The following is a 72,089-nucleotide window of genomic DNA, read 5'->3' on the forward strand; positions in this document are numbered from 1 at the left end:
CACAAGTAATGGTAAGGACAATAATTGTAAATAGGATGTCCAGTGAATGAAAAAGAGGGGGAAGGGTACCCACTGTTGGCCTAGGGCACCAACATCATCCAGCATGCAATCCAAGCACCAAACACCAATAGAAAGAATTGTATAGATGGATTCCAAGGAACAAAAGAAAGAGGAAAAGGAAAGCGCCAAAGGGTATGTACAGATAAGTGCTAGGATAGCCATAACAAAATGATTCTAGAGTCCAGTGAGGGAGTAATGTCATGTCTGGAACAGGGAGTGATTCCCGTAATGGTATAGGATATATTCAATGTAAATAACAGAATAGGAATCCTTACCATGCACAAGAAGAATGAGGAAAAAATCTTGCAAGCTCCTGTAAAAAAGACCAGAAACTGTTGGATGTCTAATGAATAAAGGTGGTGAATGTGTGAAATAAAAATTAAAAGCAAGGCACATACCTAATGGAGGGCTGCATAAGTAAAACGGCTCTGTTGATCAAGAAGGTCAAGTAGTTGACAAACAAGAAAAATATCGGGCCGTAATGGCAAGTGTACATATATCTCCTGAAAAGAAATAGAGATGACGGCACTAATGAGATGCACAATATCAATGGAAATTAATGGACAAGATCGAGTCTAGGGATAGATAAAACACAAATTTCGTTGTCACAAAAGAATTGCAGTATGAAAACTTACTCGTCAAATCGAGTGGCGAGAAACTAACAGGGAAGTCCCAGAATACCTCGCCCACAAAGGCGAGTGTAAAGATAAAGGTGCTGAGTACGTCACCGAAGTGACGTAGGCAGCGTCGCAGATGTGTTACGTCGCGCGTGTGACATAGACAGTAAACAAAGCATGTCCGCGGATGGGGACAAAGGAAAGTCTATGTGGAGGTGTGGTTGAGGGCAAAAATGAAAGCAAAAGGAGGTAAAACAACAAAACAAAATCAAAACAGAGGTGGGAGTGGATAGATTTAATCATAAAGAAAAGTGCAGCCCCCACAGATGTGAGAGCTGCACAATATTAGCACCTGGATAGGAGACAAATAATAAAACGAAAAATGGAATGAACAAAAGAAAACTGGATGCTAAAAGAGTGGGGAGTGAAAATTTGGCTGATTACTGGCACAAATTGGCGAGGATAAGAAAGAAAAGAGAGGGGAAAATTATGCAATAAGGTACAGGTCACAATACCAATGAAGAAAGAGCAATGATAGACGCCAATATACCCAATAGTTAAGTCTAATCATAAGCGTTAATGATCATGGTATTAAACAACAGATAAATAAAACCAACTAGGATGGAAAGAATCTGCCTTGAGAAAGTAAAATAAACGCTCAGGTAAGGTGCAATAAGCATTGGTGCTTGAACAGAAGAGGAACAGTATCCCGGTGCAGGCCAATATGGTCCCAAAATACCAATATTCCAAATTAAAAGAAAATGACCATAGAACTCATGGGGATTATAATTATACTAGCACCAGCGAGGTCATGTACACAATGTGTTTATAAAAATACATACATCTCATGATCTCATGAGACCTCGAGTTGTGCAGCGTAAAAGACAAATGAGTTTAGCTTCCATTTGTCGCAATTTAAGTTGGAGATTACCACTCCTTTTTCCCCGTTGCACTTTCATCAGGCCAATATAACGTAGATCAGCAATATGGTCCAGCTGATGTTCAAGTTGTCAATGAACAGCTAAAGGAGATTTGGGTTCACACATCTTGAGACTCGTCAAATGTTCCCTGATGTGAACTCTAAGCTGCTGAATGGTACTACCCACGTAGAGTTTGCCCCAGATACAGATGATGACGTAAACTACGTAAGTGGTCTTGCAATTGATAAAATCACGTATTGCTACTTGTGAGTCAAATTTATCGTAAAAGACCTTGCAAGGTGGGTGAGCCCAGGGATACTGATGACAGTTCCCACATTTGTGAAATCCTGCCGTTGGCTGTAACCAAGTCGAACTCTTCAATGTATTATCAAAGAAAGAGGGACTCACCATTGTTTTAATTGTAGTGCTCTTGTGAAAGTAAATTTGGACTTTGGTGTCAAGTAGGGTTCAATATCACGATCCAATCTCAGGATGTGCCAGTGCTTTTCAACCATTTTGTACAATAATGAGGAATCATCACTGAATAGAGTTAGAAGAGAAATATATTGCGGAGAATCCTTTTGCTTAGAAACTTTGGCCAAGAGGCCAGGTTGTGTTACATTTACAAACGTGGCGTATGCTTTATCGATGACAGTACTGTTATAGTCTCTATTAAAAGAAACGTTGATTTAGTGTGTTACATTCCACTCCTGCGTCTAGCTCTGTGAAATTCACCCACTGGTATATTATCAATGGTTTTGGTTTGTTGATTACTCTGAGCAGCCAAAATAGAATTAACCTCAGTCAGTATCCTATAGGTATAAGTACATAGGTGGTTACCTTCAGCAAAAATATGTAAGTCCAGAAAATCAATTTGTTTGGAATCACATTTACCGGTAAGATTAATATCAAACATATTTGTATTAGCATACGTTAGAAATTCCAGAAAGGAATATTCAGTACCTCTCCAAATCAGAAAAATGTCGTCAATGAAGCGCCGCCACATGACAATATTAGGAACAAATCGATATTGTGTGAGTATGTGAGTTTCTTCATAGAAGGCCATGAAGTGGTTCGCCAATGCTGGTGCGAACTTCGCACCCATGGCGACTCCCTTCAATTGAAGGTAGAACTTGTCATTGAAAATACACACATTGTTGGCTAGAACAAATTGCAGAAATTGCCTAAGCATGAGAACATGTGCTAAAAATGATGCTGAAGTATTTCCAAAGACATAATCAATTGTGCGCAATGCTAGATCGTGGTTGATGTTAGTGTAAAGAGCAACAACATCAATTGTGGCTAACAAGTAATCTGGTTCCCATGAAATAGTCTGCAGCCCTTGGAGTATATGTGTACTGCCTCTAATAAATGATTTCATTTGAACCACAAAGGGTTTGAGTGCCTCATCCAGGTATTTAGACAGGCCTTCCGTGGCCCAATTGATTCCATTCATAATATGCCAGACTTCAGGCAAAATGTCATATGATTTATGAATTTTAGGAAGGAAATACAGAGCAGGTAAGGTGAGATCAGTAATTAACAAAAAATATTTTTCATCATCGGCCAAATAGCCTTTGGAGTACCAAGTATCAAGTAACTTGGTGAGATCTTTAACTACATGCTTGGTTGGATTGGATTTGAGGATCTGATAACAGCCGGGGGTTTTAAGATGTTTTAGTCCCATGGTAATGTAATCTATTGTGTTGAGAATCACAATATTACCCCCTTGTCTGCCTCTTTGATAACAATATCCCTATCCTCAGATAAATTGTGCAAAGCTTTCTTCTGATTAACTGTAAGATTTGACTTCCCTTTGGGTTTAGTCTGCCTATCTAAATATGTATGAATATCATTAATCAATGCTTGATTAAAGGTCTCAATGACATTATCGGTGGTGAATTGTGGAGTGAATTTAGACTTGAATTTAAGTTCCTTTAATTCCAGATGCAATGGCTTAATGCACAGATCTTCAACTAAATTTAGTGATTGTGTACTGACCTCTTGGTTCAAGGAGACTAAGGTCTCAATAGTGTTCAAATCCCCAATGGTGAAAGTGCTGGGGGGATCCAGTTTAGGCTTAGGAGTAAACATAGTCACCTGAGTAGCAAAAAACTTTTTTAACTTAAGTTTTCTCAAGAATTTGAATAGATCAACTTGAAAATTAACAAAGTTAGTACCAATACTTGGTGAGAATGACAAACCTTTATTAAGCGCAGACTTTTCATCGGTAGTCAAAGTATGTTTGGAAAGATTAATTACCAGATCTGAATCTCCTATTGACCCAAACGTTTTTTTGAGCGAGTCAAGATCCCGGGACGAGTCATGTCCTCGTCCAAGCTTCCGCTTCTGCTGCCACTTTCCCCCCCTCCTGACCCTTGTGTGGATGGAGGAGTTGGAGTATACACAGTGGGAGTTTTGGTAAAGCGTACCTGTTTGGTGTTGGCAAATCTTATGTTGCCTTTCTTGTAGCGCTTGATTTCACCTAAAAAATGTTTTCCTCTCAGGTCAAGGGTTACATTGGGCTCATTTTCATCTGGTTCACCCGGTTCTGGTTCTGAGTCAGGATCAGAGCTAGCGGGAGTGGTGTTAGCTGAGGTAGGTTTAGAATTGCTATTGATATTATCGTATTTAGGTTGAAATGTGTAGACACTATCCTGTCTATAATCTTTATCATCTTGAAAGAACTTCCTGAATTTGCGCATTTTAATTTCGTCTTGGTATTCAACCAGAATATCATGCATTTTTTCAAAGTTTTTTTGTTTAGTTTCTTCTGCATTGGGAATATTGCTAATTTCTTCTTTTAATTGTTGGATTTGGGTAAGGACTCTTTTATGCTCTCTAGTAGCGTGTAGAATAAGTAATTCTAACAAATGTTTGGAGCTTTGATTGAGATTATTGACCCACTGTTCCGCTAGGTCCACATCATGAACTTTATCAAAGTTTGGGAAGGTCAAAATACGTAAGCCGCTGGGAATAATATTATGTTCAAGATAATTGGTGAGAGATGCCTGTTCCCAATATTTATTCATTTATTTTTCCGACAGACATTCAAGTTTAATGAATTTCTGCTTGAGGGTCTCTGGTGTTGTATAATTACTTTTGAAAGCATTAGACGTGCAAATAATGCTGCTCTATCTTGATCTCTATTAGACATGTAGTCAGCCATTGTGGCTCAGTTTGGGGCCTGGTTGGGGGTGGGTATGTTTGGGTGGTTGGTGAGGTCCATTAGGGGGTTAGTAGTTTGGGGCCTGGTTGGGGGTGGGTACGTTTGGGTGGTGGGTGGGCACCAGTGTACAGCTTCCCTACCAATGCACCTTCTTTCTTGTTTTGTTTAAAATATGTCACCTTTTAGAAATTCATTAATGAGTGGACATCCATCATTTAATTTGCAGTCAATTCATTTATTAACTGGCATCGTCATATCCATGCAATGCTGTCAATGTGCAGTCTCTCAAAAGTCAATGTGAATCAGTGTATCCCGTGCTCGTTGGCCATCTTGTGCTCCCCCGGGAGGGGGAGGAGTTATACTATTATTTATTTATTCATATTTATTATTCTTACCTGTGCTACTTGGAAATGTATTGTGATTCAACGGTGTGATGCTTGAAATGCATCGGAGGAACAGGGCCTCCATATCCTTGTGCGTTACTGCATTTTATAGTGTGTTCTGTCGTGTTTACTGTGCAGGGGTACGTGTGAGACTCCTGGTGGTGGAGCTCTCTCTTTTGGTTGGGTGAACAGACCCATGGGATACCCTTATGGCACCCATGGGTAGGGGTGCAACCCTGTGCCCATAGTGTATGTTTTTGGGCACCTGTATGTGACCCACAGAGCAGGGTACGGGCTGGTGGCATCTCCGTGCTGAAATTACTGGTGCCCTGAGCATCCTCCTTTTTGGGATGCCCAGGCCCTGTCATTGGAATCAGTAGATTCCGGATGGAGACAAAATGGCCCCCATGGCCTCTTGCCTTCCATCACCTGTTACATTGATCTTCCCGAAGTCCCCGGAAGCCCTGCCTCTGTCCCTTCCCCCTCACTGGCTGTTGGGTGGAAGTTCCATATATGGTAGTGTTGGGAAGTGCTGACCAAACCGGCTGGAGCCTTCTCAACGACCGTATGTTGTGGGTACGCCTGTGGGTGGGACCTGGGTGAATGGAGTGTGTGAAAAATACGCATTCTTTGTTGTGGGTGTCTAGTATCGGGTGGTTGACACAATGCCTGAGACAGCCCTGCCCGAAACCGGTATGAATGCAGTATGGAGTTTTGAATGGCTCGGTAATTGTCCCAATACACATAACTTGTTGTGAGTGTCTGGAGAGAAGTGAATAGCCTGAATGCACTGTGTGCCTGATTGGCTACCTGCTTGCATGGATGCCCTTAGTCGTGATTGGATGCTTGAGTGTGACCCAGCGGAATAAATGGGAGATCAACAGTATATCTGGGGACCTCTCACTGCTAGGAATCGTGTTCAGAAGCTGAAGTCCACTGCAACAAGTAACTGGAGTAACTGAAGCTTGACCTTGAAGCCCTGCTGGACGAGAAGAATTGCTGTTGCTCTCCCTCGCAATCTGAAAGCTGCTGTGCCTCCAAGGACTGACCCAGAGAGGACCTGCTAAGGCGCCCTCTTCCCGAGCTACGAGGGACGATTGTGCACCAGCTGATCTTTGCCAAAGCTCCCTGGTAGACAGACCTTCGACAGACTGCCGACCTGATAGGGGGACTGCTGCGGAACTCCAAGGAGAAGCACCTGGACTGTTGTCCACCACTGTCGACGACCGCTGTCACCGACCGGAGCCGCCGTGCTCCTGTTTGCCTAAAAACTTTCGAATCCAAGGACGCTCACTTCCACATTGTCGCTGCTGTACCCTGCTGGAGAAGGCCTGACCGTTGACGCGCCGAGGAGCATCCACCGGTGGGTTTCCCACCACGCGAAGACCACAGAGACACCGACGACTCAACGCCATTGCTTGGCCACAGTTCTTCAAACTCTTTGCGGTCCAGAACTATCGACACCAAGGTGCCACGCACGCCTCTTCCTTGCAGGACGTTTACGCGTCCCCGTCAACGAGCACCGCTAGGAACGAAGCGGCCACTTCACCATCGTAGCTCGACCTGTTCTCTGTCGGACGGTCAACGACCCGTGACTCCTGCCTGAAAGGGAGGGCACTCAAAAAGGGCCGTTGATTCCCCGACGAGGAACGCTAAAACGCCAGGTACTTTGGGGTTGCAGAACTATTGGGAAGTCTAGTGTGAACAATATATGGACTGGGCTTGTATCTTTCTTCTACAGGTTGCCCAGGTGGGGGGATCTCCATACAGAACTGTGTCTAACGATAGTGACCAGTATTCTGCTTGTTGTTCAACTATCTTGCTTTCCTTCCTCTCTCTACTGCTGGTTTCCTCTTTATTTTTATCTGTGTGTCATTCTGACCGTATGCACTTTAATGAGATCTGATAACGTTTGTGGTACCACTTTAGAATTGTGTGTATTTACCATTGTTGATTTTCTGAGCACAAAGTGAGTTATTGTGATAGTGTACATGACCTTGAATATTAATTATATAAAGACTGTGTTTTAACCAATTCAGTGTGTGGACATTCCTTTATGGGGGCTTGGAGACTACACTGTACTTAAGAACCAGCCTGCATCACCTCCTGAGAAGCTAGGCCTTGATAGCTCAACCACGTACCAATAATAAAGAATCTTGGCAGGGGTCCTCTGTGCCTCTCCTCTACCATATAGAGAGGAGGAGTACAGACACCCCCCTCCGGCATCTTTACACTGGTGGCAGCGGTGGGATGCTTATTGTTTTAATAATCAGGGTATAACCGTGCCACTTACGACGGATATCTGCACTTCATTAAATTAAGGTTTAGTTGTGTACAAGATAACTGCATTACAAGCAATGGAATCTAATCTATTGCAAATGGTAAATTGACTTGGATAAGCTTAGAGGCTCTCCAGAGTGCTTGTGTAGTCAGGGAGTTAGACTTTGTGGATAAATCTAGGGCTGAGCTGATAGCTGCCCTGGTGGACTACCAGACTGATTGTGAAGCTCTTGAAGGGGGGGGATGCAACCAGTGAGGACTCTACCCTGAGGGTTGTCATCGAATCTGATTCTGGGAATGCCACCTGCTACCTCTGGTCCAAACCCCCGCACTTCCTTGGAGCTTGAGTTATTAAGGATGAAGTTGGCCTTTGAATATCGCAAGTTGGAACTAGATGCTGAGCCTAAGAAAGAGGAGTTGGCCCAGAAAGTGAAGCTCAAGGATAGGGATCTTGAACTCAAAGATAAGGACCTTGAACTCAAGAACCAGGACATTGAATGTCAGCAAATCCAGTTAGAGAAAGCTCGAGAGGAGACATCAGCGAAACCCGCTGAGAGTGTCAGGTCCCCAGCAACCAAGTTTATGAAAGATTTGGTTGGTGTGTATGCGGAGGGTACTGATATCCTCCAATGGATTGAAGCATTTGAAATGGCTTGTGCAATTCATGAAGTTGATAGGAGAGATTGGGCGAAGTGTTTGTTAAGCAGAGTGCCTCAAACCGGAAATCACTGTATTCTGAAACTGAGTGTGGAAGAAAGGGGTCAGTATGAGTGCATGAAGTCTGCTTTAATTGCCAAGTTTGGCAAAACACCTACCCAACACCTTAAACGGTTCAGGGATTTTAAGAAACAAGAAAATGTGCCTTGGATTGACTGGGTGAGTGCTGCACACATGAACATGATGGGATGGATTGATGGTAAAAAAGTGAAAACGTTTGTTGAACTGTCTCACCTCTTGTTTTTTGAGCATTTTTTGGAAGCCTGTTCACCAGAGCTACGTCAGTATGTTGCTGACCAGAACATTTTGGACCCCTTTAAGCTGGCTAGGTTGACTGACAAGTGGGTCTCCCACTGGGTGTTCCCTAAGGACTATAGTGGGAAGGACAAGGACAAAGAAAAGCGGGCTTCTCAGAAAGCTGAGGAGTCCCAAAAGCAGTCACAGTCAGGTAAACCAAAACCTTCCTCTCCGAAGACCCAAAAACCTAGTGGGGATAAGTCTGTTGTGGGTGGGAGTAAGAGTAGTGGTCTGCCTGCTGCAAAGTAGGGTCCCAGTGGTCCAGTACTGTACCCCGCACTCCTGGCACTTGTTGGGATTGTGGGGCTCTGGACCACCGAAGGGGTGACCCCAAGTGTAAGGGTAAGGCACTTGGAGTCCAGGCTGTCAGCCTGACTATCCCTGCTCTGTACATGAGGTGGACCAGTATGCAGAAGTACTGGCAACTATCCCACAGAGCACTCGTAGGTTTTTGAGAATTGTCCTCTTGAATGGCCAGCTTTCTACTGGTTTGAGAGACACTGCGGCAAGCATGACAGTGGTGGACAGGACCTTGCTCAAGCCAGAGGACTATGTAGGTGCTCCTCTGAGAACCACCAGGTTAGCTGGTGGGCCTCCCAAATTATGGCCTGTAGCCTTAGTCAACATTACGATTGGAGACAAGACAGCAACGCTTCCGGTCCTGGTTCAGGACAACGTGCCTGCAAACATTTTGTTGGGAAACGATTTGGTCGAGTTGGGGATGATCATGAATGCTCTACCCATGGCTGCTGTGGCAGTCACCCGATCGCAGGTCACATGGGGTCTGGCTGCGAGCCCGGCACTCTCGCCGATGGGGAAACCCAAGGTTCGAAGGAAACGGAAAAGTAAGAAGGCCACCTCTGTGGAAGGAGCCCCTGCTCTTCCTGCTGTTCCGACAGCCCCCACTGGGAGCCATGCTCCGGACGGGGCTGGGTCCAGTGGTGAATCCGGTCTCAACTCCTCTGGGAGAAGAGCCAGAAGACTTTCCTGTGGGAGAGGCTCTCAACCCGGAGGATCATCCCGACCTTCAATGCTTGTTTGCTGAAGGGGTACCCTCCCAGGCAGACTTCTGTAAGGGACAGAGAGAGTGCAACTCTCTCGAGGGTCTGAGGAAACAAGCCCTGTCCCAGGCACAAGGAGAAGTGCCTAGGACATTCCGAATCTATTGGGAGGGTGAGCTCCTTGTTAGTGAGCCCACTAAGCCTGAACCTGGTGCACTCAAGAGGTTGATGGTCCCCAGGTTTACAGGCCCTTCCTGTTGCAGTTGGTGCATGAGGTGCCCTTAGCTGGTTATCTTGGGACCAAGAAGACTAAGCAGAGGCTCTCTGCCCATTTCTACTGGCCACGGATGGGAGTAGAAGTGGAGTCCCACTGCAGGACCTGCCCAACTTGTCAGTTTTCTGGCAATGCTGTAGGCAGTGGCATTGCCCCACTGCAGCAATTGCCAGTGGTTGACACACCGTTTGAGAGGGTGGGCATCGACTTTGTCGATCCCCTTGACCCTCCCACGTTAGGTGGACATCGGTTCATCCTGGTCTTGGTCGATCATGCCACCCGGTACCCTGAGGCTATACCGCTTCGGACGGTTATGGTCAAGGTGGTTGCCAGGGCCCTCCTGGGCATTTTCACCCATGTTGGATTCCCTAAGGAGGTTGTCGCTGACAGAGGATCCAACTTCATGTCGAGTTACATGAAAACCATGTGGAAAGAGTGCGGAGTAACCTACAAGTTCTCCACCTCCTACCACCCTAGACCAACGGTCTGGTTGGGAGATTTAATAAAACTCTCAAGGGCATGCTAGGTGCTTTGGAAGAGCCCCTAAGGAGGAAATGGGATCTCCTCCTGCCATGCCTGCTGTTTGCTTACCGAGAGGTACCTCAAGAGGGTGTTGGTTTCAGCCCCTTTGAGTTACTCTTTGGACATCCCGTGAGGGGGCCCCTTGCCTTGATCAGAGAAGGTTTGGAGGCCACCCATCCACGTCCCGCCAAGCAAGTGGGGGACTATCTGTTAGGCCTCAGATGGAGGATGACACAGATGATGGGTCAGGCAACAGCGAACCTTAAGGCCAGCCAGGGATTGAATAAGTACTGGCATGACCTTAATGCATCGCAAGTGGATTGGACTCCGGGACAGGAGGTCCTTGTGAGGGAGCCTACCAAGCCTCGGGCTTTGGCAGATAAATGGACTGGACTCTTCAGGATCATCTCCAAGATCGGCAAAGTCAATTATCTGGTTAACATGGGAGCCTCTGGGGTGGCCCCTCAGGTATTCCATGTTAACAGGTTCAAGCCTTTCCACAGGCGGGCCGAAGTCTCATGCCTCTTGCTAGCTTCAGAGCAAGAAGAGGATTAGAGTGAGCCCCTTCCTGATTTGCTGCATAGCAACCCTCAGGATGGCTCAGTGGAGGGAGTACATCTCTCTCCCGATCTGACAGCAGAGCAGCAGAGGGCCTGCAGGGCTTTGCTCCGGCAGTATGCCTCTCTGTTTTCCCTGACACCAGGCCTTACAGTATGGTGTAGGCACGAGATTGACACTGGTGACCAGCATGGTGTAGGCACGAGATTGACACTGGTGACAGTGTGCCTGTCAAAAGCAGGTGTTACCGTAAGTCAGATACTGTTAAGAACCTCATCCAGGCTGAGGTTGCCAAGATGTTGGATCTGGGTGTTATTGAACCCTCAACCAGCCCCTGATCCAGTCCTGTGGTCCTTGTCTCTAAGGCAAGTTCCCAGGCAGGTACCAAGGATTGGAGGTTCTGTGTGGACTACCGAGAAGTCACTGCTGTCACCAAAACTGACGTGCACCCATTGCCCCGAGCTGATGAGCTTATAGACACCATAGGTGCTGCCAAATTTGTGAGCACCTTTGAGCTTACCTCAGGCTATTGGGAAATAGCTCTGATGGACCATGCCAAGGAAAAGCCGGCGTTCTCAACACCAGAGGGACACTACCAGTTTAGGGTCATGCATTTTGGGTTGAAGAATGCCCCTGCCACTTTCCAGAGATTGGTCAACCATGCACTCAGTGGGCTGGAAGCCTTTTGTGTGGCTTACTTAGACGACATTGCCATCTACAGTTCCGCCTGGGAAGAGCATGTGATGCATCTGGACAAAGTGTTGCAGGCCTTGAAAGGGGCTAACCTCACTATCAAGGCCACCAAGTGCCAGATAGCTCAGGGGAAATTCACCTATCTTGGTCATGAGGTAGGAGGGGGTGAAATCCAACCTCTCCCCAGTAAAGTACAGGATGTACATGACTGGGAGACTCACACTACTCAAACCCAGGTGAGAGCCTTTTTGGGCCTCACTGGGTATTATCGCAATTTCATGGCAGACTATGGAACCATAGCTGCACCCCTGACAGCTCTGACTTTGCCCAAACAGCCTAGGAAGGTTAATTGGACTGAAGACTGTCAGAGGGCCTTTGATGGCTTGAAAGAAAATCTGTTGAGGGCACCCGTGCTGTGTGCGCCTGATTACAGCAAACCCTTTATCGTTCAAACTGACGCCTGCGACACTGGAATTGGAGCTGACTTGTCCCAGTTAGAGGACAAGCGAAGAGCACATCCGATCATATTCATCAGTAGACAACTTAAGGGTAGGGAACTTAGGTGGGCTACTGTTGAAAGGGAATGTTTTAGTGTAGTTTGGAGCCTTAAGTGTTTTAGACCCTACGTTACCAGGTCTACCTTCAAGGTTCAATCCGATCATAAGCCCCTGAAGTGGTTTATGCAGATGAAGGGTGAAAACACGAAACTGCTCAGGTGGTCCATTAGCCTCAAAGGGCTAGACTTCACTATCGAGCACAGACCAGGGAAGAGTCACGATAATGCAGAGTCACGATAATGCAGATGGCCATGACCTTGAATATTAATTATATAAAGACTGTGTTTTAACCAATACAGTGTGTGGACATTCCTTTGTGGGGTCTTGGGGACTGCACTGTACTTAAGAACCAGCCTGCATCTCCTCCTGAGAAGCTAGGCCTTGATTGCTCGACCGCTTACCCATAATAGACAATCTTGGCAGGGGTCCTCTGTGCCTCTCCTCTACCATATAGAGAGCAGGAGTACAGACACCCCCCCCTCCGGTGTCTTTACAAACGGTGATTAAGGTTTTTGTAATTTTAACCAAATGCACAACACAAATAAAACATTTAAAGTAATACTGATTTTAAACTGATATCAATCTAAGCGTTTGGTTGTCATCTTTGACAAAAACAATTAGGTGTTTGCTGTTGAGCACGGGTGGAACCTCCATGGCTTCTGCTGCCATAGACTGCAATTATTTTATGTGTAGCAAAAGCACTGCATCCAATTCGGTTCCTTCCCATTTTGACACCTGCTTTTTGATATTTCCTGTAGTAAAGTTTCTGAAACAACTAGCAGAATGCAAAGATATCTCTTTGCGTGAGTGAGGTAATTATACCTGGCAGGGGTCAGCTAGAGATGTTGCCTGTGTCTCGGGTCTCAGGTTCAACCCCTCACTACAGGGGCCAGTGTGTATGTGTAGATATAGATTATGACATAAGAGGCCCAGGGTGTTTTATGTTTTGCAATGCACACCAGAGTGCATGTTTTCTTCTTGCTTTAACGCACCCCGTGCACCACCTCAACTACTCCCACTGCAAGTCTACCTGTCGTTTCAGCCATCACAACTACGGCCACTATCACCACCACTCTAGCACCAACCGTAACAGCTAACCACAATGTAAAGTACAACTGTCATTTTAGCTAGCAACACAATGGTTTACATCCATGGTGGCTCCCACCTCCATGCCCCTTCGCCCGTATGCTTTTCCCCTTTTCACCTGTCACACAATATCTTTTAGGTCGACCTTGTTGCAAAATGCATTTTTCAGTAAATGTTTTCACGTTACCGATTGGGCAGGAGCCTAGGGGAAAAGTCCCTGCTTGCCCAGCGGTAGTGCCAATGTTCCCCATGAAGAGCCATGTCATGGTAATAGCCTTTTCGCTAGTAAGGGTAGAGGCATGATGGTCAACATGCCTGGGCATGATGACAAGGGTTTGGACCAGCCTTGAGGCAACCCCACACACTACTTCTAAGGCAAATGTGTGCCTACTCGCAGGAGTACAGGCAATTGAGGTCTGACAGGAAGTCCATTGAAATCTTACCAGGTTGAGATCATGTATACAGTTGCTGGGTTCATGAATAATGTTACAGCTGTCAAGCAGCGATGGAGATGGTAAATTGTCCACAGAGGCAGTTGGCTATGGTTGTCAGACTCCATCCTGGCACTTCCCGGGTGCACAACAAACAGCCCCAGAAGAAATAACTTTGAGGCGTGTTTGGGCAGTGTTGAGGTGCGTAGGCTTAGGTGAGCAAGACAGCTGGGCATCTCAGGTGTTTAGGGCGAGGGAAGCCGAGATGGGCATTTGAGGTGTGTTTGCGGTGTATTAGGTAGGTGGTGGGCATTTGGGGTTTTATGAATGTTTTTGGTTCAGGTGAGAGGTGGAGAGGTGGGCGATGCATTTATTTCACGTATTTTCGGCAATGCATCTTTTGACTGTGTTGATTGGTTGGACTTGTATTTTGGATGTTGGTGCATAAAATATGAAACTGGTTCGTGGATTGTCACAGACATTTTCAACTTGCAACCAGGCAGTATACACTGCATGCAGCATGTGTTGTGGCAGTTACCGCGCGCACTATGTTTCGCATGCTCCAAGTCTTGATGTGGGTAGCTGATAAACCTTTGTGACAAAACATACTGTATTTTTGGACAGTTACTGCCTTTGTTTGAGCTATTGGTTGCATGAAGCTTGTATTTCAGGTTTATTTGGAAACAACGATTGTTCTAAGCAATTATGCCTGCACTCCAGGGAACAGGGCGGGTTTACAAGAGTAAACACCAAGCCGGTTTAAAGCAATCAACGTGAGTTTGTTTTTAAGGGTATACGCAAAGCCAACCCAATGGCCTCCTGTGATCTTTGGCAATGAAGGTTCAGCCCAGCTAAAGTGGTACCACGAGGAGTCATTGAAACGGAATAACATTATTAAGTGCCACACTTAGAATTCAGAACTTTAGCTTGCGTCGCATCTAGATATAAATGTGATTCTTAGCATGTGCCACACTTAGAATTCTGAACTTTAGCTTGCGTTGCATCTAGATAGAAATGTGATTCTTAACATGTGCCACACTTAGAATTCTGAACTTTAGCTTGCGCCGCATCTAGATAGAAATGTGATGGTGAGCATGTGCCACACTCGTATGGAATTCTTAACTCTAGCTTGCATCGCATCTAGATAGAAATGTGAATAACAGCATGTACCTCACCTAGATGGAATCCCATGATTGCAAGGACAGCAATGCTAACTAACCAACCAACTAACAATTTCATCCCTCTGCATACACCTCTCAAACTCTAACCAAACACAACCACAAACCTAAAACGCAGCAATCCGCACAAACTTCACAACAATGCAACAACAAAACAAACCAAACATAGACTTGCACAACAGCACACGACGACTACCAACCGTAAAACACCCCAAGCCCAGCCAACAGACCCACCGGGCTGAGGCTGCCAACAGCACATCACCGCTCTCTTGCACTTTTCCAGCTTATTCCCACTAACCCACCCCCTCTCCTCCCCTTTTTCAGAGCCGCCAGAGCGCCAGGGGACCACTTCGGTGGTGATAGAGCACGGTACAAATATCCTTTAACATTAACATTAACATTAATAATAATAATAATATCAAGTGTTATATAGTGTTTTATGATGGATTCCTCCGGCTTCTAATCACTGTAATAGTTGATTTTCTAATTATCCAATTTGATGATACTCAATTGTCCAACCGAGGAAGGATGAAGAGAGGGTCTTCTGGGTCGGATTCTAACTTTGGTAGTGGAGGCAGGCTGGCCGCATGCCAGGGAGAGGTGCCAGTAAGATATCTCAGCGGGTTGAGCACTCGCTGCTGCGATCTGAGCAGGATCTGCAGGTCGCAAATTCGAATCCCGGCAAGGCCAACTCAGCCTTTCATCCTTCCGAGGTCGATAAATGAGTACCAATTTCGGTTTGGTGATATTGTATGTAAATATGTGCTCTGTAAAGCGCTTTGGATTAAGGCGCTATGTAAATAACACATCATTATCATTATGATCTATGCTCCTGGAGAACCTCTTCACTGCAGGGGCAAGGCCTGGCTCTTCAAAGTCAGACACAAAGGGCCCACTTCACAAAGAATTGGGCATCTGAAAACAGGCAGACAAGGCATGTGTTATAATGTTCACTTTTATTGTATGAAAGTTGCAGGTCATTTTACACATAAGGGTGACCTGTTTATTCCTGCGGACTGTACTCCAGTGGAAAGGATGCCTTGCCCATCATCCATTGAGTGCAGCACTGATCTACTCATTGGCTTCCAGCACCTTCGTGGTCCTGGGGAATCTAGCAAGACTGGTCTTAAAGGGGCTGCCATGCTGAATTGTGAAGAGGGCAAATGCTTTTCTACCCCCTAACAAAAGAGTACAAATGGAGGTGGGGACAGTAGTGAGTCGTGCCATTGATGCCCCTGGCTGAAAAGAATCCCAGAAGGGGCCCAAATGGCCTTTCTGTACATTGCTCATTTCCTGCACATGTTCTGAAAGGGGTGCAGTGCATTCCCACACATGCCGAAGAGTGCGCCATTTGTGAATATGGGAGGAGCTTTAAAAGGCCTTGGTGCTCCCCCATCGAGCCACACCTTGTGCAATTGGAAAAGGCCTTCTGAACGTGTGCATCGATGATGAACGCATTCAGCTACGCGGTGACCCTGTGGCGCTGGTGTGCATGTGCAGCGGTTCCACAGCGGAACCTGTCACTTCCGTCTAAAAAACTTTGTGAGTCAGTCTACAATCTGCGCAGGAAGTTGAGGAGCGATTCCTGCCTCACTCCTCTCTGGCTGCTAAGAATGCGCTCGCTTGTGTGGAATGCTATCGAATTAGACAATGCTAAGGGAAGAAGGCCTTCCACTCTTCGTTTATTAACCAATTAACCACCAGTTATTTTGTTACCACTTAATACCCAGGTGATTTTCAAAATGGCGACTCGGGTAAAAGACTAAGGGCCTGATTCATGGATTTTATTTTCTACACTGTGCAAAGGGACTTTTCACTGGTGAAAAGTCTCTTTGCACTGTGCAAACAATTCCAGGAGTCAGGCTTTCAGTGGCCCCTCTGCAAACCCGAGAGCTCCACAGGCGCCTCCGGCAAACATTATTCAAAGCCCCAGACGAAACCCCACCACCTTTTCACCCCATGTTCTTCAACATGTTTGAAATATCTCTATCCCTTATTACCGCACTGTAATTGCGGGATCATATTCCGCCACACCGAGGATGAAGGCTTGCTCTGACATGGGATACCGAGATACGTTCCTTTCCCAGGGGATCCCTTTGTTAGAAACGACTTCGTCGATCGAGCGGCTTGTAAGGCAGCGGAACGCCCGATTTTTCACATTGCAGCCCATAACTTAGTCTTGTTTGAGCAAGAAGCGGGAATTCCTAGGCAGGTTGTCTTTTTTTTATTTTTCACAAATTGCTAAGTTTCTTTCCTGTCTTACATCTCAATCACAGCAAATGTTTCGCCGCAGCTGGAAAGTTGCTGAGCTGTTTGTTACTGAGTGCAAGCTTGAAGGGCAAACCTTCAGAGCCCTGCAGCACACAATTGCGTTCTGGTGCAATCTTGTCTGAAAAACTATATAGTTATTCCAAAACGTTTGACCCCCTAGATATTTATAGAGGGGGTGCGGGGGGTGCGGGGGGGGGTTCCTCTCTTTTTAATGTGACAAATATACAGCATCAGTTGTTCAATTACTTCAAATTATGATAGCCCTGACTTCTGGAGGAATCAGTAGCTAGAGAGTTATATGGCATTAACACCCGGGCAGGGGAGCCAGCCAATCGGAAGGCTAGGAACGAGGGCTTAAACCACCGGTACAAGCACGCATTCCAAGCCGCCTGATGGCCGGCTCCCCACACCTCCATCTTCCCCAGCATGCCCCTACCTACCTTATTTCAGCGGTGACAGATGCGGCTTCCGCCACATCCGCTCCTTCCCTTCGCCTCCCGCAGGGCACCATGGAAAGGAAAGAGTGGCTCCATACGGAGCCCCGCCTTCCCTTTCCATGGTGGCCATCTTGGAAAAGGATTTTCCTTCCAACAGTGGTATGCCAGGCGTGTCCCATTGTAGGAAGGATAATTTATTTTTTAGCACCCTGTGTTACTGCTTTGGTAATCCGGGACGCTAATGGCCTTCATTCCCCGATCCAGGGGCCGGAATGGGGTATAACAGCCCAGAGACCTCATTATCCACCCTCGTTTCACTCGGGCCGATAACATGAGCTGCCAGGCCGTTATCCCTATTCCAGCCCCTGGCATGGGGATGAACAGCACATTAAGGACCAGGTGTCCCGTCGATAATGCTAGTTAATGATGGTATCTGAGATAATGGCCTTAATTTCAACAAGAGCGTATTTGGAGGGTATTGGGCCAACATTTATTTTTTATTTTTACTGGAGATGCAGTCAATGACACTTTTAGCACTTCAACGTACCAGCACCACCGTCACCACGCCATAGAGCTGGCCTTGGCAAAGCAGGAGAGAGGGGGAGATCGTGCACTGATCCTGTGGGTCACACATGTCCCCTCTAACACGAATCCTGCATTTTTGAGAGCTCCCTGAATGTTTGACCTTGGTGAAAGAGAGACAGCTGTTCACATCGGAAATCCCTTTAGCCACAGTACCCCCTTCAGCAGTGCCAGTAGTTTTACTGTCAAAGTGGAATCCAAAGCAAAATCTTGGTAGGCACGAGATGTATTCACTTGAAAGGCTGTTGTGATGTGTCCCGCGTGTGATGGGCTGGATGCTGCCAAAATCATGCTTTGATGAGGTCATGCTTGTGCTGGGGAGTGGATTGCTGAGAGTGTGATGCGAGTGAATAGTGGGACAGGGTTACACGAGTGGCACTTGCAAGCAGTGCTGTCTGAGATATCTCCTTGCTGATGGGCGAATGTTGCTCTATGTATATTACAGTTCACCTCTGGACTTATCTCTGACTGAGCAATACAGATGTTTCCTCTTGAGCCATGGTCCTTGCTGGGTTAAATTTCATTGGAAGTATTAGACACTGGATTCTGTCTTCTTTTGTGCCACAGTTTTGTGATGGTTAGTGTTGCTCTGTTCTTTTGTGAATGTCATTGTGTTTGCGGATGACATGGATTGATCTGTGGTGTGGCTGAGTTGTGTGCTGCAGGTAGGTACCACCTCAACTTTCTAATTTGGACCAACATCTTACGCATTACTTTTTCCCGGTGTCCGATTGAAAATTTACCAACATGAGATAGACATAACCAGTGAGAAGAGCTGCCCATCCTAGAGGTAGTTAAATGCTTACGAAGCAATCATGTGCAACCTGTGCTTTGTCACCCCTGATCCTGACGGGGTTGGGTTGTCCCGTGTGCCATATAATGCGGACCCAGCATGGACTTTAGCAACCCTGATTGCATGGTGTCCATGTAGACAAGGTGATTTCTGACACCATGAAGAGCTTCATCAGACACAGTGGAATTTTTCTCTGGCTCCTGTGAGTGAAGCCATCTCCACTTCACAGAATAGAGTGATTCCATACTCGACTCCATAACACCTACCAAATCGTCCAGGTTCTGTCTTGGGCTACCTTTGAACAGCAGTCTTTTCCTTCGGGTTAGACCGAGCTGTGGTGCAGCAGAGGTCCTGCATACTTTTCTAATCCGCATGCACCATCACATCCAAGCACCAAGGCATAAGTACTCCAAGAAAACCACAACCACCAAACAGCGTTTCCCACTATGTGGAAGAAACCATCTTAAACTGGCAAACAAATGCTAGGATTATTTTTCATTGCTGTGCAGGGAGAGAGGGGTGTAAGTAGTCAAAGAGACCCTTTATTTGCAAAATCTGTCACCGAAGGCCAATTGATATGCTTCTTATCTGGCGCAGACCAAAGCACAGACATATCCTTCACTACCAGAGAATACTCCAAAGCTGGTGGGCAAAATAATGGCAGCTGGGCTCTGATTGGAACAGGCTCCAGCCTGTAAGAAACGACCTTCCTTGGCCGTCCTGTTCAACAGCTTTCAATGCATCTGATTTAGCAGTGCTTTTTAGAGCTAAATAAGAAACCCTTTCAGCCTTTTCTCAGTTGATTCTACTTTGTGGTTTTCTTGATAAGCTTCTGCCGGGGATGGCACTGATTTGTGGTTGGGTTTCGCCTTTCCCGCTGACTCCAGCCTGATGAGAGGATGCTTAAACTATTCAACTCTAAAAACATTTTTTTCAGCAAGAGCTGGCATAGTGGAAAAAAAAACCTCTTGAATACTGCAGGCTTCCCTCACATGGTACAAAGCCTCTTATTCTCTGACTTGCAATGTACGTTTTTTAAAATGAATTTCTCTTTTGTGAATTCATGTTTGTTTGTTTGTTTTATTATTTATAAAGCGCTCCACACCCGTAGGTGTCTGGGTGCATGTGTTTGGACATTACCACATTTATTTTAAATGCATTTCAACTATACTCTTTTCTGATCTCGCCACCATCCCGAGAGTAGCCTTAAAACTTAGCCCCAATTTAGTAACAAAAGGCAGATGTGTAGGTAACAGAAAATTCGCTGCTTGTTAAAACAGATAATAATTATCAAATCAAATTCTGACCTTGCTGCCAGAATTGACGCATGAAGTCTGAGATTACATGAATTTACATTTTGCCAGGCGTCAACAGATCTCAACAGGTCTCAAGGACGTCATCATGAGTTCACCAGTAGTACAGAGGTAATTACGTCCTGGCTGAATTACCCTTACCTCTGTGGTGTCCGATGGAATTACCACTGTATTACAAACAAATGGGAGCGCACACAAACCATTGGCGGTAATGGTAATTCTGTCATGTAAACACATTGGGCCTCATTACGACCCAGGCGGAAAACCATGGTGCTAATAGCACCATGATCCATGCCGGTAACTTACCGACTCTGCCATGGAGAAAGGGGGAATTACCACCCCATTACAAGGTTGGTGGGGCGGTAATTCCCCCTTCCTCCATGGCCCTTCCCCATTCCCATTTTTGCCCCATAGGGCTCAATGGGAATGGGGAAGGCGCTATGTACGGTACTGCAAATTGCGGTACCGAACTTAGCAGCAAGGTCCCTTTGCGGTTCCCTACTTTAAGGTGGGATACTGTTGAAAAGCACATGCATTGTAGCGGAAATGTGTATGTGAAGTCATGTAACTATGAGAAGCAACAGTGCGTGCTGTGATAGTCCATGTTCCAAAGTTGACCCCCTGCGCAACCAGAACAACACGCCATATTGGCAGGACAACAGACAATGTGCACATGCATGTGGTGTGTACACCCGCAGCAGACACTGCTCACACCAAGCATTGGGCCTCATTACACGGTAGGTGGTAACCATGGCGCTGTTAGCGCCATGGTTGTCGCTGTTATTTTACCGTGTCCGCCTTGGTGGATCGCGGAATTACCACCCTAGTCCAAGGTGAGCGGGGGCGGTAATTCCCCATTCACCAAGGCAATAGGGCATAATGGGAATGGGGAAGGCGCTAATTACGGTACCGCAAATTGCACCAAGGTCCCTTTGCGGTACCCTACTTTAACGGCTGGTAAAACCAGCCGTTAAAGTTGGGTCCCGCAAAGGGAACTCGTAGTAAGGCGGTAAGGGTTAACCGTCACCGGTAGCATTACCGCCTTCCGTGTAATGAGGCCCATTATCTGTTCTCATTGGCTGGAAACCGACCATGCTCATCATACAAAATGTATGTAGGAAGATCAAACTTCATGTTGCATGCCCGCTTACTAGTATGCATGATTACCTACTGCATGTCATTATCCACCCAACTGGTTCATAGTTAACTCAGGCTGAAGAGGGAAGGCCCTCGACTGCTCTGGCTACCACCAACATTGGCAGTGTATATACCTTCACCCGTACATAGGCTGTCCATGGGAGAAGCGGGAGGAAGAGCAGGAGGCAGCCAAAAAGGCCACATGGGACCAGCACCAAGTCAGCCGTACTAAGCATGGAGACACCCACTGTCCCCACATCTGTGTCCAGTGGCCCCACCACCATCTCTCCAGATGGCACAGGAGGCACTGCACATGCTGCTGCTGGTGCTGCACCCCAGCAGCTGTGACTGTCACACCACGACCAGCCCCTGTGGAGATGCCCAAAGGGCAAAATGGTGCCACTTAAAAACCTGAACCCACCCATCTGCCCATGACATCCCCTCATCACCTGTGACAGACAGGCATTACCAGCACCAGGATGGGGCAGACATGAGTACTGATGAATCTTCAGATATGGAGGAGGAAGACACAGGCTTTAGGTCAACCTGCTTCAGGCCTGGTCCTCTACAGAGTCCACAGCGTGTGGCACAGCACTCGCAAGCTGCAATCTGGGCGAGGCTGGATGCTATGGAGCAGTGGCAGATGGCAATTGAAAACCTTGCACAGCTGCATGTACAGCACATGCAGGCCATCAGGGACAGTGTCCAGGGCTCATTGAGGAGGATTTCCAGGTCCCTGGACCACCAGTGGCGGCAGCTCTCCTTGTCAATTTCTGCCATCGCTACTATTGGGCAGAGGGTGAGGGAGCATACGAAGGCATGTCACCCTTTGCCAGGTCCATGCATTCATGTATGCTCCTCACATTGCAACACATACAGGGCCAGGAATCTGAGCCCTCCACCTCCATCAATCTCCCTGCCTGGGACCTGTATTTATGTTGTTGATGCTTCACTATAGAATGCTAGTTTACTTGAAACAATGACAGGACAATCTAATTTTTGTGAATGTGATGTATTCAAAACATGGCTATATACAGAGGTGAGCATCAGGCGATTATCAATGTGCTCAGAAATAATTTTCAATTAGTTCTTGCTGCACCAGACGACCATCCCTTCCCTCCTCCCACTCACCATGTGGCAGCACTGCACCTGCAGGTAGTATGTTGTTGTCTTCTGAGGGTAGCATGTCATCATCAGGCGGCAGGAGGACATTTCACCTGATGCAGATGTTGTGCTCAATTGCACAGGTAAGAAATATTTGTCCAACCTTCTCTGCACTCCCACACCTCTCCAGTCTGGTATAGACACAGCCTGGCCCTGACGTGTCTCTTGTTGTAGGCCAACTCCTGTGGATTGTGCACAGGTATGCTTAGCCATGGTAACTGAGGGTATTCAGAGTCACCTACACGGGCAGACATCACTGTGCATGTTTATGGACACCCTGTGCATGCATTTCTCCTAAATTGGTATACAACATTAATTGCCATCGCAGTAATTGAATGGGGAGACATTAACTATGAGAGAAAATATGCATTGTCGTATTACACCAGTGCATGCTGCCTGTGTTGGGCATGTGCGTTGCTATAATGCATGTGCCGTGATGGGTGATTAGTTGTTCTTGTGCATGTTTGCGGTGTCTGTGTTCCTTCCATTACGGCTTCACATATGTAGTTACCAGATTGCTTGGCATTACATTCTGCCAGTGTTGCATTGTCTTTGTGCAGTGTTGAACTCTGACAGTCAATGTGTAGGTATGTGTCCACTTGCATTGTGGTCCCTGCAGCCCTCTGTGTGCGTGTATTGTTTACTCGGGGCAATATGCATTACCAACATACGACTGCATTGTCCTGCATGGTCCACTCCTGTGGGTTGATGGCTGCCATGTGAGGGCAGGTCCTGTGTGTGCACGGCATTGACAGGGCATGCATTGATCAGTTGTGGCAATGTCTCCCCACCCACGACCGTTTCGCATAGCATTTCACTAGTGCTGCGAGATCAGTTTGTGTGAAGGACACATGAACTCACCAAGTATCCATGTCCACTGGCCACTCTGGCTCTCCATGTCTGCAGGCAGTGTCCTGTTCCACAGTATCATAGTGTGTGGAACCGTGAAGCGTTCACAGCAGTGTGTGTTTAGGAGGTCAGCATTGCATGTGACTGGGACATTCATGGAGTGATACTGCTTTTTGTTATGCCTCTTAGGATGCCTGGATGGGCGACCAATACCACATGGGTGCAGTCCAGAGTGGCGATTAATTTAGACAGTTGGGCTGCTGCATACAAATGTGCCTTTGCGGATCAATCTATGCCGGGTGGTGGGCAGGAAGGTGTGGTGAGAGGCATGGCACAGTAATGCTTCCAGCACCTGCCCAAGCACAAATGAAAATGTTGGCAGAGAAATGCCATGCAGCATGCCCAAAGTGTGCTGGTATGCCAGTTGCAGGGAAATGCTCTGTATGTTGTCATGGATCTGGAAGAGTAGCTCTACAATGGTTTCCCCGTTCTGCTGATAGAGGGTAATCAGCTGGATAACGGTTAATGTCCAGGGTCAGGGCAGGACTGAGGAATGTGCCCTCACCTTGTATGGTGTCTCATCTTCTCTGCACCCTGTGCTACTTTGCCTACCCCTGCAACTAAATTTGGATTAATTAAATGTCCCACTTAGCGACAGCTAAGGGCAGCATGGTGTGGGGAAGTGTGTTTGGGTCAGGTGCTGCCTTTTGTAGTCTTTCAGAGTGGAGTGGGTGCACCTGTGACTTGTTATCCATCACCTGCATACATTTACTTCCCCATATTAAGTGGAGGTAACAGCACTGTGTTTTCGGCAGAATTACCACCCATTTTTGACAGTATTTTGGTAGTATGTCAGCTTCTGATATGGAGGAAAATAAAATTCTATCTTGGTGCTGGTGATAGTTATTCCACCAGAGGTACTTCCATGGGTGAATATTCTTCCAGCAAAATTAGTGCCAACTCCTTATGCACCAGTGTGGTTAAAGGGCTGGTAATTCTGTTACCGCCACTTTTACCATGTACCACTGGTCTCCTAATGAGCCCCCAAGGGCTAGAGTTATAGTAGTAAAGAAACACAGGGCTGTTGCTTTTATTTTCATCTAACTTTATTTTTGACGTATTGTTTTCCTACTGTGGGGATATAAAACATATTCCTTAGTTTTATGTTTCTTCCAGAGCACAAACAATAATCATACATTGTTATGAGGCCTCAGCCGTTATGGCAGCTTGCACTATAAAAGTGTTGACTTTTCTAGGGTAAGCCTTGGTAGCATAAGATGTGCTAGCCATTCATTGGCACTATTTTGTACGATTAAAATGCACTGCTACTAATGAATGGAAATGTCCAGGTTGACAAGTATTGGAGAAGGTGGCTGGTTGCCATCAAGGTTACCTCTGAGACAGGACATTTCTAGAATCATTGCATCATGTGACCTGGTGAAGAGGCAGGTGCACGGGACAGCCCATATGGAAAAGCTGGGATTTGCTTGCAGAATCGAAAGAAATCATTTTCCCAGGACTTGCATCTTTTTCAAGTTCAGGACAAGTCATAAAATGGCATTCAGTCAGCTCTAAAACAGTACAATAATATTTGATCTGAGATAATGCAGATTGTTGCTGATTTTAGTATAGGATGGGGTAAGCTGCAAGTTATTTTATTGTACTTGTTCCTTGCTAATCTCTAAAATGTATTCTGTGGGCTCTGTTTTTCCACCAGTATCTGTTGCTATGAAACAGACCTGTTGCAACCCTGAAGGACTTTGACAGCCCTTCTGAACTCTGTGGCACTTCATCTTGCCACCCTAAGTCCCCACCAAAGTCATTGGAGAGAGGATGACTGTAAGTGGTGTTCCTCCTTTGAGTTTACACATAACTGCATTTTTGCATGGTAAGAAGCGCAGGCCTAGGCTGTGGGGGGGAAAAGTGGGGGTGAGTTTGAAATCTGTTCTCTGTAATCTGCAATACTCATGTCAGGCTGGGTCTGGGACAGAAAATGCACATATACACAGTACTAAAACATAGAACACAACACTGTCAGGAATTCTCTCAGTCAGTTAGAGGCATGTAGTCAGTCAGTCGGAGTAACTGCGATTAGTCAGTAAGTTGTGAAACCTATGATAGCACATCAGTAAGGTGTTGTTAGCCCCCAGTAGCTAGACGCAGAAGGAATGAGCCTGAGAGAACACCACTGAATACTAGAATCATATGATTGTGTGTCTTGGAAGTTGTTTAGCCTGGGACTACCCTGGCTTCCAGCCGCACCATGGGCTGTCCCTGGCAGGAGGTATTGAAAGCTAGGAGCCTGGGAGGTGGGGGGACACTGCTTTTTTTATGCCTCATCCTTGTCCACAGAGCTTTCATGGCTGAATGATTTCCTCTCCTACAAGATCTCACGGCCACTTAACAGCGTTTTCCCTTTTTTAAAAATCCTACATCTTACAAACTCGGGGCCACAAAAAAGTGGAGTATTGTGATGCTGGAAATGCATTGGAGGGACAGGGCCTCCCTGTCCTTGCCCTGTAGTCCTTTTTCAGTTGTGTTCTGTATTGTTTTCTGCCCAGGAGTCCATGTGGGACTCCTGGCAGTGCAGCTCTTCCTGTTTTTGGTTTGGTGTACAGACCCATGGGATGCACTATGCACCTGATTGGCTGCCTGCCTGCATGAATGCCCTTCTGACCGATTGGTTGCCTGAGTGTGACCCAGCAGAATGAATGGGAGATCAACTAGTATATCTGGGGGTCTCTCACTGCTAGAATTCGTCTTCAGAAGCTGAAAAGAAATTGGAATTGAAACTGAAGCTTAACCTTGAAGCCCTGCTGGAAGAGAAGTATTGCTGCTGCTCTACTTCTTCGATCTGAAAGCTGCTGTGTCTCCAAGGACTCACCCAGAGAGGACCTGGTTAGGCACCCTCTTCCTGAGCTATGAGGGACCATCCTGCACAAGCTGATCTTTCCCAAAGCTCTCTGTTAGACAGGCCTACAACAGTCTGCCGACCGGAGACGGGGACCGCCGCGGAATCACAAGGAGAAGCGCCCAGACAATGTTGTCCATCACGTTGATGACTGCCGTCGCCGACTTGAGCTGCCGTGCTCTCTTTGCCTAAGTAACATTTGATCCAAGGACGCTCTCACCTGCACTGTCGACTGTTTTGTACCGCCAGAGAAAGTCAAGGCCACTGACGCGTGGAGGAGCATTCACCGGTGGATTTCCCGCCACCTGACGACCGTAGAGACGCCGGACGACTCGACGCCCTTGCTGGGCCACAGTTCTTCACAATCTCTTTGGAGTCCTGAACTATCGTCACTGAGGTGCCCTGCACGCCTCTTCCTTGCAGGACACCAACGCTCCGTCATCGACAAGCACTGCTAGGAACAAAGCTGCCGACTCACCATCATCGTTCACCCCTTTTTCCTCGTGGGATCTCGATGATCCGTGGCTCCTGCCTTAAAGGGAGACGCTCAAGAAGGATCCTTCGATGACCCGACGACAAACTCTGATATTCCAGGTACATTGGGGTTGTAGAACTATCTTAGAAGGAAATAAGACTTCTAGGTCAATATATGGACTGGGCTTGTGATATATCTTTGAAGGTTGCCTAGGTGGGGGGATCTCCACACCAAACTGTGTCTACTCAGTAGGGGACAGTATTCTGCCAATTGTTCTAATCAACTACTTTCCTTCTATATCTATTGCTGGTTACCTTTATTAATTGATTTGTGTGACATTTAACCAGAGTACAGTTGATGCACTTCAATGGAATCTAATAATAATTGTGGTACCACGTAGAACTGTATGTATTTGCCATTATAGATCTACTGAGCACAAAGTGAGTTATTGTGATAGTGTACATAACCTTGACTATTAATTATATAAAGACTGTGTAATAACTAATATAGTGTGTGGACATTCCTTTGTGGGGGCTTGGGGACTACACTGTACTTAGGAACCAGCCTGCATTTCCTCCTGAGAAGCTATGCCTTGATTGCTCGACCAGCGCTACCCTATACAGAATCTTGGCTGTGGTCCTCTGTGCCTCTCCTCTGCCATATAGAGAGCAGGAGTACAGACACCCCCCCTCCAGTCTTTACAAGTTTACGCTTGTGGATATAGCAGTCACAACATGCCTCTTCCTGCTCCCACCTGTGAGGTTAAAAGCCTTGGGTTCATCTTCGACTCCACACTCTTCTTCTCTCCTCACATCGATGATGTCTCTAAGAAGTCACATTACCAGCTGCACCTCCTCAGAGCTATTCCTCCTTTCCTCTCCTCCCCCAGAAGCTCCCTGTGTCCAGAGCTCTGGTTTTCTCTAGACTGGACTATTGCAACAGCCTCTTTCTAATTCTGCCTGCCTCTACTCTCCGCCCTGTGCAACTCATCCAGAACAGGACTGTGAGATTTGTCCTTGGCCTCAAGCCCAGGGATCGTATGTCTCCAGGTCTGAAATTGCTGCACTGGCTCCCAGTGGCTGTGAGGATTACGTTCAAAACCCTCTGCATTGTCCACAAGGGCTTCTGGTGCCTCAATACCTTCAACTCTCCCTTCCTAAATATCTTCCCTCTTGAGCTCTTCACTCGCCCGCCTCCAACTCCCTCGGGGCAGTCGCTTCGCCACGCAACGAGTTGGTGGTAGATCTCTTTCTTTGGCTGGGGCCTCCCTCTGGATCAGCCTCCGTGCCTCCCTGAAACTTGAGGAGAACCATCTCCAAGACCGGAAGCACCTCAAAACCTTCCTCTTTGCTTCTGCTTTCTCTCTTCCTCTCCCCTGTTGAATTCCTGGCTGAAACTGTACTGGTTACCTGGCCACCCTCTGATCTCGTGCCCGGTCCCTTCCCCCGCTTGTTACACACCTGCACTGCCTCCCTGGCAACCCCTACAACTGGGGACAGTTTTTCTGTAACCCTACAGTCCCCCACCAGCACTTGACACCCGACGTCTGCACTTACCCTTGCACTTACCACCAGCTGGTCCTACTAATCTTATTGTTTTTATTTATTCTATTATCCATTGTACTGCACTGTCCCCATCCACTCCCATTCCGCACTTTTTCCCTTCACCGTTCTCCTGCACTTGTGCGATCTGAATGACACTCATCCTAGTAGGATCTATGTCTCTGTCTTCCCTCTGTTCCCCCATCTGTTCCCCCCTTTCCGCGTCGCGCCTTGAAACACTTGTGTATAGGCGCGTTATAAATGCCATATCATAACATATCATGGGTTCTTTTTTTATGACAGAGATACACAGGAATACAGGGCACAGCTCAATGGAACAAAGTGCCCATGCCACCTAAGGGCACTGCAGCACAGCAAATGTGCACTCGATAAAAGAGCAGGACATGGAAATATTCAGAAGAATGCGATGCATAAATGTGGGAAAATTGGCATAACCTATTCCCACTCAAATCTAAAAATGGAGAAAACAATTCTACAACAGTGGGATACTTGTTCTGATTTGTTCAACGATGCAAGGATTTATACAAAAAGCGAAAAGTTCAAATTAAATATCCGAGATCAAGGGGTAAAATACCTGAAGATGTAGGTTCATGGTAGGCACCCACTCTGCTCTTTCCTCAATCAATAAAGGATACAAAGGATGAGGAGAAAGCAGAGGACATAATCGATTTCTTCACAGCATCCAATATACCCGGCAGCAGTCTGCCCCATACACTCAACAGCACTTAGGGCCTCATTACACGTTTTATGGTGTGGTAAAAAAGTGACCGTAATTTTGTACCCCCACTTTTTTTGGTGGTTACAGAATTACTGGCATTTTTATTGCACCACCAAATTCCAAATTTACTTTGAAGAGGAAGATTTGCCTCCAGCTTCATGCTGAAGGGAAATCCTCAACTTAAAAAGAACCCGAAGAATTGTTGGAATTACCTAGTGCAAATACCACTTGTGGTAATTCTGCCAAAACCCTCATGGAATCTATGGACTGCAAAACATATTATTAACACTGCCCTTCAACCACTCATAATCCTGCAGTGAACCTGTGAGACCGGGTGGTTGCCCAAATTTGTAATGAGGCCCTTTGTTCTGCAACAACCTGCCAAGACCCCCTCCCACCAACCTACTCTGTGTCCACACATCACCAACCAGCCCATTGACCAGTGTTTTTCCCCTACTCGTTATCTACACCAGACCCAACTTTATAACCCGGGTCAGCTACCCACAACAGTCCCTCCAGCCTGTGCTCCAAAGTAAGCACCTGTCCAGATGTCCGCACCCAGGTTCACCCATATTCCTGTCAATTGTCCCTAACAACTTTCTGTTACCTAGGGGAGGAACAAGCTACAGAAGCGAGATGCCGATAATTGCAACTGATAATAGTGTTGTAGAAAACATCTTAATTGTTATACTTGCAACATGGACGCTGGGGATTCTCAGAAAGTTATTTAATGACTTTCCAAACATTAGAATTAGAGAAGGTGCAGTGGTTTGTTGCACAATTTATGACCAATTAAATGCTAAAATCCCTCTTAAACTGATATAAACCAATTCATGTGTGTGATATTACCGGACAAACTTGTACAGTGTTTCGGTCAGCTAAGCGTCTGGCCAGTGGCTAACGCTGGGAGAGATATAAAATAGTTACATGCAAAAGACAGTTTATTGGATGCTATTACCTAGGTCTATTCTAAAAGAAATGGATTTGGGGAAAAATTAACAATTTTATAAAGAACAAAGGAGAGTCCCCTGAGGACTATATGGACAGGTTTAAGGTGGTATTTACCAAATATTCTGGCATAATGAGAAGACGAATTGTGCTCAAGAGGCTGTGATAAATGCATTTGGTCAGTGACTATTGCCAAAACTGCAGCAGAAAATGCATGTCCTTAGTGATATATGGGAAAGAATGAGGAAACTCACAAGTTGCAAGGAAACAAAGTTTTAATGCAAGTTAGAGCAAAAGAGAATAATGGCTGGGAGGTCAGTCTTGTAGGACAGGAAGACTGAGAGACTCCTGAAATGGCCACATTGCATTGCAGTATTTAAGGATGCAAACAGCAAGATTAGCATATAATACAAAATATCAGGTGTGTTACAATTCCCACATTCCCATAGACTAAAACCAATATGAGTACCTAAAGCCAATACATGTTTTGGCATTTCATTGGTTAGTGCGATCCTGGTGGATTAGTGTGTGCATCCCCTTGCAGATCCCCTTGCAGATCCTCTACTTGCATAATCAGCAGAAAAAGTGAAAGTAACCCCCTCTAGCAACAAACTTGAAACAGCGAGTTTCTCTCCCATGTGACGAGTCATCTGTCTTGGCAACCCCTTGTTCTCTGGTCTTGTAGCCCTACAAACAGTAATACATTTGTAACTATCTTAGTATAACCTATCGCTTCTCCGAGCACACAGTATTCTATCTCTTGGGAAGCAGGAGGCCTCATGAGGAGCAGAGCTAAGGTACCTGCTATTGAGGAATGAATCCTCATATGTGTGCGTGTTCGGATGGCACGCTACCATATACCCAGCAGTCCTAGACTCGATAGGGGGCAGTAGAGCTGCAACCTGGGCCAACTTTTTGGAATCATTTCTACCTGAGGCCTTTGCTCACACTGGTAGAAATGCCCTCCGGTGATTCTCGTGCATGTCTGTTTTTGTGCCAAGGACAGAAACTATTACTTTGTGTGAGGTTCGATGTTCTGGGAACAGCTGCCTGAAAGAAACAGGCTGTGTCTAAATTTTAAGATAATAACTAGTACGTGTCCTGCCCCTCCACTATGGCTCTGCCATTATTGCTTTTCTCTGAAAGGAAGCAGAACTGCAACTTGATGTTAGTAAATGACAGAACATTCAGAAATGGGCAAAGGCAAAACCTATCACCTTATGTCAGTAACTACTTTTAAAACAGAAGACAGAAAGCACTGTCATCTTAGTGTTAAACGTTAGGCTTAATGTGACCAAATGCTATGCTTTGTGATGTTTAAGAGTGATAATGAAAAACGCGTGCTGGGCCTGGTATAACAAAATGGCCTGCCTGTGTTCAACTTCTCAGAGCTACTCATGTGGATACATTTCACGGAGCCTGCACTTCCTGTTGCGTTTGGTGTGCTGATAATGCACTCCTATCTCTACAAAGTTTAAATGATATGTGTGCGGTGGCAAAGTCCTTATCAAAATTAGGTATGGTGGATAATCAATGTTTGGCATCCCAAGAACAAAGGGAAGTAAAAAAAAAGAACTAAACGCATGGCCTGGAAGCTGCAAAAGCCTCAAGGGAAGATGGGCAGGAAGAGTTTTCCCGTGGGGTGGCGGGTGAGGACCGGGTAAGGTGAAAAGTAAGGGATCAGTGAAGTACTTCAGTGGACATGGTTTGGAAGGCGTAATTATTGCAAACAGGGGAGTCACTGGGAGAGCAAATGGCCAAAGCAACTCCATCACACGTTTCAGCCCCCATTTCCACACCCATCCCAACCCATGTGCACCAGCATTCATGGCAAATAACACGACACCTAGTGCCCCACATGAAGATCAGTATTTGGGTAAGCTGAAAGATGATAGCTTTGTCATGAGTCCCCTAATAACAGTTAATTAGGAAGGTCCCTTTGTGCAATGTGTAATTGAAGGGCAGTCCCAGTATGTCTAGTAGATATTCAAGCTAGTTAATCAGCCACATGCTCTGAAAGCTTTCCAACTATCTCTCTTTCACCCACCACTATTAATATTGTTGATATGTCTAATACATGTGTACCTCCTCCTGTTAGTAAGCCTGCGTCTATCTCTCTATGTCACACTACGGCTATGCATGCATATTTACTGAACCCATCAGTCTCAGTTAATTGAGGTGGGACATTTTATGCAAGCTGAACTGAACCATGTGTTGCACACATGATGGTGTTTTCCTTGAAATTTCCAATCACAATACTGAAGCTGTGTTAGCAACCCTGAAGTGAGACCCGCCCCAACCCCCAGTCACACAAGGGTGTTTAATTATCAACAGAATTCCCTAAACGATTCCCCAAGGTTACCACTTGTTTCTGCTCTACACATGTCAATGAAGTGGTGTATATTCACAAAAACTCATACAAATCCGGGGAGACCCTTGCAAATTACTGTTGATAATTCCCCAGTATTAATTAAGCCCAGAAGCAGAATAAGGTAATCCCCCAGTGATACACTCATTTGTTAAAGCAGGGAGCAATAGAATGAATGAGAAGCCCTTGTATGTCCCCAATCCTCTCTATGAAGAAGACCAGGAAGAACAGTTCTCATTTTGTATGTGACCTCCATGCAGGTAGTGCAGTAGTGTTATAATGTTTCCCAGTAGTCCTAATTCCCGCAATTGTAATAGCATGCGTTCCATCCTCAGCTACTTGCTTCACTGTTGAAGATATCTGCTCCTCCTTTTTTTCTATCCCAGTAGACAAAGAGAGCTGATACTGATGTAACTTTTCATAGCGTGGCCTACAGTACACCCGGTCAGGGCATCTTTAAGGGCACACAGAGACTATCATCCTGTTTTCCCAGCTCTGGAAGAAGGAACTAGGCGGCATAACATTGCCAGGAAAATCTATTTTGGAAATCTTTATCCCCCTCTACCCCCAGTACCATTTGCCTGGACTGAATACATGCCCTCCTTGTAGAGGTTTATTTCTGACTTGGGTGGGCCATCTGAAAACCAGATAATCATTTTAGTTGGGGATTTCACCGCTCGGTGTATGGATGAGCAAGTGTGTGCCTCTTACTGTAATGTTTCAAAAAAGTGTGAAATGCTTCAGAAAAGGGGCTACAATACACAATGGGTTCATTTCCTGAGAAACTGGGACCTTACACTAATGAACAGTAGGATAGGGGTTACAGACCAGGACAATACACATGCGGTATGGGCAACAGTAGAGCGACTTTGGATTACTTCTTTGGGAACAATGCATGTTTGTTGAAAACCACAGAACTAAGGATGGAGCCTTATTACTTCAGTGGTCACGCTATATTGGCACTAACCATGCAATTCCCAAAGGTAATAACTAATCAACAGTCCTGTAGTGGGGTGCTTCCAAACCTTGCGGACAAACGCATAAGTGGGACTGCAAGACACGTTTGCAGGGTTAACCAATTCCTTTCCCAGCTGATAGACAGCGACATAACATGGTTGGCCTCATTGAATGGCAATGAAATTGAACATTGGCTTAAACATATCGCTACCAAAACTGGAACTAACCTCGTAGAGAAACACACCAATAGATTTTTTTTTTAACTTTTCTTTATTGGCAAGAAGTAGTAGATGGCACATTACAAGTTGCAACAACACACACATTACATATTTAAAGCATGGATGATAAAGGACAGATTTGACAGGAGGCCACATAGAGTCCTGATACAGGTTAAAAACAATACAGGCGTTACTGTGCACTACGATCCGTCCCCGGATCCGGAGACGGAGGAGATGATAGAAGCTCCAGGTCCACCTTACGGTTCAAATAGCTACAGAACCCTGTCCATATGTTTGTAGGACGAGCTGTACTAGGCAACATGTTAATGTAGTCCTCTTCACAGGATTGTGTCCAGGAGAGGGCTTTCAACCACATTTCCATCTACGCTTCCAACATTGCAGGATGCATTTCTTGGCCACAATCGCCGCCACATTCAGAAATTTAGCCTCCCGTTTCGCTTCAGTTCCCTCCCACAGGCCAAACAGAAGGGACAGGGGATCAGGGGGGACAGAAAACCTCACAATCTCGGAGAGGGTCTCAAGCACCACATCCCAGAACGGGGCCAGCGCCCCGCAGGACCAAAACATGTGAGCATGGTCAGCATTGTTAGATCTGCATCTTTGGCAGGGGTGGGATTGGTCTCGGGCAAACTTCCCAATCGCATACGGAGTGAAGTACAGGCGATTGAGCAACTTGTATTGAACACATCTAACTCTGGAGTTAAGAGAAAACTTACGAATGTGTTTGCTCATTTTGGTCCAAATCTCACCTGTGATGCCTAATCCCAGATCACGACTCCAAGCATCTCAAACAGCATGGGGGGTTACGACACCTCGCGCCCCCAACATTTTATACAGGGAGGACACAATGCCCTTACCTCCAGCAGAATTGGCAATATAGCAGACCTCAGGAGACTCAGGGGGTTCATCAGTATACAAAGGCCACATATCTTGGATTGCCGCCCTAAATCGGAAGTATTGCAGCAACTCCATCGAGGACTTGGAGTGCCCCGGTTTCCAGGTATCAGGGGTAATGAATTTCCCATCGGGGAATAGGTCGGAGAAAGATCTGTATCCCAGGTCTGACCAGTGACGGATCCTGTGTGGGGGAGAGGCCAGGGAACGACCAAAGGGGAAGCCATTTGTAGTACGGGGGGGAGCCAGATCCGGGCATCAGAACCTGGTGCCACGCTCTTATGGTAGAGGCGACTGGGTCAGCGGGGGACTCCGAGCGATACGAGCGAAAAAGGATCAATGACATGACGTTAATCCCCTCAGTCGCCAGGATTTCAAGCTTGACCTGCGGGGGGGGTCTTGGTGATGGTACCAATATGTAGCATGCTGAGCCTGAGCGGCTGTCCAATACTGGGTGAGATCAGGTGCACTGAATCCACCCTTCTCATAAGGCAGCGCCATATGTTGCCACTTTCTGCGCACGGCACCAGCGTGCCACAGGAAACGGGTGCATCCCGCGTGCAGATCCGCAAAATACTGTTTCCCCGGCCAAAGTGGGACGTTGGCAAATATGTATAGGAGCTTCGGGACTATAATCATTTTTATCAGGGACAATCTTCCTGATAGTGAGAGGGGAGGTTCCGCCATTTCTCCATCCTGGCCTCAGCATATTGCGCGGAAGCCCCGTAATTGTCGGACAGTAAGGAGGATCTTGAGAGGGACACCTGAACCCCCAGGTACTTGATGCCCTCAGGCACCCATTTGAGCGGAAATTCGCATGCAAGTTGGGTCGTTGCGGGAGTGAGGGGAAACATTTCTGATTTGGTATAGTTTATGGTGAAACCCGAGAATGTGAAAATTTTGATAATTTCGCGCATGATCGGGTCAAGTTGGACTGAGGGGTCTCTGATGTATTAAAGCACGTCATCAGCGTACAATGATATAATTTCGGGGTTATCCCGCAGGCGAATCCCTTTGCGCACGTGATTGCTTCGCACACTATCTGCCATGGGCTCAATGGCGATAGCGAATAACAGGGGAGAGAACGGGCACCCCTGCCGCGTCCCCCTGTGGAGGGAAAAGGGATCTGACAGGTGGGAGTTAACCAGGACCCTGGCCATTGGGTCAGTTTATAGTAGTTTGATGCAGGACAACATGTAAGGTCCGATCCCCATCTTCTCCAGCACCCCCCAGAGGTATTGCCACGAGACCATGTCGAATGCCTTTTGGGCGTCGAGCGTCACCGCCACCGTGTTGGCTTGGGGGTCGATTCTAGAGATAACATTAATCAGTCGGTGAATGTTTAATGCTGTGGAGCGGGCAGGGACAAAACCACTTTGGTCTGGGTGAATCAGGTATTTCATAATGGGGAGGAACCTATTTGCTATGATTTTGGCAAAGATTTTAGTATCGGTGTTGATGAGGGACAGAGGTCTATAGGAGCCACATTCATCGAGGGGCTTACCCGGCTTGGGAAGCATGGTGATTACAGCCTCACGGTGGGATCGGGGGAGGGTAGAGAGACGCAGCGACTCCTCCCAAACCTCGTGAAGCCGTGGAGCAAGTAGGCCAACATGTTCCTGATAAAACTCAGCAGTTAGGCCGTCTGGGCCGGGGGCTTTACCCTTAGGGAGGGCGGAAATTACAGCGGTGATCTCATCAAGGGTGAAGGGGGAATCTAATTGTTCTTTAGTGGATATGGAAATAAGTGACATAGGGATATGGTCTAGGAGGTCGTCTAGATCCTGCGGGCTATGCTCTGGTTGCCGGGCGTAGAGGGTAGCATAGAAATCTGCAAAGGTCTCAAGGATGGGGCGGTCAGACCAATGCCGCACTCCATCGTTGTTGATGATACTATCGATCTGGGCTCTGCCTCCTTCGGCGCGGGCGAGGCAGGCAAGGGTGTGGCCCGGCCTCTCTCCCTCACCATACTTCCGAGCCGCAATGGGTCGGGCAAGGTATCATATCTCGCTGAGGGCAAAGGACTTGAACGCATCTATCTGTGCAAGCTTTGGTGGAGAAGGGACAGCCGCATACTTGCACTCCAGCTCCCTGAGTCTGGACTCGGAACGGCACAAAGAGTTTCTAATATCCTTCAGGACCCCAGCCTCCCTAGAGATACACATGCCCCTGATGTAAACCTTAAAGGCCTCCCACCTCACCCTGTCTGTAGTGTCGTGGCGTTTGTTATTGTTGAAAAACGAGGAGATATCTGAGAGGATGTCAGCCTTAAATACAATATCGAGCAGTGCGTCTGCCTTGAATCGCCAGCTGGAGTGCTGGGGGAGGGCCTGGTGTAAGGCAATGTCTAGTGTGAGCGGGGAGTGATGAGATAATGTGCGCGGCAGAATCCGTGTGGTTAGCGTTTTGCCCATGAGCCCTGCAGAGAGCAGGAAAAGGTCAATCCTGGAGTGGCTGTCATGGACAGAGGAATAGAATGTGAACTCTTTCGACAATGGGTGAAGTACTCTCCAGGCATCTACCAGTCCGGCAGTGAGCATGTGTGCGTGGAGGCGACGAGCGTCTCTGGACAGTGTTCTAGGTGCAGTACCGGATCTGTCCAAGTCGGTGTCCAGGATGAGATTCATGTCCCCCCCCCCAAATAACAGGGACCCCAACATATCCTAAGAGAATGTCAAGGACGTGGTCAAAAAACTCGGGTGCATCAATGCATGGGGCATAGGTGTTGACCAGGAGGCATTCTGTATTAGCAAGGTAGCAATGAAGGATCACGTATCTACCTTGGTCATCTATATGGCTGGGCGAAGGGAGAACTCCAAGGACTTGTGAATCAAGGTGAGGACACCTCTGGACTGTGAGGAGAACGCAGTATAGTATTTGTTGGAGCCCCATGCAGGGGCAAAGGAGGAAGAGAGACGGGTGAGAGCGTGGGTTTCTTGCAGGAGAAGTATCTTGACCCTGTGCCTCTGCACGTAGGCCGTGATCCTGCGTGCCTTCGTGAAGTTGCTGAGCCCTCTAATATTCGAAGACATTAGCCTAATAGCCATTCAGTAGCCCTTTAGGGGGGATCAGAGTAATGTGTGAGAAAGTGTGTTGAATAAGTGCCAGCCGCCAATACAGCGGCCCATTGTATAGTACCAAAAGCTACCACTGCCTTGCCATTTTTGCCATAGTATCCCCGAATCCCACCCACCCCCTCCCTCACTGCCACCCCAAACACAACAGTGGCCGAAAGCCCACCCAAAATTCCAAGGCATTTGTGCCAAGCCCAACGGGGCAGGGCCAGCCCCGGCGCCCAACAGGGGCGCAACCAGTGAACATAACCAGCCAAACTCGGCGTTGCAACTGCAGCGGGGGTCACTGCTGCCGTGGGCACGATTGTGGCCGTTGAACGATGCACTGCACAAAGTATCGTGCAGCGGTAACTATAACGAATTGTGGAGGCAACACCATGGTAGAGTACAATAAACAGAGGGTATTAAAATAAAGGATCCCAGACGAGGTGCCGCGTTCAACAGATCACCCAGTCGTGACCCATTCTGCATTTCATGAGACTTCACTGTGTGTTACAACAATCGAAGATTACACAACGAAAGAATAAGTGAGATAGCAAGGAAAATGCATATGACAAGCGCGGCAATGACATCATAAATGATTCAAGTAAAGGGAGAAGGGCAGGCCGACTCAGCCCTCATCGGCAGGGTCGTCAGCCGGACCGGGAACAGGAATATGGGACTCAATAAATTTCACCGCCTCCTCCGGGACCGTGAAAAAGTACAGTTTATTACGGTGGGTGAGCTTCAGCCCTGCAGGGAACAACATGGCGTATTCCACTTTCCTTTCTCTAAGCCATTTCTTCACACCATTAAATTGTCTGCGCTCCATTTGGACGTTGACCGAGAAGTCAGGAAAGATACGTATAGTTTGAGACTCAAATTTCAGCTCCCCTTTTTCGCGGGCTAGGCGTAGGATGTGGTCTCTATCCCTGAAGCTGAGAACCTTGGCAATGATTGGTCTAGGGAAGTCACCCGGCTTGGGGCGCGGGGCCAGCGAATGATGGGCGCGCTCAATGGTGAAGAACGGGGCAAGTTGTGGGTCCCCCAGGATGTCTCTCAGAAGGGACTCAACTGCGAGTTCCATCTTGCCCTTGAGGGCCGTCTCCGGAACCCCCACAATGCGAATATTGTTCCTGCGGGATCTGGACTCTAAGTCATCGCACTTCGCCTTGACCTGTTTCATATCTCGCACCAGGTCAGAGACCATGCCCTGGAGCACATGTACTTCATCTTCAGTGGCCCCAATCCTGGTCTCGGCCTCGACCAGTCTAGCGCCATGTTGGTCGAGTTTGGTGCGTAGTGAGGCTACATTTGCGTTTATATCATCCAACTTTTCGTGAAATTACGCAAAGTTTTTGGCCATAGATTCCATGAGTGTCGTGAGGTCAGGCTGTGAGGAACATGGGGGTACATCTAGGTCGTCTTGTGAGGGGGCGGCCCCACCCTGATCCTGTTTAGCCAGCGATTTAGCAAACTTGTCCATCGCTCCAGCTTTGTTAGCGCCACGAGCCTTGCCGGTCATCCTTGGAGACACACTAAGAACAGCAGGGCAGGTTTTGTAGTAGGGTATCTCAGCAGGTGTGCCCCAGGGCCCCAGGCCCACCCCGGGAAGCAGGTGATGTGTCCCGAGTGACAGTGTATCCTGGGAGGCCAAGGGACAGGCGGCGCTCACCCCGGGCAAGTACAGGCAGCTATTGCCCGCAGTGATGGGCAGCACACACCTAGCGAACTCCAGGCGCAGCGAGTAGTTGCAGAGCGTGGGGAGAGGAGGGTGTAGAGGCGCTCAGTCACACCAGCGCAATGCAGATGATGGGGGCAAGCTGGCTAGAGGTGCCAGGGGATCCTCAAGGCACTTGTGCAGCAGGAATCGGGGGCGCAATCCCAGGTAGCAGTTGAAGGATTCCGGCGTTTGGATGCGCAGTTCAGGGAAGTCTCAGAGGTGGTCAGATGGTGGGACAAGTAAAGCAAAGCAAAGGCGAGGAGCAGCACCACACCGAAGCGCAGGAGCGCTGCACAGTCACGCTGGCGTGTTGCCTAAGGGCCAGTATGCCGTTTAACATATGAAGAGTCCATTGTGCCCAGGGTTTTGGGTTAACGGGGGAGTATGGTCGGTGGTCCCCGGGGAGTAAAGTAAATAGGAGTCAAGGTCCCCAAGCTCTCACCTGTGGTCCAGATCAGTCCAGGTCAGGCCTCCGTATGGGTCCCCGCAGATCCCTGCCGCAGATGGAGTGCGCAAGCAGGTGGGAGCTCTGGCGGTGTGCGGGTCAGCGCAGCGGCCCCAGCCCGGAGGGGTCCGAAGGGGCAGGGGACAGCCGCAGGGGGCAGATCGCCCTCAGAACAAAAGGATCAGCAGGCAGCCCCTCGGGGGGCGTGTAGTCCAGCAGAGCTGTCACCTGATGTAGCAGGCCCGGAGACAACCAGAGTGCAGGGGGGCGCCCCCAGAACAAAGGGATCAGCAGGCAGCCCCTCTGGGGGCGCGTGGTCCAGCGGAGCTGTCGCCTGGTGGATCAGGCCCAGAGACAGCCACAGTACAGGGGGGCGGCCCCTGATCCGGTGGACAAGGGAGGCGACGCCGACCTTACCGAGGCACCCCTCCAGGGGCGGGCTGAAGAGTACAGGCCGCGCGGGTCGGGATCAGGCAGCAGCGCACACGGCCGCCCAGCAGGTGGGGGCGAAGGGGAGGTGCCGGCCCAAAGACGCGCTGAGGAGCGGGCGCGCCAGTGGCCAAACAGCGAGGAGATTGGGCCAGGCGCTCTGGAGAGCAGAACACACCGCTGCTGGGCGAAGGAAGCCCGCCGGAGGGCAGCACAGGATGGCGAGCCGCCGGGCCAGCAAGATCCAGGGGGCGGCCCCGCAGCAGTCGCCCACGGCCGAGCAGGCCTCAGCTGTCGGGTGGCGGGCTCAAAAGGAGAAGGGGGTTTCCTACAGCCCCGGAGGTCCGATCTTCGCCCAGACACGGATCAATGTGTCGGGCAAGTGTTTTCCAGCCAATATGCTCGTTAGCAGCGCAGGGTAGTGTAGGAAACCGCTGATTCTAACGGATTTGGAGCCGTCGGGTCACAGAGCTGAGAAGCTAGGCAGCCATCTTGCCGGCTGCTCAACAGCGCCCCCCAACACACCAATAGATTTGACATTGCCATTCATGACGCCAAAAGAGAGACGAGGAGGAAGCTAAGAATGCTTCGAGGTGCCGATGGTCCAACAAACGTAACTAGTAGACAGAAAAAGGTAAGCATGGCGAAAATAAGCATTTGCTAAAATATTGGTGATACTCAACCAAAAAAAGCCATTGACAATCTATGGTTGCTGTTCTTAGAAGCAGAGATAGCAGAAATATTTGGCAGATTTTGGCTAGGGCTGAAAGAGCGAGGAAAATATTAAATCCTATTAAGAAGAACATGTGGTTGCCAGATCTAAGGGACAAATAAAGTGGAAACATAAAAGAAGTTAGGCTGGAACATTGCCCGGGTGGTTGGCCTTTGCTGATAACCCTGGAAAACATTGAAGCTACAATTTTGAAACTGAAAAACCCTATGGCTCCTGGCCCAAATGGGATTCCTAGCATTGTCCTATAACAGGATCCTGTAGGGTGGACCTGGGTTTTCAAAATTCTCTTTGACAGTGTCTGCCAAGCACAGAAGATGCCCGTCACTTGGCAGCAATCCATCCTCCTACCAATATATAAGGGTGATGACAGATTGCTGCTGGCAAACTATAGATTTTTGCCCCTCTTGGACGTTACGGGGAAAATCTTTTCATCTATCGTCTTGAGGTTCCTGCAGACATAAGTAGACAAAAACAATGAACTCCAATTCACTCAAACCGGATTCCATCCCGGGAGTACAACCATTCATAACCTTAAGGCTTTGGATATATTGCTCCGAAGGGCAGCAACTAAGCGAGGGCTGCCTTTGTATGTAATTTTTGTAGATTTTCAGGCAGCTTTTGATTGTGTTTCCCATACAAAGTTATGGCATAAAATGCAGGGGTGGGGCTGTCCACAGTGGCTAATATATATTTTGAGGTGTTTGCATTACAATACGGGGAGGACGAGTGAGGTTGGACAACTCTACAACAACTACAAATGCACGGGTCTTGATCAAGAGGGGAGTGAAGCAAGGGTGCGTTTTGGCTCCCCTTTTGTACAATTTATACCTGCAGACCTCTCCCAACGTTTCTCACACATTGCAGGATGCGGCCCTAGAATTGGAGGGGTAACTATCTCTTACATGCAATATGCAGATTATTTAGTTATATTTCATCATACCTATAGCAGCGTGAGGGAGATGTTTGAAGTACTCACCTCATAAATCACGAAAAACAACCTGGTTATCAATATGAACAAAACAAAGTCAGTTTGGTCTCAGTCCAGATGGTTAATCATCCCACTTTCTCAACAAGTCTGAGGACTCTTGAATATATGGATCAATACCCCTATTTGGGTTTCGAAATGAGTCCCAGTAAGACCTATACCCATATAATAGAGGCTCAGCGACTGACCGGCATGATTGACACATTTGCCAGACAGATGGCTGGCTACTTTATAGAGGGGATAATTATTCTTTACAGACAAAGCTTCTGCCCCATGGTTTTGTACGGCCTCGCTGAAATTGTAATGGAAAACCTGAAATGGTTAGATAAGCTGCAGTACTATTTCTGAAAAAGGGTGGTAAAACTACCACCCTCCATTCTGAAAGAATATCTTAGGCTTGAGCTGGGGCTGGTTGAGGGGCCTACTGCTCGCCAGGCAAGTAGAGCTCTGCATAAACGCCAACTCCAATCCAAAATGCCAATTACTATCTCTGATGGGCGGTGTCAGTAGGACTGAACTGGAACACGGGGGAGGTGAATTTACACTTGTGAATAACATGCTCCATGAGACTATAAACTGGCTCCGAATTTCAGCTCGGGTACAAAGTATGGTGCCTTGAAAGGCCTATTCAGGAGGAAGCTTGAACAATGGGACTGGTCTAACAACTATGTACATTTATCGAACTTGCAATCCTATAGATATGTCTCAAATGTCAATCATAGTTACCTAAAAACCAAGAACTACCTCCGACAAAGCTCAAGTTCAGTCGTGCACAGACTATTACTTAGACTGCGCACAAACCAACTCCCACTCTTTGTGTCCCGCGGTGCCTACCTCAGGATTCCTCTAGCCCAAAGAATATGCTGCATATGTAAACTACCAGGAATGATAGCGACAGCAAAATATGTCCTCACAGAATGTACATTGCTGGACACAATGTACATGACTATGCTTGGGCGATACATTCATAGCTATAACATAATACAAAGTGAGGCGTTTTGGGACTATTGCTTAAACACAGAGTCGGAGTTGCATCGTCTGTGGCACCACACTGTAAAACTATTACCTGCAGACAGGGAGGCCTCTTAGCAATGCCTTTGGGACAAATGATTCTCTGTGCATGAAAACCCGTAGTTTATCTGTTACCAGATTGTACGTATCGTTGTGTTGTTTTTATTTTAATGTTTAGGAATTTTACTGTCGAAATAAGTGTTCTATTCATTTAAATGTGGCAAACGTGTGCACCGACGATATGTACCATTTTTCCTTTGTTCGTTTAACTTGGTTATTTATTTTCCCCGTTTTAATCCGTTTTACTGTTCTTAAGCTCAACACTTATTTTCAAAGATGATAAATGATGAATTGCATTTTTAATTGTATTTTAACATAAACTATTAATTGGAATTGCATGTTTTGTAAAGGTTCTTTACAATCAAATGCAAATAAATAAATATGTTTTAGTACAGATCTCCTTCTGGTTTCTTCATATTTTCATACTTGCAGGTGTTATTAACTCACAAGGGTCACAACACACCCAAGAACAATTTGCAGGTGTGTCGAGAAAGAGTACACTATCTGGGCACAATGTCATGGCAGGATATCAACTGTTAACAAACATCTGCACCACGACTATAATTAAGATACATTGCAGAACAGAATTGCACAGATGTGCATGATTCTGGGTATGCGAGGATATTTTCAACAATGGAAATTACGTTATGCAGCACTGGTCAAACATTTACATGAATTAAATTAAATAAACTAGAGACACAACCTTCGTCAGCAGTATGAGAAGCAGTAATCTCAGGAGTACAAATTGTACCTTCTATTGCAAAAACTCAGGGGTTGCCAGATTGCAATAAGAAGGTAAATTTAATTGCAAAGAACATAACAGGTTTTCATGAGCTGTTCGGTCCAAAAAACATGATGAAACAATGCACACTAGCATGTTACAACAAAACAAAAGATATGGTGGCTGGAAGGTTTAGAACCAATCTTAAACCTTTGGCAATTGCTCTGGAAAACCCTCAAGACCATCATTCTTCATCCTGCCAGGCCAATACAGAAAGGAGAAAGACCATATGCAAAGCAGACCTAGTCCCACCCCAAAAGGGGCATACATGTCGCACTTGGGTGACTACAGCAAAACAAATAATGGTATGTCTAGACAGTTTAGAATTATTCTTAGATTTTGATTCATGGAAAAGTGCAAATTTATCCCACAATGCCTGCGTGCCGAGAACGACCCTAAGTGACACTGCACTCTCTGCGTATTCATGGAATCCCTCACGCAAACAAACCGCATTTGCAAGTCGTGGCCGGAACACCCGTGACATGTCCCCACACAAAGCCAAAACAGCCACAAACAGCTACATTTGCATGGTCCCCAGATGCGCATACATGCACTGTGTAAACAGTGGGGTCGCCTGCAAGCAGGCCTGCACCTCGAGGACCCTTTGCAGGGTCCCCCGGAACTGTCACTGCCACACCAACAACACATGTAAGATTTAGCGTAACTCGGTTATCACTCTGGAAAATCTGGATGCGAACCCCCGTTAACCGTTCCTGCACTCCACTTTGCTCCATACGCACACCCCTAACTACGATCGGGACACCGTTTGCATGTTCGCACCCCTAAATCGGAAATGTAAACTCACCTCCAAAGTTGAGAATCCTCTGTAAAAGTCTGTACACCTGCTAATGGGTGGCAGAAAGTTTGAGGGCTTTACGTGGGCATTTTGCAGGTGAGAGATTGCGTGGTCACATCAATGAATACGATATGATATGATCGTTTATTTATATAGCGCCTATACACAATGTGTTTCAAAGCGCTTCAAGGCAAGGGAGGGAACAAGGGAAAATACAACCACATTCTTACAGGCCATGAACAGTAAAGATGTGAAATTAACTATCGTACTCGGCCTGACGACATTTCAGATAGTGCAAGAGCTAAAACATAGATAAGGAAGGGAGGGAGAGAGTGGGAAGGAAATGGAAACAGACAAACGACTACCGTACTAGGCCTGATGACATTTCTGGTGCATTACACTATGCCCTGCGAATTTGTGGGCATGCCATGGAGTGCCTGTATACCATCCCTTGTAACAACCACTTTTTGGCATGTTGTTCCCCATTTTCGGGGTTCTGCGCACAAATCTGCCCTCTGCATAGGCCTCGCCCATGCCCTGCACGGTCTCTCGCGCAAGAGCCTTGGCCGATCGCAGAGACGTGCGAAGCATGCTAGCAATCCGCGCAAGTCGGCTACATTTCCCACGCAGTCGATTCCATGAATCGGCAGATGGGATTCCACATGCATTTTGTCGAACAAATCTGGTATTTCATGTGCAAATAATTCCATGAATCGGGCCCTTAGTCTGTGGGATCACTCTGGGCAACCGTCTAGACTACTGTTCTTCTCCTGCAACGCCATTTCAGAAAGGAGAAAGACCATATGCAAATTAGATTTGGTCCTACCTTAAAAGGGGAAGTGCAGCCCAAACTGATTGGTCACAACCTTCTGTATGAGACCACAATCAACCTTCTTGGGCATTATCAGTGAGGAGAAGCTTGGATCTCAAGGTCCAGCAGGCACAGGATTCATGTTTGGGCACACTCCTCCCCCAAAGTCACTAAAGCAACACACAAGGAGTGATGGCTGGAAGGTTTACAATCAATCTTAAACCTTTGGCAATTGCTCTGGGCAACACTTCAGACCATCACTCTTCGGCCTGCCAATCCAATATTGAAAGAGGAAAGATCATATGCAAATTAGGCTTGGTCCCATCCCAAAAGGGGCAGTCCAGTCCGAACTGCTTGGTCATGTCCATTCTGCACAAGACCACAAGCCACCCCTGAAATATTTCAGCCTCATTGGGTGTCATAAATGAGTAGTAGCTTAGGTGTCTAGGCCCGGCAGGCACAAACTCACATCCCGGCATACCCTTCACACTTGGGTGACTACAGCAAAACAAAAAAAGTGATGGCTGGACAGTTTAGAATTTATGTTAGCCTCTGAGATCACTTTGGGCAACTCTCCAGATCATCGGTCTTTGCCTGCAAAGCCATTACAGAAAGGGGAAAGACTATATGCTAATCAGAGTAGTCCCACTCCAAAAGGATCAAACTGCTTTGACACATCCCTTCTGTATGAGACCACAATCAACCCTAGACATGCTTTGGCCTTATTGGGCATCATCAGTGTGGAGTAGCTTGGGTCTCAAGGCCCAGCAGGCTCTGGATTCATGCTTGTACATACCCCTCCCACACCAGGTAACCAAAGCAAAATAAAGGAAGTGATAGCTTCCCTTCTGTACAAGACCAGATGTAATCCCAGGCACAAGTCACATATTAAAACCCCCCTAGACCTTGGCATATCGCCAAAATAGTTCCTATCTCCAAAAAGGGCAGCAATACAAATCCAACCAATTGTCACCTATCATCTAGGAAGAGAACATATCACACAACACAGAAGAGATGCACACTGGCTCCCGGTGCACGCAAGAATCCTCCACAACACACTTACCACCACCCACAAATGCATATCTGACACTGCTCCCACTTATGTCAATAGCTGCATTGTACGCAAAGCCTCGCATAGAACTCTCAGATCCAATGCCAATACTCAGCTCCACATCCCACGCTTCACTACCACAAGAGCAGGTAACACCAGTTTCCCCATTGCAGCCCCCTGCATCTTGAACTCTCTCCCGCCCCATCTGACCAATGAAACTTCGCTACCAAAGTTAAAAAAAGAACTAAAAACTTGGTTGTTCAACAACTATTAAAATTCCAGCACAAGTTTCTCCCTAGGAGTCTATAACTCTCTTAGTATCACAAGATTACTGTTATGCCATATGATAGCCAATGTGTATATAAGCCTGTACTGTTTTTGAAACTTAATATGTATGTAACCCTGACATGAAAACCAAGATTTATGTAACCTATGCCGTGATACCCAAGGGTTTGGGCGTATAACCAAATGCAATAAATAATTAAATAAATAAATAAATAATATCTCTTTTAGATGGCCTTGAGAAGACGCATACAAAAGTCGTTGAAATAGGACTCAAGCAATGGTCAACTGAGATGAGGATGTTAAGCCAGGTATATGCTGGCTTCCACGAAGGGATGGGACCATTTAGCAAGCATTGAGACTAGCATTGATTGAGAAGAAACAAGTTGTCCAGAAATGTGTTCCTCTATATATAACATTTGTCAATCTGAAGGTGGTTTTCGATAATGTCAACTGGGACATACTATGAGGCGCCTTTACTAAGACGGGTATCCCACTAGAACTGCTAACTGCAATTAAATCACTCTATACATACAATGAAACAACTGTACGAGAGTGCAAGGGAGTCAAAAATGGACAACATTCGCAATAAAAAAGGGAGTCTGCTACAGGTGTTGTCATGGCCCCTTTATTATCCACCCTGTCTATAAATGATATTGTTACTATATTGGATGAATGTCACTTTTTTATTTTATTATTATGCTTAGTGATGCTCGATGGACCTGGTATTTACAGATCATTTATCCTTTATCATTTTGATGTTTTTACAATTATTGAAGCATTGGATTTGTGTAAGTCAACACAGGGAGTTTTGTGTGTTAGCTGTGGCACAACAAGGACATTTCTGTAATAAGTTAATACAGAGGCTCATTATCTTTTTGGGGTTCAATTTATTGAACTATCATTATTTATTTAAAAAAATCTGCTGCTACGTTTTTATGCTGTTTGCACAATTGTTGTTTAATGTGTTGTTTCTTAGAGCATGTTTCCGAAATAAACCAACTGATGTGATAATGAAAGGCACATTAGTTGCAGGACATGCAATCTTTTCCACGCAGACTGTGAAAAGTGCCCATTTTCAGAATTAACAACTCTGGCCAGAGCATGCTTATTAGTTGATCAACAGACAGAGATGCACAATGTTTCTTTTTGACTTGCCCATGATATTTGTCAGCTGTGAAAGCGGAGGGTTTTTTTCTTACATCCTTTGGTTCTCTAATCAAAAATAAGGCTGAGGTCTCCACTTTGATCGATGACATTATGTTGCCTAAACAATTAGCAATACAGAGTGTGTTGAAAGGAAACAGATTAGCAGACAGTGCTGCAAAAAAGAGGTGGCTGTTTCGGGATTTCAGGCTGAACTTGCATTAAGAGTTATGATTCTGGCCTAGACCCTAGCATTCTCCTTACTGTGACAGCTAGCTAATATGTAAGATGTGGTTCCATAATCAAAGAGGATGGTTTAAAGTGGGATGTCGCTTGCACCCTGATATCCGTTGGTGGGATGAAAATGGTCCCTTAGTCGCCCGACAGTTACTGTTGTCCTACTATGCTTATGTCTATCACATTATTGCCCATGTAAAACAGAGGCGCAACTGCTTGCTTGAAGCAGGATTGCAAGGTACAAGATGTTTCCTCAATAGCTCAAATGTATTGTAGTCAGCTTGTTATTTATCGGCAGCATAATGTTGGCAAGACAGAGAAAGCAACCCCAGGAACACAACCTCACCTTTGAGGTCCATTTGTAAATATCCAGGTTGATTTCATCCAAGAGTGAAGATGTTGTGGGTGTCAGTACATAGTTGTCCTTGTAGACACCATCGCGGGTTGGGTTGAAGCATACCCCTCTTGCAAGACTGACACCAGGAGATTAGTGAAGTTTTAAGGGATACTGTGTCTCGGTTTGTAGAACCTAACAGTATAAATACCAATACTGGGCCAATTGCTGTGGCCAGGCTGTGAAAGAAGCGTGCACTGCTCTCCAAATGCATCGAAAACTGCACTGCACTGCCACCCTCAACTAGTGGGGCAGACGAGAGGCAGAACGTCATGATCAAAAACAAGTCGGCTAGATAGTGTTCTGAAATAGACCCTTAAGTAGCATGATGTCTTACCACTGGTAATGTTCAGCATTCGTGATACAATCAATAGAAACACTTGCTTAAATCAATGTGAAGTTATGATGGGCCACCCCATGCTTCTTCCCTCACCACCATGGCTGAATGCATCTCATAGAATGGCCATTTTACTGATGACGTGGTGCCGGAATCCTGGAATTCAAAGAAGCCTTACTAAAGAGGCAGCACAATGGTGTCTTTTACTGGAACCCATTGATGTTGTGTGCATGCGTGTTCAAAAGTGGAAAGTGTTGTTTTCCTGTGGTGGCAGGGGCTTATCAGGTACGTTTAACCACCAACAATGCTGTTAAGGTAAATGAGCTATCCACTTGGGCTCATGCAACACATTATAAGAAATATAAATCTCTGAGGGGTAAGCCCTGTCTGGTGCTGGCTAGTATTTTATTGCTGTCCATCTTTTAATATTGTCTGAACAGAATGGGCCTCATTACGACCCATAATAATAGCACCATGGTCCATGCCGGTAACTTACCGACTCCGCCACGGAGAAAGGGGGAATTACCACCCCATTACAAGGTTGGCGGGGCGGTAATTCTCCCTTCCTCCATGGCACTTCCCCATTCCCATTTTTGCCCCATTGGGCTCAATGGGAATGGGGAAGGCGCTAAGTATGGTACCGCAAATTGCGGTACCGTACTTAGCACCAAGGTCCCTTTGCGGGTCCCTACTTTAACGGCTGGTAAAACCAGGCGTTAAGGTCCGTCCCGCAAAGAGACCTCGTATTCAGGCGCTAAGTGTTTAACGGCGCTGCAGCCTTTTACGGCGCCGTTAAACACTTAGCGCCAGGGTCGTAATGAGGCCAATGAATTGGGACCTTGGAACGCAAATGTTGGATTGAAATAGGGAAACCTTTTACATTTGTTTTATTTAGTGTTATCTTTGTTAATTAAACCTTTTAATACATTAAATAAACATTACATTTTTTAAAATAGACATAACATAAAACAAACATATCAATTTTCAACGAACATCAAAGTCAACCAGTCAATTAAAGCATTATATACATGAGCTAAAATGTACAAAACCCATGTCTGAAATATATAGATTATACAGATTATACAAGGTTGGCGCCAGAGGGCAACCCTGTTTCAATCCAACATTTGTATCCATGGAATCGCTCAAGTTGCCCCCTTGGTCCAGCCTAATTTGTACTTTAATATTAGTATAAAGTTCCTTTATGAATTATAATATCATTGGATACATATTACACATATTTAACTTTTTCCATAGCTGATTGTGATCCACTGTATCAAACGCTCCTTTAAAATCGATGAAGCATATATATATAATGCACTTTCTGTGATAGGACAGTATCCAAAGGTTGGACAAGACACCCATATGTTTTCTAAATCCACTCTGTTGTTTGGAAAGCATGTTATTTATAATCCATTTATTTTTCTCAGGGAGCAGGACTTTGCAAAGATCTTAGCACACACATATGTCATAGCTATCCACTAAAATTGATAGGATTTTCTATTGCTCCCTTTTTAAATATCGGGACTAAAATAGATGCTTTCCAGCCAGTTGGTTTCAAACCGGTAATTACAATAGTGGAATATATTGATCCCAATATGTTGGCCCAATAGCCCAGATACTTTTTATAAACTAAGTTGGGAATTCCATGAGGCCCCGGTGCTCTGGATGGCTTTAGTGTGGAAATTAATCTTTCAATTTCATTGACATCCCACAAAATACTATTTTGAGGGAATTTTTAATGGGCCCCTCCATTGTCTATGTCCTTCTCTTTGCAATACGAACAGAGGATAGCACAGGGGCAATGCGCTGGTCTTGGAAGCAAGACCACGCAGAGCAACAAATGTTCAAATCCTGGATCCGTGCTTAGAAACCGAACTCTGATATTGTATTAGGCGTATCATAAAAAAAAAATTAAATAAATAAAATATAATTATCTAATGTGATTTTTCCAATGAAGTTCAGTTATACAGTTAATTTCCTTTGCTTTGCCCTCCCACCTATGTTTATGGTATATTCTTTGTGCATATTCCAGAAGCATCAGCAATTCAACCCCACAATCATATCTCTCATCAAAAAACAGTTTGTTGCCAATGTAGAGGCAATCAAATTCTTGATAGATGTCTTCTAATAAAATTCTTATACCTTGTTTTCCAATTGTCTATTTTAGTGGATCTCAGTGGCTCTTCCAATCCTTCATTTTGTATTTGTCTTATCTCTTTACAAAAAGCTCATTTTTCTATTGCTATCATAAGTTTTCCTATCAAAAGAGCGTGTTGCCTAACCTTTTTGTCTTTTCTGAGCAAAACATGTTGCCTTTTAAGTAATCCACTCTAGATTTTGAACCCGCTTAATGCCCAAAGGCCAGTGATTCATCATCAATTATTCAACGCAATACATATTGTTTTCTATGTTTTTCATCAGCCAATGTAGTATATTACCAGCCCTATTCGTGGTAGTATGTCCAATGGTCTTCTCTTTCACCTCCTGTATCAATTTTAAACTGAATTTATTGACTTTATAGACATTTAACCTATTCAGGATCAATTACAATTTTCCAATGAAATGAATCAAAGCATCTGAGAAAAATATGTAATCAATCCAAGACAAGCTATCTCCCACTGACAAAGGAAAAGTTTCGAGCAGCTATCTCCATAGTCCGTAAACAATTGGCATAGGCAATTAACCCCTATAAACACTGACCAAGGTTTGCTAGATGAGCTATATTCATCCATATAATGGATAATTGAGGCCCCTTTAGTATTACAAGACCACGCTATTTGTTCCGGACCATCAGTTATACTTTTGTTAAAATGTTGGTAATTTATATCTCCCAGTATTAACAATGGGGCCCCCGCATGGTCTAATTTCCAAATGTCATTAATTTGTTCTAATGTCTTTATAATGTTTGCAGTATATCTATTTTCCGAAGAATTTTACACGCTTAATATTAGTAGTCACTGCTCTTTAACAGTCTCCTTAATCTCAACAATAACCTCTAGTAGGTAAGGATAATTTCCAACTCCACCATATTCCTTAAATTTCACATGGTTCTTAACACCAAGTTAAAGCCCCCCATATGACCGACATCTTAGGCCCCTCCTGCCTTTCTCTATAAAATACAATATCCATCAATAGATACATCCTTCATTGGCCAAGTTTCCTGAAAGGTGTACATATCAGGCTCCAGTATATATGAACATCCTTCTTGATCAGCTACAAATGAATTGTGTCCTCTCATATTTCAAGTTATGGTTTCCAGATTATTTTTTTCCACAAGAATTTGTCAATCAACATCATTGGAAACATCACACCTTGGAGTCGGTTGGTAACCCTTAAGACTTGTTTTGAGATGTTTTATCAGTTCTGTCACAATACATTTGACCATCTCCTCTAAGTCAATATTTGCCACCACGTTTTTGTCCCATTCAACTATTTTGTTTCTATTGGTGTACTTATTTGGCTCTCTAGTGGTTATTTTTGTTACACCCCGACGTTCACCTCGTCACCTACTCCAGCATGTGCCTCGGGCCCCCTGAACTCCCTTTCTAGTACGAACAATGGGGACCCCCCAAGCACACATAACAAGAAAAACATGAGAGTTATAGCTCTCCACAAGGGTGTGCAGCGCTTTTCTGCACCTTTCTATTCACAATGGCAACTGCCCTGGAAATTAGCTGTGCAAACTACACTACCCAGAAAACCTGTCATTTTGTGTAGTTCAGAGGCGTTAGCATGGGAGCCTCGTTTTGCTATGGTTCCACCTCCTTGTTCATTTAATCTGTGGCGATTCCGTGAACGCCGCTTCTGTTTGTGGTTACAGCCGGCACTGTTTGAAGTTACTACTTCTGTGTCCCTTCTCTTACTCTTACTTTTCTCGTGTACCAGACCCTCCTGATTGCTCACGGACTTCTTGCCATTCGATTTTGCTTTGGATACCGCCCGCCCATGTACCAGACTCTCTTGCCTGCCAAACGGTCTTCCTGCTACGTGATTCTGCTTTGGAAACCGCCCGCCTGCGCACCAGACCTTCTGGCTTGTTTAAGGACTTTCTGCCATTGATTGTGCTCTTGTTTTCTGCCCACCTGTGTATCAGTTACACATAGCTGCTCGCAGACTTCCACACTCACGCCTGCAGCACTGGTGTGCACTTTGCCTCCTGGATTTGCTGTAACCCTTGCATTTCATCTAGCAACGCTGGTAAGACTAAACTGCATATTCCCTGATTACTGCCTCACAGACTGTTAACTCTTCCTGAATTGAGCCTCCAGTGATAAGTGCATTTTGGGACGCCCTGCTGTTTATGTACCACCCCGAAACTAGCACGACCCTTGTGCCGCCCGGGCATAGCTACCTTATTAACCAATCACATTTGTTGTGTTGTACTGTCGTTTTGTTCAGGACTCATTCAACCATTATTTCCTCCACAGGTGGTAAGACCTTATTTCAAGTCTAACCTCCTTGTTGGTTTTGCTTCCAGTCTCATTGCTTAAGGGGAGAACTGCCTGGTATTCCATTAGAGAATAGGAACTTGGGGAGGAGGGGGTCTATCCTACTTGAAAATTCACTACTTGTCCTTTCTTTGCAGCTGGGTCCATGGCAGTGCGTTCTCCCTGCTCTTTTGAATGATCGGTCCCTTTGGCTGGTATCTTATACAGCAGAGGGTCATATCATTGTAAAGAGTTATTTACCATCACAGAGAGGTGGCTCGGATGGAGGCTCCAACCCGGGCTCTTCAAGCAAATACCCAGTAGAAGTCCTGTTGTGCTCCCCTCACCGGTGAGTAACAATTTTCATGACCTCATAGCCTACTTTATTTAATTCCCTTGTGAACACCAAGATGAGATCTACAATGATAGTTGAGACCAAATGTACAATAGACCAGTTGGCTTTTTGGGCAGATGTTGGAAATCTCCACCAATGTCATCTCCATACTTGTTAGCACTTTTAACTCTGGGACTTGACAAAATAATTCCAGCATATTTTGTCTATTCTGGAAAGGACTGTTCGAGGTGACAAAATTATCCATAATCATAATAACAGATGTGTTCATCTCTCTATGTAATGACACACCTGTAACATCTTTTTCTTTATTGATCATATTATTTGTAACCTGACTTTCCTAACTTCCCAAACATCTATATCATAATTATCCAATTGTTCAATTTGCTCCACATCTTTAGCCTCTGTTTCTTCTATATAATCAGATTCCTGCTTATTCTCACCTCTCTGGGAATTTTTTGTCAATCATATTTTTAATTTATTTGTGTTGTTTGTTGCCTTTTTTGACCAGCCTATGTTTTACTAACCTTTTGATCTTTAGCAACCAATTGGAAAGACTCAACAAATTCCACACATTCTATCCCATTCGAGGAATTTTCTGCCAATGACATTACTTTTAGTTTCTTACCATTCTTTTTAGGAATTATATTAAGATGTTTACTCTTGGATTTGCACTTCCTATCCTGATTTTCGATGGCCTCATCGCCTGTTGTGATTGGATCGTTTTACTCAATTCATCATCCTGAATCATTGCTTCCTGACTCACACACAGCTCTTCCTCCTCATTATGTTTCTCAAGTATTGAGTCATCCGTATTGACAAACCCATTCTCTTGGTTTCCGTCAATATCTGATTCTTGCGGTTTGTTCCCATTTGGGCGCTGTACACTAACCACCCTAGCGTTTTTGCTATTTGTGTTTGTTAGCACGACATCAACAAACATAGCCCGACCGTCTTTCTTTTTTGTGTTCAGTGAAGATTGAGTTGCACAGCATAAATAAGGCTTTAATTATTTCAAGATGTTTTGTTTCATATTGGGTTTTTTCCTCTGAAGAATCCAATGAGGAAAGGAGTCCTCAGTAATGGGAGAAGAGGCATATGCTCTGTTTGCTATTCCTGTCAAAAATGGTGATTTGTCCATGTTAGTCGGGGGATAATCTCTTCATTTAACTCTACACATTCCAATGATGTGTCTCTATATTTTCCCTTCCTAGTAGTATCTATCAGATTCAACACCATATTTAGTAACAAGTTATCTATTGGATCCAAATCCACATGTTCCTCTATTTCACATTACTCTTTTACATCTGATTCAGGTAACATTATTTCCCTAGGATTAGGTTTAATAATGGTCTTCTTTTTTAGACAGATTATAATCCTTTTCTGGCCTATCCTAGAATCTACTTTCTCCACCAAGACTGCCCTGACTATCCCTAGCTCCGCCACTTGATGTTTTAATCGAGAGCAGCTTGTCTTGTTGTTGTTATTCTTTTTATTAAGTAGGCATTTCTTTATTTCCCTCTTGGTCAACTTTAGTCTGCAGGTTCTCTTGACCTAATTTCTAAGATAGTATGTGCATGATACTGCGGGCATCACCCAAAGTCTATGATTACAATATATATTTTCTTCCAAATAGTTTCACCAGTAGTTTTGCACTACACAAAGTAATTACTTTCAAACAAGCTTTTAGCTAAATTTAGCATTGTTTGAATGTATTACTCACATGAAACACATAGAAAGAGAAGCACAAATAAAAAAAAAAAACATCAGCTATAACAATGCTGGTCTGTTTAACAAAAATTAATTACAAAATAATATCACTGCCACACCACCACACCAAACAGTCAAACAGCACTCATTAGGGCACTCCTTAGGTGTGTACACAACATTGGTTTTATGGCATCACGGCAGGTAAGGGGGCATTGCCCCAATTTTAAATCAGTCTCCGTGTAAGTAAATGCTCAAAAAGAGGATTTGAACCCCTGCCGTAGCCAAACAGCACTCATTATGGCACTTCTAATAGGGAAACTATTTGAAACATTTAATCACATGCTGTCAATCCTAGCAATGCAAATACCTTTGCAATGGTGAGGAGTTGGCTGTGCTGGAGAAAGATTGATATAATGACCTGGCAGGGAGGGGATTGTAGATTTTTTGATTAATTGGACTGTGAACTGACATATCGATTGGATTGTATGCCATCTTCAGCTGAATGTAAAGGAGGACAGGCTCCCCCTCCATGCATAGCTCTCCCTAATTGGAGGCCAGATGAATATTACCAGAAAGTTATCTGTTCTACCATTGTTCGCTCACAAAGGTCTCCACAGGTTACCTCCAGAGTTCTTGTTGTTCCCACTAACCAAATGGATTGGTTCTTTGGTTAAAATGAGGAACAATTGTCTTCTATATAAATAGAATGTATGGTATCTCAACAAGTAATGATATCCATTTTTATTGCACACTTCTAGAAAAGCTGACACCACAAGGTTATCCACCCCAGATGGAAACAAGCATTCATTCTCCCCATTTTTAAGAAAGGCAATTAGGCAGATCTGGCATGTTATCGCCCAATTTCTTTAATTGATGCTATGGCCAAGTTGTTTGGTAGGGTTTTACATGACAAAATGATGGAATGGGCAAAAGACAATGTAAGTGACTTCAATCTAGCAATCCCACTAAGTCAATGCCTAGTCTGCAATGCCCAATGGAAGCCCTTATTTATATATTTTTATGTCAAGTTCATAAATCTGGATGATAAACCCTTATTTAATGCCCCTCTCTTTCAATCCCCCTGACCTCACTGAGCCAAGAAGTAGGTTTGTTTTGCAAATTAAAAAGTTTATTGGAAAAATGTAACAATATATATATATCACACTTTTATGAATAAATAAATAATTGACAGCACACTTATGAATATAACAGTGATCAACAATGGATAATCTACAGTAGCACAATTCTTCAATTACTTAGGAGTTGGTATAGAAAGGATAAGGTAGCAGAGAATACTTTGTATGGTTTCAAGGAAAAGCAATGATGGAAAGAATGCAGCACCGAAATAATCTGGATATGGTTTCAACAAGAGATAATCCAATCACTTTTTCCTTTGTGACAACTCACTCCCCCCCTATGCAATATGAAGAGATGAAAATGAGGGCACACAGGTTTTCAGGAATACAATTAAAAGCAGTTCAGTTCCCGTTCCCCCCCAGCAAGCTTAGAGAAACGGATGATTTTAAAACACAGGCCAAATACTTTTAAATGTGGTTGCAATGAAGTGGAAAATATGTTAAAAATGATTTTAATCTCCTATATTAGATTCAGGGTAGGTGATAGCTACTTTGAATTAGTTCAGGTCAACACTAGCAATGATTCAGGAATGATTATAAGAGTGAAAACGAATTTCAGCAGTTGCAAGCAAAAAGCAGCTATTTTTGCAAGTGGTGAAATGGAGTCAAATTGCAATTCGCGGCACTTTTTCCGAGTACGTCGATCTCGATTACGGAAAAACTATAAGCCTTGAAATCACAGAATGGACACACGATTTCTATACAGTTCTGGACAGGTTGAAGTGGATGGGATAGGATCACTTTAGACTAAGAGATTGGTTCTCTACAGTTCTGGCTGGATACTCACTCCTAATTTTGGACTGGAATGGGCCTGATACTGCACTCCCGCTAACGGACGGTCTCTGGCACTGGTTCTGCTCACAGGGTGGCCTCTTTTCTGCTATCGGCATGGCACAGCGGTGTGGTCTGGGTCTGACGGGTTCTGGATACAGCCCTGCTTTCTGGGTCTGGATATAGTTCTAGCCAGAATCAAACAGCTCGCCCGGCTGTTGAATAGTTTAGTTAGGTTGCTGGATTCTGAGGCCTGCTGAGAAGGATTCAGCTTTTGATTCAGGCCTCTCTGCTTCAAGTTCTGGAGTCTATCTGGAGTCTAATTTCTGGATCCTGTGGTCCTTCTGGATATTGTCTGGTCCGGCAAAGTGCTGCGCAAGAAAGTGGAAAGAGCCATCCCTATCTGGGTTTCAGTGGTTCTTTTTATGTCTTTTGAAAGTGGGTGAGAAGGCTGACTTTCTATGCCCAACCATCTGAGGATCCTGATAGGTAAGAGGATTTTCTGTGCCCTGACTGGAGAATGGGGTTGTGAGTCATCCTGTATCATCAGGTATCATTTTTATGGCTTTAAGGAAAGAACACTCCCCTTTGGTTTCTTATAGAAAATCAATGTTACCCAAAACACATATTTCCCAGATACACAAGTTGTTGAAATTACATGTTTACATCATAGATTGCTTAAGGTACAATTCAGTTCAAAGCACATGTTTCTATGAGCTTGGCTTCAGAAACGACAACATTTTGCGCTTTTAGTGGGTTTCGCCATATTGGTTTTTCATCAAATCTTCCACGGAGGTACCCACCCTCTCTGGGCACATCACAGTAAGTTTTCAATTATCTAGTGTAATCCCAGTGTCTGCAATATTAATAATTATGGGGTTTGGTCTCAGAACATCGTACGGAGTTGAGCTTAGTCTCAAATCGTGGGTGCATTTTTCATATTAAGAATCCCCAAATTGTACATTTCTGTCAGCTTGATACAATATTTTATAAGCAATTTGATAAAATATACATTTGCCTCCCCTTCAGTACACCCATTTGTTTGTCCCCACCTCTAGGAACTTGTTTCTGACTCAGAGAGATCAGATGTCTTGCCTTCCCCCAGAGCAGTTGTTCAGGCACACCCAAATTAGCATATTCTGTTTAACTGAAAGAGTCTATTGTCTTGTCTGAGGTCAGCAGACCAGGGTGCCACTCTCCATTTGATTAACAGAAACTTGTGATTTCCTGCCTTCTTGTGTGGAGTTCTGAGGTGTGAAGACTTCCCGGTACAAGCACGGCTTTGAAGTCCCAGCTAACTCAGGTTCCTTTTCAGCTCCTGAAATACAGGTCTCCTGTCAGAGTTTAGATCACCAGTCCCGGTCAGTGGCAAACACCGGTATTGCACCCATTTTTGGCAGCTGTCTTGAATTAATACATTTCAAAAAGGGGATTTTACTTGAGGGCATATGATCCTTGTTAACATTGTATTGATGTGGATTCTGCAGTAGAGTAATGTAAAACACCCAACCAGAAGTCAGATTTTTTGTTTGGTGGTTTCGTGCCCATGATTTTAGCAATTTTTGACATCAATTAAAACAGATTTTGAACAGCACCATATTCCTTTGCACTGGTTTTGCTCTGTGTGCAGTCAAAGGATAGGGTCTGGCAATGGTCTCCTGTATTAACATTGACAGAGGCAAAAATGGATGGCAACCTATTTTTCATGTTTTCCCTGTGCATTTTGGATGATTTCTGGCAAGCAGCACACTTTCCGGCGGCCATCACGATGTTTACGCTGCCAGTAATGCACAATTATGTTGTAGGGCTTGGATGAGTGGGTGAAACATCCCACAACAACTTGATTCTTTCTGATATCCAATATGGTTTCCGTAAGGGTTTGGGTACAGTCAACCAAATTTTAAAATTCAATTTGATCTTGGAAAAGTATGTTAATTGCTGTGAGGTTCCAATTTACTTAGCTTTTATGGAGCTAACTACAGCTTTCAATTGTGTTAATCGTGGGAAATTGTGGTCATCTTTGCAGGCATTCAATATGCCAATCTCAATGCTAGAAATTCTGGTTGAAATGCACAAGGATCTGTCAGCAGGAGTTTGTTCTGACATCTCGGGTCATCTTACAGCCCCAATTAAATCAATGTGTGGCATCAGGCAAGGTTGCGTGTTAGCCCCACTACTTTTTAACTTATATATACATTCACTCTCTTTAAAACTGGTTGCTTCATCGAGTGACATCCCAAGAGTGGGCGGGAAGTGCATTCCTGGGTTGATGCACGCAGAAATGCTGCCTCATCAAAAAAAACATAAAAGGCCTTATAATTATTGCTAACAGATTTGCATGAGTATATGTTGGCATGTGATTTAAAAATCAATGTAAGGAAATCCAAGACCTTGTGCATTGGTACCAGCAAAAGTGTAAACAGTGCATTAAAGATAGGGGGAGCAGCTTAAAAGGGTTTTCATTCCTATGTTTAAGATTAATATAACAAAAGGTTTAAAGTGGCAGACTCAAATTAACTGTCACGTGAATAAGCTTGGCCAAAGAAATGGCTCTATAAGAGGAAAATACACTGTTTTAGCTAATTAAGCTCTGATCTTAAAAAATATATGTTGTAGATACTCACTGCTACCGTTAATTGAGTTCTACATATCCAAAGTAGTACCGACACTCGCCTACGGTACAGATGTTTTATTTGCAATGCCATTAAAATACTGGCCAATCTTAGAAGGCTTTTTTTTCTGGAAGAAGGCCTTCAACCTGCCTAGATCCCTCCCAATACAGATTGTCAGGATGGAACTGGGTTTGATATCGATGAAGATGTCTGCTCAATGGAAAACAATGAGCTTGTTTGCAAAATGCATGAACATTAATGCCCCGCCGATGATGAATTGGATTAAAGCCGAAGTCAGTAGGAATGGGAACACCACATTGATCAAATGGGGATAAGAGTGCAGAAGGTTACTATCATCGGTTGAGAGTACATTGGAAGACCTTGTGATGAACCCCGGGAAGGTAAAGAAAAAGCAAAGAGAAACTGATTGGATTGACACCATGGAAGACGTCAGTAAATACAAGCTACATAAATCCTTAGCAGAAGAGATCAAAAAACAAGGAGAGACCCAACACTATCTCTGAAAATGTCCAGATCCGGTGCTTATATCTCACTTCATGAGGCTCCGATTTAACCTCTGCAGAACAACAGAAGTGACATTCCTCAGAATCAGAACGGGAGAAGGGGTAAAAACCTGCAGATCCTCTATGGAAGAAGCTTCAATGGAAACCCTCCCCCATCTATACACTGTTTGCACGGCCTTGACTCAGGAGAGGAGTCTGTACTTTGAACAATACTTGGGAAATTATAGAGCTATGTCACCGGAAGAATTGTGGTGCAAGCTGATGAGAGGGAAAAACACCTCCTTGATAATAGCAACTGTGACATTTTTTAGGAACTGCCTGGACGCAAGACTGCAGTAGTAAGCACCATAGGCTTTGGTGACCCATGTGTGAATCACTTTAACCTCCCTAGGGCTGATGGAATTTTTTCACCATGGGTTAGAAATTAATAATGCAGCTTTAAGATTAGTGATGACGGCCTGTCTAGCCATCAAACAAAATCAGAGAGAGGATCTAATGTGCATTACGGTGTGTGTTCAGTGATACCTCAGAATTGAGCAAATATTGGGTCCCTTTGACTATATTTATTGGTTTAATGATCCTAGGAAGAGGGTGCTTCTGTTGCATTTGAGAACAAACATGCTCTTCACGAAAGTTACTGGGCTTACACTGGATAAAGATGGTAAAAGAGTTAGCAGGTGTATTGGCGAGTGGAATGACATGGAAAACCTATTGCACTTCTTGTTAGTTAGTACAGCCGGTTAATGCAAATTTGAGGTGTAAATCTCTTCGACCAATGTTAAGAAGTTGGGGGACAAGACATTTATCTGTAGCATTTAATAAGATTCTAACATTTCATAATGTAAATTGTGCACACAACGTTTATGTTTTCATTAAGCGTGCATTGTAACTGAGAATGTGTTTATTGCAGCATAGATAATTTTAAATCAGATTTGTATTTGTATTTGTAGTGTTACCGATTTTGTTATTGTGTTTTGTATGCATTTAATATTTATGGTATTAGTGTGATGTATGTTTCATGATTTTTACTGTATTTTTGTGTTGTCTTTTATGGGCTTTAGGTACCCGAACTAAAGATTTGTGTTCTTCCTCTAGAGGTTTCCCTCATTTCTGCTCCTATTTATCCTCTTTCTCCCTTGTTTGCCTGGAACTATTGGTCGAGAACAATGACCCTGGTCAATATAGATATTGAGAAAAACCCCACATATCTTAAATGTAGGTTTGAGGGTTGCTGTTTTTTTAATGTTTAAAAGTAGAATGAGAGCAGCAGAAATAGAGGCCTCTCCAAGGAGGGGCTCACCCAGGGATTTGCAGACATATATTGTCATTGCGTGTGTCCTGCAGGAAGGTCACCATTACTGATGTAACCTTTATTATTATTATTTTATTTGACATTTTTATGGTGTGCAAACAAGATGCAAACTCTACCAGAGCGCTTACACAGTGCATACAACATAAATAAACGTAAGTGTACAAAACAATTCTAAAACAAATATAACATTTCACAAAAATCTAACAATGACTAAAAAATCTTTTTTAAAACCTTGTATCAAATCCCAGAATCCTAAATACACCCATGAAAAATATACAACAAATTAACACACATTGTAAAAATATATAAACTCAGTAAAATTGCACCCTAATACAAAATATAAATTTAAATCACATACCAATATTAAATAAATAGAATTTCAGAGCCAGGTTTGTAGTGTTTTACGAACATTCAAATACGCTGATATTACACAAATTTCAACTGGAGCAGCATTCCAACGTTTCGCTGCAGCCCCAGAAAAAGATGGGGTTTGTTTCAACTTAGGGACAGCAAGAAGAAGTAAGTCTCTGCTACAGAGAGCTTAAGAGCCCCATAGAGATTCTCAATTTATCTTAAAGATACTACATTGTCTGAAAATAAACTTCTATCTAAGTGACACAAAGTATTTTAAAAGCAATTCTCTTCTCCAGAGGGAGTCAGTGTGATCTTTTCAAAATTTGAGATTTATGTAAAATTTTCTGGTGCCACCAACTACACGTGCTGTAGCATTAAACATTGCCTTCAAGGGAGCCAAAGAGGATTTTGGGAGGCCTGAAACCAACACTTGACAATACTAGTGATTGCACAAATAAGCATAAGTCGGACTGACAGCTAAGGAATTCATGTGTGGCAACAGAGATACGTGTGAATCTAATACGAAACGTAGGATCTTGCAATATCAGCAAACATTAGGTTTTTTCCAAACACAAAATGCAGTATTCAATGTCAGATGGGAAAATAGCAGAAATCCAATTTTGGCAGAATTCAATTTAAAAAGATTAGATGACATTCATCATTCAATATCATGTAAATAATCACTTTATATCTGCATCAAATGATATTTTCAAATATAGCAGAGTATCTTCAACATATTGGTGCACATACACCCAATGTTTTTATACAATCTCTTGCAATGGTTCCAAATACAAATTGAAAAGAATTAGTGAAACAACTGACCCTTGAGACACACCAAACGGAATTGGAAGAGGTTTTGAGCGTACTTGTCCAATGGTTACTGATTGATGACGATGTGTTAAAAACAAATGTATCCAATTTGATACCATTCCTCAAAATTGTATTTGCCGTGCACGAATGACCTTGAGGATCTTGTGCTCAATCATATTCATTGCTGCCAATAAGTCCAACAGTACCAGCAGACACATTCTTCGGTCTCCTAGAATGCTATACATATTATCAATCTGTAAAGTTGCTGTTTCTGTACTACACTCGGGCCTAATACGGACTGGAAAACTGACAGGAAGTCTTGAGAGCTTATCCAGTCATTTAGCTGGACTGTGACTACATTTTCTTTGAATTTACCCAGAAATTGAATGAAAGAACAAAGAAATAGCGAGGCTGAGTACCACAAATGAAATACACCAATCACGGGCTGAAAAGTACAAGTATCTTTTATTACTGTACAGTTTACAAAGCAAAACAGATAGCTATCTGGCCCCAACACCTCGCCGTGTGTACCAGCCGACACAGTGGGAAGAGTGAGGTACTGGACATCTAAACACTGGCATTTTTATGCATTTCCTACAATATTGTCCAGCCTCTCTTCAGATTAATGATTCGTGTCTAGAGTTTGTGCCTCGTTCATATGATAGATTTGACAATATTATGCAAAGGATTACATGAATTTATATTTCCATGAAAATACAATGATGGTATAGGTTCTCGGATCTGCGGTAAGCCTTGTTTCAAGAACCTCTTACAATGTAGTTCAGCTAAAACATACGATCGTCGTTTACTCTTCATTGTTTCAGTTTTTATACAAGGATGAGGCTTGCGAGCTCAGACAACACTCGAATGGCAGTTCATATGAAGCACAAGGTTTATGGAATATGGAACACAAGTGAAAATCAAATTGCAGACAAATCTTAAAATGGCTTTGAAGTAGAAACTCAAAAATCAGAGCTTTTGCAACGCGGTTTTCGGTGTAATGCGATTGGGTTTAGGCCAATATTAAATATAAGGAGGCACTATATAATTACGGTTTAACAGGAAGAGAGCCAACCGGTCAATAATTTGCTAAAAAATCCAAATATAACCCTATTTGTTTTAAAGTGTGCAAACATGACACACCTTTAATGTATATGGAAAACCTTCTTTTCTAAGGAAAGAAGTAATACTTGAAGAAAGAACGGGGCAAAGATTGGAAACAGTTCCTTTACCCTTGAAGTCGGACAAGGATTATCACCTAAAATAGTTAATGAACCCGGACACCTTTTAAGATGAGGTAACAGTATCTGAGATGGATGAGGGTGCAGATCTTACTCATACATCAATAATCAGAACAACTCAGGAAGTTTGTCAAAATCACGGCTGTTTTATTAACAATTAACTACAACAGGGAGTACAACGGACTTCAATGGACGTTCGCTCGAGTCTCTCAACGATTTACATGAAGAAACATAACTTTATACTAAAAATGTATCATACGAGAAGTCATACCACGTGGCAAAATAAGAAAACCTACGAGGGGATATGGTAGGCTTAAAGGAAACATCTAAGTATACTTTCTGTAGGGACGAGGATCGTGATTGTATCTCTAAGGTCAGGTGGACAACTAAGCCCACCTCAAGTGCAAGTCATCCTCCGTGTAAGACTAATACACAATGCTCTATTGGCTTCTCAAACTTATATGGCTCTTTGCTATGTGGCCCTCTACAATTGGTTGGCATTCTTGTACCATTCTGGAATATTCCACACGATAGCAGCACTCACGCTGGTACCTCAGGTGCTGTGTGGTTGGCCTGGTCATGCCCCCCACCCAATTAGCCCAACATTCATCATCACTCCTGCGGTCTTCCATTCAATTAATGCGTTTGAACTCGGCCTTGCAAAGGCTCACTGTGCCTGAGAATAAAAGGGAGTGAAGGCATGGCCTTATCTTCTGGTCTTGGTGTTGCTCTCCCCACAGTCTATTTTCATCTGAACATGTGACTAGAGACCACATTTTGAGCTCCTTTGTTACATGTAATACTATTAAATGAAGAAGCCTTGGCCCTGCTAGTGTTTTTCCATTACGCCTCAAACAGGAGTTCAGCTCGCCTCTCTCATTCACATTCTTGAGTAGATAACCTGGGTCTTAGCGACCCGACTCTTGACACTGGAACAGGCAAGCCTTCTCGATTCTTCCTTCACCTTCAGCTTCTTTTATTCTGCTGCGCCACACTTCCAGCCCTTTCATTCACCTGGGTCCAAGTTTGCTAAAATGCGTTGTGGAACATCCAGATTCTATACATTCCTATGTATATAATGGTGGCACCGCCTGCAGTCTATTCACTACGTTGCCAGCCTCATGATTACTTTGTCTACTTGCGTTATTGCGTAGGTACATTTGTAAAATGACTTTACATTTTCTTCAGTGCTTCTCCGCATGTGCTATCTTCATTTCACTCACGAAATGTTGCTCAATTCTTTACATCACCATCAGATTCTATCAGTTCTATACTCTTTCTTCATTGGCATCTCTTCTAGGTGGGTCATTTCTACTTCTTGTGACGTCACCAGTCTTCTCTTTCACACTTCTTCTGGAACTTGATTCAGAAGACCATCATTTCTTCATGGAGACATATAGGGTTTTCTCAATGCATACCTTGTTTCAAGGACACTTTGTGGTATAGGTACCATTATTGGCTTTGTGCATGTCACAATTTCCGGCTGCCAATATATAGGCAGAATGGGGGCAGGACTTCTGGTAGAGGTACTTGTCTCATCCTCTACACTAGGTTTGATCTTAGACATTAAGAACGCGAGTCTTACCAGATCCAGTGAAGTAGTCACAAACTGTTCACATTATACATATAAGATTAACTTTCTCTGAGACTACATTGGGTATTTCACTATGGATATGTTCAATTGTATCCCCCCAAAAATGCACACAAACTAGCCAACTCAATCTAGTTACAGGTGTCTATCATGCAGAACAAGGATTTGACTTTACTTTCAAAAGAGAAAATAAGGATTGAGGTTTGTTTGTAGCTAACAAAATGGCTGACAATATATTTTTTTCTTTTTCTTCAATAATACAATATTCCTAGAATATTGTTGTGTTACTAATTTCAAAAGTGAAGTATTGTCAACTGCTGGATTTGCTCCCCACTGCAAGGTCCCTGTGTGCGTTATTTTCTATTGTTTGTTAATTATTACTGTTTATGCATAATATAACATTGCCTAGACTCTTACAGAAGAATCAGATTGCTGTTTTCTGTCTGAGTGTGGCCCTTTCCAAAATGTTAGGGCAGTTTGAGAAACAAAATGATGTGTATTCTCCATACAAGCAAAGGTAAGTGAACTATCATGGTACATACGTGCCCTGTTCACTTCTAATGATCACTCCCAGTGTATAGTGCAGTTACAATAAGAATGTTGCATATATCTTAAAAGAAAAGAATGTGATTAAATGCTACAATATCCATACATATTATTTTCAGATAAAGGGTCATCGTTTGAAGATGGACAGTCTGGCATGCATCTGTTGCACTTTTTTGAATAGGGACACATAACACCAATGAGGGTTCCTAGCCAATTTGCATAAAATCAAAGAGCATTTTGAAAACGTTATGACCAAAGATTTGTATTGGTCAAATATGCCTTATAAAAAAGAGTTGTATGCCTGAATCACTGAGTACACAATGCACACTGGGCTTGGTGATCATTTAATTTCTCACAACACTCACTCTAACATTAAATTATGAGTAACCATGTACCAGATAGTTTCATTCTGGCAGCCCTTGGATGTGTGAATACAAAGGCTGCAACATCAGTCATTCTATTAGGATACCCTCTTGTTTCCGGGATTTGGCAGCCAAATAGAGGTGTAGAACAGGGGCTCAGTCTCATATTTAGGATATCTGTGTGCATACACAGACAACCTTAGAGAATTGAATATATAGGATAAATAGTATTAAGTAAGTAATTCTATTTATTCAAATTTAGAATTAAAATCCATCAAACACATCATAACATGAAATAACAAACAACATAAAATCCTTAATGACACAATTCCACAGGCTATACATATGTACCATCCTATCATTGCTACATAACATAGAACACGTAAAAACACATGAGAATAAGAAGCAAAAGGAAACAGCTAAAGCCATAAAGCATACCAATCATGTTTTGTCTACCTCATGGTAAAAAGTAATGCTGATTTAAAAAAAAAAATCAAAGACAACTCCCACTGTGGGGAGAGAACGTATGAATAAAAGCAGGTCTCCATTGTTGTAGACCATTTGATCTAAGCGTGTTCACAAGATATCTTTTGCGTGTATCGCTATACAGGCTGCAGAACAACACAAAGTGTGATAAAGTTTCCGTCGCCCCACACAAGCATTGATCATCACCAATGTTGGAGACGCCCCCACCTTCCAAGTGATGGCTTTCATAGCCCAGCCATTGAAACAGGCCCTAGTTAACATTTGGCGGTGATAAATATGTGACACCCAATTTAGATATTCTGCTGGGCCTCCCAGCGGGCTCAATGGACGATACATCCTAACTGTTAGTTTGTACCTGTTTGCTATCTCCCGCAAACTGTTCTGTACAGACCAGAGTGTGATTTCAGAATTGATATCTGCTAACTCCTGATGATTTCAGGATTGTTAAAATTGCAAACTAACCCCATGCTGCTCAATCCTGTTTTGATCAAATGTAACCAGCCTACTCTGTGCCAGTTCCCCAAACTCAGGATATTCTTTAATAATAGCCACACTAAGGTTCCCTCTCTGTTTGTCTACAAAGAGCACCACATCAATATCACCCTTATTTGCAACACATCTGTAAGAAAGAGAATGGCAGTCTCAGCGTGTGTCATGTACGCGGTCGTAGTGGGGGTACACCCAAAAGACGGGATAGGAAAACATTTTGCCTACTCTGCAACATGTCAACTTTTCCAAAGTTCACAGCCATAGGCCCCGAACCTGATAGCCTTTTCCCCAAAAATCTCAAGCATGTGTCCGATCAAAATCTGTCCCATAGACCTGGCAAACCTAAAAATGCCCCCAATCCCCTGGTTCAATTTTACACTCTAGTTATTTATATTGATGGTCCAGGAAAGGTGATGTCTAAAAAATGGCCATTTTGAGAAGCATGTGACCTTACATTTGCTTGCATTTGCATACAGGCCTCTTGCCTGCATATAGCTACTGTAATTATCAGCTTTTGGCAGTTCTGGCAAGCAAGATCACATCATCGATGTAACTCGAAGCAGGCAACCGTCTCAATGCACATTGAGGCACGACAATGTCTGTGGCAACCAAGGTCCACACAAGAGAGTTGACATAAAGTTTGAACAGAAGGGGTGCAAGTACACACCCCTGTCTGACAAACTTATTTGTCTCAAATGGCCTGCTTTATGTGCCCTCCCTCCCATAATGTGCCCAAACCTTAGAGTTAGTGTGGAGTAAGTCAATCATCTCAACCAAAGCCCTTGGGATACCCAGCTCATTGATTGATTGATTGATTGATTGATAGTTTATTTGTATAGAGCATATACACACATGTGTTTCAAAGTGCTTCAAGGCAAGGGAGGGAGCAAGGGAAAATGCAACAACATGCTTACAAGGCCTTGAGACATTAAGAATGTGAAATGAACTATCATACTAGGCCTGACGATATTTCAGAGAGTGCAAAAGCTTCGACAATGATAAGGAGGGGACGGAGGCAGGAGGAGGTAGGAGATGAAACAGACAAGTGACTATCATACTAGGCATGATTACATTTCTGGTAGTGCAGGGGAAAGACAAAAAGGTGAGGGAAGGGTGTGGGGAGAGTAAGGAGAGGAACAAAACAAGCGACTATCGTACTAGACCTGACAACATTTCTGGAAGTGCTGGAGATTGACAAAAGGTGAGGGGGTGGGGGAGGGAGAGAAACATAACAAGCGACTATCGTACTAGGCCTGACAACATTTCTGGTAGTGCTGGAGATTGACAAAAGGTGAGGGAGAGGGGGAGGGAGAGGAACATAATAAGCTACTATCGTACTAGACCTGTCGACATTCCTGGTCGTGCTGGAGATTGACAAAAGGTGCGGGAGGGTGCGGGAGGGATAGGAACATAAAAAGCGACTAGCGTTTTAGGCCTGACAACATTTTTGGTAGTGCTGGAGATTGACAAAAGGTGAGGGGGGGCAGGAGGGAGAGGAACAAACAAGCGACTATCGTACTAGGTTTGGCAACATTTCTGATAGAGTAAATGCATAGAATATAGTCAGGGGGGCATAGGAGAGGGGGAAAAGACAGTGAGAGGAAAGAACACTAAGAAGTAGTGAGTGTAGTGAAAGAGAAGAAGAAGCAAAGCCAGCCAAATACAGTGTTATAGAGCACATAAGTAAGTGGAGTGAGCACATCAGGTTCCAGAGGTCAATACTGAACAAAAAATGTTGCAAGATATCAGCAAGTGCAATCTAGGATTCCAGTCAAGATGGGCACAACATGATTCAAGGCCACCATGATTACGTGATGCTTTAGGAAGTCCAGCATGGGAACGACGAGATTCGAGATGGGTGAACAAACATGAGTCACAAGAGTCCAAAAAGTAAAATCAAAGCATGAGCAACAAGGTGGCAGGGGTGGACTGGCCCATAGGGAACTCTGGAGATTTCCCGGTGGGCCTCTGCACCCTGGGCCTCTTTTCTGTGGTATTTCCAAAATTTCTCATAGGAAAAGCATTGGGCTTGCTGAAAAGGTGTCATACAGGGCCACTTTGAACTTTATTTCCAGGGCCTCTTTTGGTCCCCAGTAATTATTTCCAGGGCCTCTTTTAGTTCCCAGTCCAGCCCTGCAAGGTGGTGACGGTGTCACCATAATGTGTCAATACACACTCTCACAATAGGCAGGGAGGGATTGTTGATGCAGGGGGGATAGCAGGAGAGGGCTGCCAAGAGAGTCAGGGGGCAGGAATATGAAGGATTCAAGCATACAGGCATCACATGCATACAACATGGGGGACAGCAAAATACAGAAGGCAGGCATATAGGCATCACAGGCATACAACAAGGGGGCAGCGAAATACAAGAGGCAGGCACACAGGCATTACATGCATACAACAGGAAGCACAGCAAAATACAAGAGGCAGGCATACAGCCATCACATGCATGCAACAGGGGGGACAGCAAAATTCAAGAGGCAGGCACACAGGCATTACATGCATACAACGGGGGGGTGGGACAGCAAAACACAAGAGGCAGGCATTCAGGCATCCCATGCATACAACAAGGGGGCAGCGAAATACAAGAGGCAGGCACACAGGCATTACATGCATACAACGGGGGTGGGACAGCGAAACACAAGAGGCAGGCATTCAGGCATCACATGCATACAACAAGGGGGCAGCGAAATACAAGAGGCAGGCATCACATGCATACAACGGGGGGGTGGGACAGCGATACACAAGAGGCAGGCATTCAGGCATCCCATGCATACAACAAGGGGGCAGCGAAATACAAGAGGCAGGCACACAGGCATTACATGCATACAACGGGGGTGGGACAGCGAAACACAAGAGGCAGGCATTCAGGCATCACATGCATACAACAAGGGGGCAGCGAAATACAAGAGGCAGGCATCACATGCATACAACGGGGGGGCAGCAAAATACAAGAGGCAGGCATCACATGCATACAACAAGGGGGCAGCGAAATACAAGAGGCAGGCACACAGGCATTACATGCATACAACAGGAGGCACAGCAAAATACAAGAGGCAGGCATACAGCCATCACATGCATGCAACAGGGGGGACAGCAAAATTCAAGAGGCAGGCACACAGGCATTACATGCATACAACGGGGGGTGGGACAGCAAAACACAAGAGGCAGGCATTCAGGCATCCCATGCATACAACAAGGGGGCAGCGAAATACAAGAGGCAGGCACACAGGCATTACATGCATACAACGGGGGTGGGACAGCGAAACACAAGAGGCAGGCATTCAGGCATCACATGCATACAACAAGGGGGCAGCGAAATACAAGAGGCAGGCATCACATGCATACAACGGGGGGGGTGGGACAGCGAAACACAAGAGGCAGGCATTCAGGCATCCCATGCATACAACAAGGGGGCAGCGAAATACAAGAGGCAGGCACACAGGCATTACATGCATACAACGGGGGTGGGACAGCGAAACACAAGAGGCAGGCATTCAGGCATCACATGCATACAACAAGGGGGCAGCGAAATACAAGAGGCAGGCATCACATGCATACAACGGGGGGCAGCAAAATACAAGAGGCAGGCATCACATGCATACAATAGGAGGGACAACAAAATACAAGAGGCAGACATACAGGCATCACATGCATACACCGACGGGGGGGGGGGGGGATCAACCCTCATCAAGGGTCCGTCGGAGCAGCCCCCTGTACATATGCTCAAAAGCTGGACTCAGGTCCATGAAGGCCACGTAGACTGGCAACCACAACAAGGAAACATACTCAGACAGAATCAGGTATAGGTTGAGGCACCGATTCACAGTCCCCCCCTATGTGCCGATTGTGCGCCAGTTAAGAGGTGGTGGTCCTCAACCCATTCCTCCAATCTCTTAAGCAAAGTCCCATAAAAAAGTTGTATTATTATTATTATTATTATTAGTACTATAATTATTGTCATTATTATTATTATTATTATTTTTTATATTTATAAAAACGATTCTGCGTTATTATTCTAAGTATCATAATTTCTTGTTATAATTATTGTAGTAAATATGAAACCTCTAAGCACTTGATTTTTACCACCCTCCAGTGAAAATAATAATAATAATTATTATTATTATTATACTCAAAATAATAATAACACATGAGCACACGGGAAGGTTGCAATCAAGCACATAAGGGATCTGGGAAATCTGTGCTTTAAGAATGTGTTTATTGTTTTGCGTCAATATTATTATCTGATGTTGAGACCAACTGCTCCTGGGGCTTTAAATGAACTGCTGTAATAGTTGCAATAATTTGTACTATTGTAAGTAGTTTCCGTGGTAACAATTTTATTAGCATCTACAGGGGTTGCAGTGAGGTACTGAAGGCCTAGAGGGTCACTGATGCACTGATGTAAAATATGCTATTTGCTTAGTAAACCAGAGCACAAGACCTACCTCTAGTCAAAGAGCCTTCAGCATCCTGCGGCAATGCGTGCCAGTGACAATATGCTCTTCACAAGAGTCGATGCTGTGACACTCCCATATAAGTTCCATATGGAAATGCAAGCTTCCCTTATCCCTCACTCACTGCTTTTTCACATGGGCCAGTATAACTGAACTTAAAGCTGTTATACATCAACGATTTTACTGAACTCAGGCGGACAATACTGAATGCACAAAAGGCATTACACATATATAAAAGCATACATACATGTGATTTCTATTATGTTACTGGAAT

This window comes from Ambystoma mexicanum, chromosome 3p (assembly GCF_040938575.1).
Source record: "Ambystoma mexicanum isolate Mex_15411 chromosome 3p, UKY_AmexF1_1, whole genome shotgun sequence".
Lineage (NCBI taxonomy): Eukaryota > Metazoa > Chordata > Amphibia > Caudata > Ambystomatidae > Ambystoma > Ambystoma mexicanum.